Source organism: Aedes albopictus, chromosome 1 (genome assembly GCF_035046485.1).
Source record: "Aedes albopictus strain Foshan chromosome 1, AalbF5, whole genome shotgun sequence".
NCBI lineage: Eukaryota > Metazoa > Arthropoda > Insecta > Diptera > Culicidae > Aedes > Aedes albopictus.
In genome coordinates, this window is record NC_085136.1 from 113,621,471 (window position 1) to 113,693,559 (window position 72,089).

The window sequence follows — 72,089 nt, forward strand, 5'->3', positions numbered from 1 at the left end:
AAGGGAGCCATCAGTGTAACATACAATGCCGTCTGAAATACTTCTCTCCAGATATCCAGATGTCCACTCTTCCCGAGAAGAGGATTTCATGGAAAATGTCCTATATGGAAAATTACAAGCAATTGTAAGATCACTTGGAGCAAGGATAACTTTGTCCCAATTCACCAAAAGTGGAAACAACGAGGTGTGTGTTGAACCGCGGTTCACAGGAGTTTCCTCTAGTAAACCGAGTAACCACAAGCGGTAAGTGCAAGAAAGTGCTTCTTGTTTGAGATGAATGTGTACTGGGACAACGTCAAAGAGAACCTCGAGCGCTGCCGTGGAAGTTGAAGAGAACGTTCCAGACATCGCCATTAAGCACATCCTTTGGAAATGGCCTAATTTAGATTGGACCGTTCTCACTTCGCCCTTTTGCCACCACACAAGACATCCATAAGCCAATATTGGCCGAACAACAGTGGTGTAGATCATTTTGATGTACTTGGGTTTAAGACCCCAAGTTGTACCAAAGGTTCGCCGGTATTGCCCGAAGGCCATACAAGCTTTCTTGATTCTGAACTCAATGTTCGGTGTCCAGCAAAGCTTGAAATCAAGAATGACTCCAACGTACTTTACCTGTTCAGTCACATCGATTTCAGCATCAAAGAGACGCAAAGGTCGAACGCCATTACAGTATCGCCTTTCCGTAAAAAGAACAATAGATGTTTTACTCGGATTAACCGAAAGGCCATATTGGCGACACCAACCCTCAACTACCCCGAAAGTCGGTAATAATGCCGGAAGGTCGGACCCCAGCCAGGGTTCCCGGAAAGCTGGGAAGGGTGGGCCTGAAAAGGCTGGCCCGTGCCGGAACGATGGGAACAAGGGGTTGCGACCAATGGTGGGCCCTCAACAGCCATAGAGCAGGGCGATCCAAGGGGAGGACCCCCCCTTGGACGAAGGTAGAGCGGAAGAGGAAGAAGAAGGCGAATCCGCAGGTAATAGCGCAGGACGCCAAGCCAAGGCGTAGGAGGGCAGGTGCCAAGCGCGAGAAAGGCGATGCGATCGTCATCAAGACGGAACAGTCCAAGTACTCGGACGTCTTGAAGACGATGCGTAGCGACGCCAAGCTTGAGGGTCTTGGAGCCGACGTACGCAGTATTAGACGTACTCGTACGGGCGGGATGATGATGGAGCTGAAGCGCCAAAAGGAACACAAGGGTGCCGCCTACAAGAGGCTGGCAGAATAGGTCCTTGGTAAGGGTGTGTAGGTGAGGGCTCTGACACATGAGGCGACTCTGAAGGTCAAGGGCATTGATGAGATCACCGAAGTGGAAGAGCTCGTCACGGGACTGCGGCAACAGTGCGATGTGCAGGTGGCCGCCGTAGCCGTTAAGCTACGGAAAGGGCCAGCAGGGACACAGATAGCTTTGGTTCAGCTACCTGTGGCGGACGTCAAAAAGTCCGTTAAAGTAGGGAGCATAAAGGTGGGCTGGTGTGTATGTCACCTGACGTTCCACGAGCCACCAGAGGTTTGCTTCAGGTGTCTGGAACCAAGACACAAGTCGTGGGACTGCAAAGGCCCCGACAGGCGCAAACTGTGCAGGCGATGCGGCGCTGATGGTCATAGGGCCCAAAGCTGCACGAGTCCGGCCATCTGCATGATCTGTACCGGGAAATCCTCGAAAAACAGACATCCGATGGGTGGTCCAGGGTGCCCGGCCTTCAAGAAGGCCGCAGTGAACAACAAATCACAGTGCAGGTAACGCAGCTGCGGCTCAGCAACTGCTTTGTCAGGCGGTTTCTGAGTGGGAGACGGATATCGCCATTATATCGGATCCATACCGAGTACCCGCCGGCAACGGCAACTGGGTCGCGGATCGGACCAGAAAAATGGCGGCGACCAGAAAAAGGCCAAAGTAAACGGGGTCTTCTTCTGTAGCTGTTATGCGCCTCCGCGGTGGCCGATCGAGCGGTTCACGCAAAAGCTGGACCGCTTAACGACCGTGCTAACAGGGCGAAGGCCGGTGGTAATAGCGGGTGACTTCAATGCCTGGGCCGTGGAATGGGGAAGCCGTTTCACGAACCAGCGGGGTCAGATCCTGCTAGAAACACTGGCCATCTTAGGTGTCGACTTCGCTAACGTCGATACCAAGAGTACCTATAGTCGAAACGAAGCGGAGTCAATTATTGACGTGACCTTTTCTAGTCCTGGCCTAACAAGTAGTTCGAACTGGAGAGTAAATGATGGCTACACTCACAGCGACCACCTGGCGGTTCGCTACAGTATCGACTACAACAACAGCAGACAGCGGATAGAAGAAGAGGCGGCTAGGCCAAGGCCAAGCCCTCGCAGGTGGAAGACATCATACTTCGACGAAGGGATATTTAGGGAGGCGCTCCGCCGTGAGCAAAACTTAATCGGTTTAGACGGCGACGAGCTGGTAGCGGTGCTCTCACGTGCGTGTGATGCGACCATGCCTAGGCGAGTCCACCCTAGAAATGGGAGGCCACCGGCTTACTGGTAGACCGACGCGATTGCGGACCTGCGCCGCGCCTGCCTATGGGCTAGGCGGCGGATGCAGCGAGCATGATCAGAAGAGGAGCGAAACGAACGGCGGGTGGTGTTCGCCGCTGCAAAAGCCGCGCTTAAGACCGAGATAAGAGCAAGCAAAAAGGCCTGCTTTGAGGGTCTCTGTCAGAGTGCCAATACGAACCCGTGGGGTGACGCCTACAGGATCGTTATGGCCAAGACGAGAGGTGTGATGGCTCCTACAGAGCAATCTCCAGAGATGTTGGAGGAGATCATTGGATGACTTATTCCGCGTCATGATCCTAGTCCTTGGCCTCCTTTCGTAGGACAGCCGGGGACTGGGTCTGGCGATGAGGAGAGGGTCACCGATGTGGAACGTGCGGGGATAGCTAAGTCCCTTAGCGTAGGTTAGGCCCCAGGTCCGGATGGAGTTCCGAACCTGGCCTTAAAAGTAGCTTTTGCAGAGGCTCCCGAGATGTTCAGGTCTGCTATGCAGAAATGCCTGGACGAGGGAGTTTTCCCAGAAGCTTGGAAGAGGCAGAGCATGGTACTATTGCCAAAGGCGGGGAAACCACCCGGAGACCCGTCGGCATATAGACCAATATGCTTGATTGACACGGCGGGGAAGGTGCTCGAAAAGATCATCCTCAATAGAATGTTGAGGTTTACCGAGGGCGAAAATGGTCCTTCGAGCAACCAGTACGGCTTCCGGAAGGGGAGGTCCACCGTAGACGCTATCTTGTCGGTTACAAAAACCGCCGAGAAAGCACTCGAGCCTAAGAGGAGGGGAATTCGCTTTTGCGCGGTAGTGACTCTGGATGTAAGGAATGCATTTGATAGCGCCAGCTGGTCTGCTATTGCCGATGCGCTCTTGCGTCTGGGGATACCGGAGTACCTGTATAAGATTCTTGAAAGCTACTTCAAGAATCGTGTACTAGTCTACGACACGGAGGTGGGTCGGAAGTGCTTTCACATAACCTCAGGAGTCCCGCAAGGTTCCATCCTGGGTCCGGTGTTATGGAATGTCATGTACGACGAGGTGTTGAGGTTAGAGTACCCAGTGGGAGTGGAGATTGTCGGATTTGCCGTCGACATTACGCTCGAAGTCTACGGTGACACGATCGAGGAGGTGAAGTTGACTACCGACCATTCGATCAAGGTTGTGTAGGCGTGGATGCGGTCCAGGAAACTGGAGCTGGCTCACCACAAGACAGAGGTGACGATCAGACGGAGATCAGTGTAGGAGAGTGTACTATCCTGTCAAAGCGCTCCGTCAAACACTTGGGCGTGATGATCGATGATAAGCTTACCTTTACGATTATGCCTGTAAAAGAGCCTCCACAGCTACTGCGGCACTGTCCCGGATGATGTCCAATAGCTCTGCGGTGTACGCTAGTAAGCGCAAGCTTCTGGCTAGTGTTGCTACGTCCATACTTAGGTATAGTGGCCCGGCGTGGGGCACTGCGCTAAGTACTGAATGCTACCGACGCTACCTGGAAAGTACTTACAGGCTTATGTGCCTGAGGGTTGCGAGCGCGTACCGTACCGTGTCACACGATGCTCTCTGCGTCATTACTGGTATGGTGCCTATCAGCATTCTTATCAGTGAGGACATGGAGTGCTTCGAAATGCGCGGCACAAGAGGCATACGCGAGACTGTCAGGATGGCCTCTATGGTCAAATGGCAGCGCGCGTGGGACAGTTCCACCAAAGGAAGGTGGACCCATTGGTTGATACCGAGGGTAGATAGTTGGATTAATAGGCGCCATGGGGAAGTTACATTCCACCTGACACAGGTCCTTACAAGTCATGGTTGCTTTCGCTGTTCTAGAATTCAGTAACAAAACTCTGTTACCATCACCTTATTTACCCAGGTGAATCCATCCGTCTCGAAAGGGTTAAACCAGATTAAGTGTGATTGTTAATAATTCCATTTAAATGACCCGGAAACCGGTTAATTTAAATGCGGAAACGAACAAGTAGACTGGTTTAGTATTGGTCAGTTACTTCTGCTGACCAACCGCACTCCAATAAACCTTCATAATGGGTCAACAGTTCAACAACGGTTTACTCCTTGCACTTGTTTGCGCATCCCTGCTCTTGTATCAAGGCCATTCGCAGAGCGTATCGTTCTTTGGATCAGCGTCAACAATCGTGCGGAATGGATCCATGGCCCTGATGTCGTACGCCCTGATACCCAACGAAGATTCTCAAATACAGCTGGAAAACGGTTCGGTGATCATGAGGGACGGAAATGTTTGGAAAATGTTGTCGAAATCAAGATCAAACTCGGCGAATCAGAAGGATGAACCAAGCGAGAATGTGGAATCGGAATCAGGTGATGGTCCCCTGAATGAGTATTTGCCACAACAAAATGAAACTAGAAACAGTGGGGAATGATTGGAAGAATTTGAAGAAATGTTGCTGACTGTGCATTTGAAGGCACAATATTACGCGTACAGAAATTTAAAAAGTGAAAACAATTTATAAATAAAATAAAGCTTATTTAGAAAAAAAAATATCATATTTATTTGCCTTGCCTTTTAGTAGATGAAAAATTTTCTCTTGTAATTTTCTCATAACGACTTTGCGTTCCAATGGGTAACGATATAGGGAATACAATTAACAATTGTTTTCAAATGCTAAAGCTACAGTAAACCCTGGAGGAGTTTTGAAAGAATTGCTGAATAAGTCTCTGGACAATTCTTGGAAGAATTTTTGGAGGATTATCTAGAGTTATCTCTAGAAGAATTTCTAGAGGAATCCATGAAATATCTGCAGGAGAAACACACAGAGGAATCCCTGGAGTAATCCTTGAATTCTTCCAAGGATAACTCCAGTGATTCTTTCAGGGATTCCTCCTTTGATTCCTCTAAGGGTTATTCCAAGAATTCCTTCAAGAACTCCTCCAGGGATTTCTCCTGGGATTCCTCTAGGAACTCCTTCAATGATTTCTCCAGGAGTTCATCCAGGGATTCCTCCAGGAATTCTTTTAGGAATTTATCAACTAATTCATCCAGGGATTCCTCCAGGAATTCCTCAAGGGATTTCTCCAGGGATTCCTCTAGACATTTCTCCAGGATTTCCTCCTGGGACTCTTGCAGGGATTCCTCCAGGGATTATTCTAGGAATTCTTCCAGGGATTCCTCCAGAGATTTCTCTAAAAATTACTCCAGAAATTAAGAATGCCTTCAGTGATTCCTCCAGGGATTCCTCCAGGGATTTCTCCAGGGATTCCTCCAGAGATTTCTCCAGGGATTCCTCCATGGATTTCTCCAGGGATTCCTCCATGAATTTCTCCGGGGATTCCTTCAGGGATTCCTCCAGAGATTCTTCCAGGGATTCCTCCAGGGATTTTTTCCAGGGATTTTTATCCAGGGAATCTTCCAGGGGTGTATCCAGGGAATCCCAGGGATGCCTCCAGGGATTCCTCCAGGGATTCCTTCAGGGATTTTTTCCTAGAAATCTTCCAGGGGTGCATCCACGGATTTCCAGGGATGCCTCCAGAAATTATTCTAGGGATTCCTCCAGAGATTCCCCTAGGAATTCCTCCATAAATTTCTCCAGGGATTCTGCCGGATAATTTTCCAGTGATTCTTCCAGAAATTGCTCCGAAACCCTGGAGGATTTTTTGGAGGAATCTGAAACGTTTCCGATTTATTTAAAAAAAATAGTATTAACTTTTTATTATCGTTTTTCTACATTGATACATTTTAACAACAATATTTATGGATTCCATAAATCAACAATCAGCAACTGACGATTAACAACTCGTTAGACAACAGTTTTCCTATCACTCCGGGTTCGGTTCCATTTCGGCCATCCTCGTACACCGTTCCGAACAGCATCGGTGGTCACCTCTTGGTCCTGGTCTTGGTCGTGCCAGCCACCCCTCAGAAACATCGGGTCGATATCCGAAGTCGGTAGAAGTTTCACATTTTCATCCACTGCGGTCCAAGTATCATTCTCTTGTGGTCCCGGTAATATTGGAACATTGCCACTCGTTGCATATGTGGAGGCATAAGTTTGATTCGTGGGCAATGGTTGGTACATGGAGTAACTCTGGGTGTTTGCTTGGCACAGAAGCAAAGAGATGCAAGCCAGTAGAAATGGAAAATGTCCGAAATGGTGGTCCATTTTGACGCGAGGTATCAATGCTGGCAAACAAGTGAGAACTGCGCTGAACAAGCTCAATGTATGTCTATTATTGTGTTTCACCATTATTTCAATCATGAAAACTCTGCCTTTTTGGCAAGCAATAAATTTAGGCTTTCAAATGGAATAATAGACAAATCTTTTTTTTCGAGAGCCCTAATTTTCATTGATTGGGCAAAATCGGGGGCATTTAGTAAATTATTGTAAATTCCAACACCTATCAGCAATTATTTGGTGATAAGCCCATTCTATTTTATGTCAAGGTTTGTTCAAAACTTTTCACCTTACTTGGATTTTTTGGGTTATGTTATGATATACTGGAACCCCCATTGAGAAAATGAGTGGGGACTGCCCAAAAGATGGTGTACCTAAGTGGATTTCAAGGTTGCAAAAAGTTTGAAGGGGTTAAGTTGCTATAGCCTGTAGGAGATTTATAGGGGGGCCATGCTGAGTATTAGGCACGGTAAAGGCTGGGTATGCTGCGCAATTCTGATCCCATTGTGATCGACCAGCCTCTGTCCAACAACTCCTATCCCTACCCCCTCGTGGTACCGGCCGGAAACTATGAGCAACCTTAGGGAAGATCGGGTAACCAACCCCGGTGGGAACTTCGGTCGTAGGCTGACAGAGAAGGGGGGATTTGCTCTGCATACCTGAGCGTCTGTTCTCCTGGAGGAGCGGCTCACAACAGCGTCTGATCCCCATGTTAGGGGCGGCTGATCTACGTCCGAGTGCTACGGAAGGACTCTAAGCTCAACTGTGCACTATGATCCTCCGGAAAGTAGGGGGTTGGTGTCAGGCCTTACGAGTCAGTCGTAAAAAAACATTGTAACGGAAAATCAGCAACAGAATAATACGAACCGAGACCAACGACAACAACCCCAGCGAACAAAAAGGACTTGCGATTGGAAACTAGGTACGTGGAACTGTCGATCTCTCAACTTCATTGAGAGCACCCGCATACTCGCCGATCTACTGAGGAACCGCGGGTTCGGCATCGTAGCGCTGCAGGAGGTGTGTTGAACAGGAACCATGGTGCGAACGTTTAGAGGTAATCATACCATCTACCAGAGTTGGGGTAACACACGTGAGCTGGGAACAGCTTTTATAGTGATGGACGACATGCAGAGGCGCGTGATCGGTTGATGGCCGATCGACGAATGAATGTGCAGGTTGAGGATCAAGGGCCGATTCTTCAAGTTCAGCATAATAAACGTGCACAGCCCACACTCCGGAAGCACTGATGATGACAAGGACAAATTTTATTCGTAGCTCGAACGCGATTACGACCGCTGCCCAAGCCAAGACGTCAAGATCATCATAGGATATTTAAACGCTCGGATAGGCCAGGAGGAGGAATTCAGACCGACGATTGGAAAGTTCAGCGCCTACCAGCAGACGAACGAAAACGGCCTACGACTCATTGATTTCGCCGCCTCCAAAAATATGGCCATACGGAGCACCTTTTTCCAACACAGCCTCCCTTATCGTCACACCTGGAGATCACCACAGCAGACAGAATCTCGAATCGACCACGTTCTGATTGAAGGACGGCACATCTCCGACATTATCGACGTCAGGACCTATCGTGGCGCCAACATCAACTCCGATCACTATCTGATGATGGTCAAACTGCGCCCAAAACTCTCCGTCATCAACAATGTACGGTACCGGCGACCGCCACGGTACAAACTTGAGCGACTAAAGCAACGGGATATCGCCTCAGCATACGCGCAGAATCTCGAGGCTGCGTTGCCATATAAGGCTCCTCTAGAGGACTGTTGGAGTACAGTGAAAGCAGCCATCAGCGACGCAGCTGAGAGTACCATCGGGTACGTGGCACGGAATCGACGGAACAAATGGATCGACGAAGAGTGCAGAACGGTTTTGGAGGAGAAGGACGCAGTGAGGGCGGTAATGCTGCAGCAAGGGACCCGATAGAACGTGGAACGTTACAAACAGAAGCGGAAACAGCAGACCCGCCTCTTTCGGGAGAAAAAGCGTCGCCTGGAAGAAGCGGAGTGTGAATAAATGGAACTGCTGTGCCGTTCCCAAGAAACACGGAAGCTCTATCAGAAGCTCAACGCATCCCGCATTGGCTTCGTGCCGAAAGCCGAAATATGCAGAAATAAAGACGGTGGCCTCTTGACGGACGGACATGAGGTGATCGAAAGGTGGAAACAGCGCTTCGATCAGCATCTGAATGGCGTGGAGAACGAAGGCATGGGGGACCACGGCAACGGAGGAAACGACGATGCCTCTGCAGCGGAGTACGGAAATGAACCAACTCCCACGTTGAGGGAAGTTATGGATGCCATTCACCAGCTTAAAACCAACAAAGCAGCTGGTGAGGATGGTATCGCAGCTGAACTCATCAAGATGGGCCCAGAAAAGTTGGCCGCCTGTCTGCATCGGCAGGATCTGGGAAACCGAACAGTCACCGGAGGAGTGGAAGGAAGGGGTAATCTTCCCCATTCACAAGAGAGGCGACCATTTGGAATGTGAGAACTTCAGGGCGATCATTATTTTGAATGCTGCCTACAAAGTGCTATCCCAGATTATCTTCCGTCGTCTGTCACCTAAAACGAATGAGTGCATAGGAAGTTATCAAGCCGGCTTCATCGACGGCCGGTCGACAACGGACCAGATCTTCATTGTACGGCAAATCCTCCAGAAATGCCGTGAATACCAGGTCCCAACGCATCACCTGTTCATCGACTTCAAAGCGGCATACGACAGTATCGACCGCGCGAAGCTGTGGCGAATCGTGGACGAAAACAGCTTTCCTGGGAAGCTGACTAGACTGATTAAAGCAACGATGAACGGTGTGCAAAACTGCGTAAGGGTTTCGGGTGAACTATCCAGTCCATTCGAATCTCGCCGGGGGCTGCGACAAGGCGATGGACTCTCATGCCTACTCTTCAAAATCGCTCTGGAAGGTGTGATGCGACGAGCCGGGCTCAACAGCCGGGGAACGATTTTCACAAAATCCGGACAATTTGTGTGCTTTGCGGACGACATGGACATTATTGCCAGAACATTTGGAACGGTGGCAGAGCTGTACACCCGCCTGAAACGCGAAGCAGCAAAGGTCGGACTGGTGGTGAATGCCTCAAAAACAAAGTACATGCTGGTAGGCGGAACCGAACACGACCGGATCCGTCTGGGTAGTAATGTTACGATAGACGAGGATACTTTCGAGGTGGTGGAGGAATTCGTCTACCTCGGATCCTTACTGACGGCTGACAACAACGTGAGCCGTGAAATTTGAAGGCGCATCATCAGCGGAAGTCGGGCCTACTACGGGATTCAGAAAAAGCTGCGGTCTAAAAAGATTCACCTCGCACGAAATGTACCATGTATAAAACGCTAATAAGACCGGTTGTACTCTACACCCAAAACAGAGAAATAAGCGCGTTAGCGCTCACGGCAGTTTGTGCACGGAACATGCATGTAATATGCGCGAAACGTGCTTATCCGACTGCGCACAAACGCTCACGGACGGTAAACCGCATACATGCGAACCAAATACAGTATCACGACACAAGACCCACCTCTGAACTACTCGATTACCGAGCTCGATTCCCTGCGATTGATGATGCACTCACACAGATACTGTATGGAAAGTTGAAACAGTTTCCATACTGTATAAGCAACGCTTGAGTGTGTGTGAGCAAAATCATCGTCTGTCTGTTAGTAGAAAGCTCCTCAGTTTGTTGTTCGTCGCGGGCCGTGCTTTGCGTTTCGTAATTGATTATTCAATTACGTTTAAATTGTATATTTTTCCCGAAACTGTGAAGATTGGCAATTTTTGATTGTCAGTGTCTAACGACGGGTGTTTCTGTGGAAAATTAAAATAACGTTGGCTATTCCGCGGTTGTCAATCACGCGATGCCATTCGGTCTACTCGTCGGAAGTTAATTTCGCGTTTAGTACCTGTGCCATTAGTAGCCTTTTTTGTCCGGAGCCGCCACCAAAAGTTGTGAATAGTACTGCAGTCGCCATCCGGTGAAAAAAATGTGTGCTCCGTTGGCGAGATGGTGTTTCTTCTTATAGAACATTGTGCACGTCAGAGTGAAAACGGGGTTTATTTACAGAGTAATTCAGCAATGAGACTCTCATTGGTAATTTATCTTAATAGGTGCTTTGTGAAAAGCCCTGCTATGCTGCAGCGTTTGGCTTACGGAAGAAAAGTGTGTGAAAAAAAGAAAATCTAATTTCGTGCCTAAATGTGTAGTGTTTACAACGATCAGTTGTGCTTTAGTCAATTTTAAATTGATCCTGGAAATATTGAGAAGCACTGATCCAGTTTCTTCATTGGAGATCCAGCAGATAGGCTAGATTTTTATCAGTTTTGTGACAAGTACCTACATCAAAAACCAATCTTAAGATACCAAAAGCATGTCAATCGGAAAATAGTTAAGGTAAGTAAAAATTTATTGTTTAGGATTTCCGATTCTATCCCATACCAATTGAAGCAATCAGTGATCCTTAATAAATTAATGGAAATTCTAGCCACAACTGAGAATTTTCTGATTTTTTTATTGAACTCAGGTGCGAAGAGAAAATACTCCGAAATGTTTGTGGAAAGTTCTTAATTTGTTATTGTGTTTTTGTATTTTGTATGTTTTGTTAGTACCTTTGAAGAATCAATTGAAATTGTTTTTGCCAGATAACTTGTGAATTGTTTTGAGATTTTTTAGTTATTTGTTTCGCATTTTTTCTTTCGCATATTTTTAGTTATTATTTTCGGTTATTCAGCATAAAAAAACACAATAATATTTTGGCATTGTTGTTTTGAAATCGGCAATTAATTCTGAAAAGCTTTTGGGAATTCCATTGAAATTTACTTTGGTAAACAATTTGTAAATTTCTTTGAGATTTCCTTCTAGTTAGTAAAAGTAGTTAGTGGTTCTAGGTAGTAGTAATCTTTTAGTTAATTAATGTATTGGTAGTTTTTTTCGGTTATTTTTCAGCAATTGAATTGGAAGTTTATTTAAAAATATACTTCAGCAAATAATTCGGAAATTTCTTTGAAATTTTCATCTGGAAACTATTTGAAAGCTCCTTCGGCAAATGAATTTGGAATTGCTTCGGAATCTTGTGAGCAATGTTTTTTGATTTTTTTTTTAGTTATTCCTCTAGAAATTTTATAGCGAATTCAGTTTCAGTTGTCTTTGACAATTTTTGGGAATTCCTTTGAGATCTCCTTTGGAAAATTTATTTAGAAACTTTTTGGAATGCTATTTGGATGCTCTTTTGTAATATCCTTCAGCATATAACTGAGGGGCCCAGAATCAAAGGGGTGTAAGTGACCATTCTGTCGATTTTGAGCTGAGCATATGTAACTTCAGATTTCAAGCTTTCGGGAACTTTTTTAAGACTATTTTTACGATGATTAGAAAAATTATAATAAATCGTAAAGTCAACTGTAAAGTTTCTTCTGGTAAGGTAATTCTATTGATAATTCCTTTGGTAATTTCATCGGGAATTCATTTGAAATTGACCTCTGCAGTTTCTATGTAAATTCTTTCGTAATTTATCTCTGCAAATTTCCGAAAGTTTCTTAGTATTCTTTTGGTCTTCGGTATTTTAGTTTTAGTTGGAATTTAACTGAAGTTCACTTCGCATTTGAAAGTTCTTTTGAGATTCCCTTCGGCAAATTAATTTGTTATTTCCTCGGAAACTTGTGATAAATTAAATTTTCGGTCATTCCTATGATGATTTCTTTGGCAATTTCGTCGAAAACTCAGTTGATATTTACTTCGGCAGTTTATTTGTAAATTCTTTTGAGATCGGCATTTGAATTTTTCAAATTCTATAGAAACTTGCAAGACATTATTTTTCGATATTTTTTTTAAATTTCTTTTGCGATTTCGTCGGCAATTTAATTGAAGTTTCGTAACATATTCGGAAATTCTTTTTTCCTGCTGGTTGTTTGTTTAAATGCTTTGAGTTTTCCTTCGGAAAATTTATTTAAAATTTCTTCGAAAACTAGTGAGCATTTTTTGAAATAAATCTTTGGAAATTTCGTTGGAAATTCAGCTGAAATTCTACAATTAATTTGAAAATTCCTTTGAGGATTCCTTCGGCAAATTGTTTGTGTAGAAATGTTATAGTTAGTGGATTTACTAAGCATCGTAAACCACTTAAAAATATTCTTGCGTAAACGTCGCGATCGACATATCAATTTTTGATTATTCCATTTGCAATTGCGTGAAGCTTTTCAAGAAGTAGAAAATCATGGCTTCGGCAATTTTGTTGAGAATTCAATTGAAGGTGACATCGGCAATGGTTTCGGATATTTATTTAAGATTTGCTCCAGAAAACTATTTGGAAGTTCTTTCGGCAAATTAATTTAACTTTTCTTCGGAGTTTTTTTATTCAGTTATTTTTTTGATAATTTCTTTGGCATTGGGAATTATGCTTGAATCGAATTCGAGAATTATTACCTTTGAGATTTTCTTTAACAAACTGTTCAAGAATTGCTTCGGAAATGTCTAAGAAAGTCATTGTCCGAATTTTGTTTAATTATTTGTTCAGCAATTCTATTATAAATTCAATTATAATTTATTCCAGCAAATCGATTTGGAAGTTCATTTCAGATTTTCTTAGATAAGATAAATAATATTTTTTGGCAATCGTGTGAGCATTTTTTACCATTATTTTTGTTATAATTCCTTTGGCAATGTCTTTGGTAATTCGGCTGAAATTGACTGAAATAATTATTTCGAGATTTTTTCCAGCAAATTATTTGTTTTTTTTTATATTCTTCAGCAATTTAACTTGGCATTTCTTTGGCAACTTATGATAATTAGGTATTCTTTTGGAAATTCCTTTGGAAATTTCGTCAGAAATTAAGTTAAACTCGATTTCGGCAATTTATTTGAAAATTTCCTTGAGATTTTCTTTTGCAAATTATTTGGGGATTCCTTTGGAAATTTGTTAGCATTTTTTTCTTTCGGTAATGTTTTGAATTCTTCAGCATTTTTTTGAGAATTCTAAAAATTGACTTCGACAATGAATTCTAAATTTCTTCTGAAACTTGTGGGATTTATTTGGCCATTCATTTGATAATCCCGTTGGCAATTTCGTTTGAATTTCAGGTGAAGTTGACTTTGGTAATCTATTTCATTTACATAGCAACTTATCTTGAATTTTCTTTCAAATGTCCTTCAAAAATTTAGTTTGGATGTTTTTTTTTAACTTTTAGTTTTATTTTGAAAATTATGTTGATAAATTGTCAGATGAAAATTAAGTTGAAATTCACTTCAGTAATATACAAAAAAATCCTTCAAATATTATCAGGAAAGTTTTTTTTTCGTACTTTGTTCCTTCGGCAAATTTGTAAGAAGTTTAATGCAATTTGGGATTTCCTTCGGCAAACTAGTTTGAAGTCTTCTCGGAATCTCGTTAGATTTTTTTTTAATTTTAGGAAATTGACTTTGGCAATTTTTTTCGAAATTCTTTTGAAATGTCATTCAGTAACTTAGTTTGAAATTTCATCGTAAAATATTGACATTTTTTTCGGTTATTCTTTTTTGATAATTACTTTGGAAGTTTTGTTACTAATCCAATTGAAATTTATGTCGCCAAGTTATTTGAAAGTTATTTTGGGAATTCCTACTTCGGCAATATACTTTAGATTTTTTCAGAAATGTTTGCTAATTTTGTTATTAATTATTTTCAAATTCCGTTGGAAACTCAGATAATATTTTCTTCAATTCACAATCAATTCACAAAAATTCACAAACAATAATCCGAAGAAATTGCCATTTTAATTGGCAAAAGAATTTTTTTTTTGAATCTCCGAAGAAATTTACAAGGAAATTGCTAATGTACGTCTCAAAGAAATGTTTAACGTAATTTCAAAAGCAACTTGAGAATAAGTTTTCTCTAAAAATTGCAGACTTTTTGACGAAATCGTCGGAGAAACTTCCAAGTGAATTATCGAAGAAAATAAAAACACCCCCAAATATTGAAACAATTTCGATAGGAATAAATAGCTAAAGAAGGTGTGAAGAAATTCCCAAATTAAATGCTGCACTTCTGTGTTTCGAAGTTTTCTAAGAAACTTGAAAAATTAATAAAAGAAGCCAATGAAATTACTATTCAAAATCGCATGAATGTTTCCGGAAAATTTTCGAAGGAAATTTCAAAGAAATTGCGAAGAAATTAGCAAAGTGCTCCGCAAATTAATTGCCGAGAGGATTTTTGAAGGAATTGCCGAAGGAATTTCCATATAATTATTGAGAAATTTCCTCAATATATTGCTTACGAATTAAAAAAAAATAATCGAAACACAAGTTCTCAAAGGCACTTCCGAAGCAATTATCAAACATATTCCTGAAGGAAATCTCAAAATAATTACCTATAGTTTTTTGGAAGGTATTCCAGAGTGAACTTCCAGAAGAATAAACAAAGAAATTCTTATAAAAAATTCTGAAGGAAAGGAATTACTGAAGAAAATTTCTAAAACGTAAGCAGGGATTCCCAAAAAATTGGCCAAATAAAATTACGAATCATTACACAAGTTTACAAAATAAAACGAAAGTCGTGAACTTCTGTCAACGACCAAAATTTTTGAAGCAAAATTTAGCGCTGATTTCGAAACCGGTCTTCAAAAAATTTTAAGTAGAACAGTTTTTGAGTTTTAGCTCAATATCGAGCTTTACAACTTTTCAAAATATGCAATTTACTTAAATTCAAATATACTGCGATTTGTTCAACCAATTTTAAATCTTTGTCCATAAATTAAAAGCTGAATACTATACCATTCGATCATCTGAATACAGGTTTTGCGTCAGATTGATGAAATTCAAGATATTGGCGAGTTTTAGGGACGATCTTCTTAAATTTTAGCATAATTCCAAAAAATATTTGATGGAATGTATTTTTTTCAATAAGAAAAAAACAATTTAAAAATTCTTTCTCGACGTTTATTTGACATATCATATGTAGGCGAGTTACAGTAAAATTTTCAGCTCAATCAGAGCAATGATTACGGAGAATGAGATGTGTGAAGTGAGCGACTTTTCTTAAAAATAGAACAAAAATCGATTTCAAATCATCAACCTTGTATGGAAAGTCGAAAAAAATTCCGCTCTACTGTAATTTTTTTCCTTCTCGTTTTCGAACTCAGGGCATGATTCTACACCAAAAACGATCATCAGCTTACCGAGTTCAAAAATGCTGTAAACTAGTGTTATTATTACTATTTATTAACTACCCTTTACCATTATTGTGACATTCGTCTCAAATATCAAAGGAATTTCAAAATAAGTTTCAGAAGTCAAGTCAATTTCAAAAATTAAAAATATTTCCAGTAGAAAGGTTTTTTTTTTGTGGATGTTTCCGAAGGAATGTTCAAATATTTCGCAGCTAAATAACCGGACAAATTAAAATAAATTTCAGAAGGAATTCAGAAAGAAAGCTTCCAATAAATTGCCGAAGTAAATGTTAACTAAATTGACAACAACATTGTTGAAAAAATTTCAACAACAATCACATAGAAATCTGATAATTTTGCGAAAGAATTTACAAATATATTTACGGAATTTAATTTAAACGATTTTCCAACAAAATGACTGAAAAAATTAACAGAAGAAAAAAATATCATTGATATTTAAGAAGGGATTGCCAAACAATTTGTAAAAGGAAATCTCAAAAGAAATTTCCAATAAATTTTCGAAGACAATTACAACTAAATTCTCAACAAAATTACTGAAAGATTACCTAACAAAATTATCTAAAAGTTTTCTCAAACGTTTTCAAAAGAATTTCCAAAAAAATTGCCGCATGAAATTGCAAAACAATCCTAAAGAATTTCCACAGGCAAATTGAACTGAATTCCCAGAACAGTTACCGAAGGGATAACCCAAAGAACAAAATTTGTCAAAAAAAGTTCTGAAGGATTTTCAGGAGGACGTCTCAAAGAAAATTGCGAAAGAATTCCAGAAGTCAATTTCAACAAAATTGCTGAAGAAATAATCAAAAAAATTATTGAAAAGTTTTCCTGAAAATTATTTAAAAAATTTCCTTTAAAATTTAGAAATAAAAAACTTCGACATACATAAATTGATAAAGTCAATTTCAGCTGATAAAAGAAGTCCCAAAAATATGAACTTTCCGAAGGATTCCAAAGAGTTTGCCTAAGAAATTTCTCAATAAATTGCTGAAAAATTAAAAAAAAAAGTCGAAGGTATGTATAATCGTAAGAATTAGCGACAATTTGTTCTTAAGAGCTATAGGAAGAAGTTCGAAATAATTAGCCGAATGAAATGTCAAAAGATATTTTTTTTTCTTATTAATTTGTATTTTAACTTAAAGCTTATTCTACACGTTCTTATGAAACACCCTGGAGTAATTCTGATTAATTTATTGAAATAATTTTAAAATATGACTATTGAGAGTTGTCGTCGTGAGATTATAGTTCTTAAGTAACTCCTTGGAAAAATTCCGATAATTTTTTTACACAATATTTTCAAAATTTTGACTTATTTTGAGGATTGTTGATGTGAAACCACTCTTTGGAGCAATTCTCATTAATTTATTTAAATAGTTTTTAAAATTTGTCTTTAATTGAGAATTGTTGTCGCAAGATCACCGTTCTTATGGAACTCCTTGGAGTATTTTTTTTTATTGAAATATTTGTTTAAATTTAACTTGCATTGAGAACCGTTGTTGCCAGTTCACAGTTCTCATAAAACTTCTTGGAGTAATTCGGATTCTTTTTTATATCTTTTTTAATATTGTCCGTTATTTTGCATTTGTAATGTTCAATCTGTGCAGACTCTGGCTGAAGACGGTGTTAATTTTCTTTATTTAAAGAATTGCTGTTTTAAGAACAGTTCTTATGGAACTTCTTGGAGAATTTCTGGTAATTTTTAAATCTATTTTGAAAATTTTACTTGTTGTCGAAAGATCACAGTTCTTATGGAACTCCTTGAAGTAATTCTGATTATTTCATTATTTATTATTTTAAAAAGTTTGGCTTATGTTAAGAATTAATGTTGTAAAACCAAAATTAATGTGAAACTCAATGTAGCTATTCCGATTAATTTATTGAAATTATTTAAAATCCTTGCCTTGAGTTGCGAATTATTGTCGTGAAATTACAATTCTTATGGAACACCTTGGAGTAATTCTGATAAATGTATTGACATTATTTTTTTAAAGTTAAGTTGTATTGAGAATCATTAAAGGAATCTCTTAAGATATTCCTGGAAAAATCCATGTGGAAAACCTGGAGGAATTCCTAAAGGAATGCTGGGAGGAACTCTAGGAGGATTGCCTGGAGGAATTATAGAAGAAATATCTGCAGGAATTGTAGGAGAACAATTTTCTCTGAAATTTCTTGAGGAATCCCTAAAGAAATTGCTTGATGAATCCCTGGAGGAATGCGTGGGGGAATTACTGGTAGAATGCCTGGAGGAATTTCTGGAGGATTCTTTATATGAATCTCCAGAGGTAGACCTGGAGGAATTCCTGGAGGAATCCTTGGAGAAATTCCTGGAGGAACCCTGGAGAAATTCGTTAGGGAATCCCTGGGGAAATTTTTTGGCGAAATTCCTGGATGAATGCCTGGAGGTAATCCTGGAGAAATCCCTGGAGGTATTCTTGGAGTAATTTCTAGTGCAATTCCTGGAGAAATCCCTGCGGAAATTCCTGGAAATAGCCCTGGAGGAATTCCTAGAGAAATTCCTGGAAGAATCCCTTGAGATATTCCTGGAGAAATTCCTGAAGAATCCCGGGAGAAGTTCTTGGTGGAATCCCTGAAAAAAATTCTAAAGAAATTCATAGAGAAATTTCTGAAGGAATCCTTGGAAAAATCCCTAGAGAAATCCCTTAAGAAATCCCTGGAGAAAATCCTGGAGGAACCATTCAGAGATTGCTGAAGAAATCCCTGACTAAATTTCTGAGGGAATTATTGGAGGAATTTCTTGAGGAAATTGCTGGAAGTCTTTGGAGGAATTCCTGGAGAAAATCCCTATGGAATGCCCGTGGAACTTCCTGGAAGAATTCCAGGAGGAATGCCCGGAGGAATCCCCGGAGGAGTTCCTTTAGGAATTCCTGGAGAAAGTCAAGGAGAAATTTCTGGAGAAATTCCTTCAGGAATCCCTGGAGGTATTTTGGAGGTTTTTTTAGAAAAATTTGGGAGAAATTCAACTTGGAACCCCAGGAGAAATTCAACGAAGAATCCCTGGAGAAATTTCTGAAGGAATCCCAGAAGGAATTCTTGCGGAGAGCTCTGGAGGAATCGCTGGAGAAATTCCTGAAGAAATTCCTGGAAAAAATCCTGGAGGAATCCCTAGAAGATACCCTGGGGAAATTTACGGAGAAGTCCCTGTAAGTAGCCCTGGAAGAATCCCAGGAGAAAATCCTGCAGGAATCCCTGGAGAAATTCCTTGAGAAATCCCTGGTGGAATTCTTAGGGGAATTCTTGGAGGAAGCCGTGGAGGAATTCCTGGGGGAATCCCAGGAGAAATTCCTGGAGGAACCATGGAGAAATGCCTGAGGGAATCCCTTAAAGAATCCCAGGAGGATCCCTGGAGGTATTCCTGTTGGAATCTTTGGAGGAATTCCTGGAGGAATCCCTAGGGGTATTTTTGAAAAAGTTCCTGAAAAAATCCTTGGAGGAATGCTTATAGGAATTTCTGGAGAAATTCTTGAAGGAATCTGTGGAGAAATTCCTGGAGCAATCCTTGGGAAATTTTTGGAGGAATCACTGGGGAAATTGCTAGATGAATCCCTGGAGGAAATCCTGGAGGAATGCATGGAAAAAGTCCTGGAGGAAACCCTGGAGAAATTCCTGAAGGAATCCCTGAAGGAGTTCCTACAGGAATCCCTGGAGGAACTCTTGAGAAACTCTTGGAAGAATTCCTAGAGGAATTCTTGGAAAAATTTCTGGAGGTACCCCTGGAAAAATTGCTAGATGAATCCCTGGAGAAATTCCTGGAAGAATCCCAGGAGAAATTTCTGGAGGAATTCCTAATTCCTAATTCCTAATGAAATTCCTGGGAATCTCTTTGGGTATTTTTGGAGGAGTTCCTGTAGGAACCCTTGATGGAACCCCAGGTGAAAATTCTGGAGAAAGCCCTGGAGGAATCCCTGAAGCAATCCCTGGAGGAATTGCTGGAAGAATTTCTGGAGGAATTCTTTGAGGAATCGCTAGAGGAATTCCAGGTGGAATGCATGGACGTTTTCCTCCAAGAATCCCTGGAGGTATTCTTGGAGAAATAACCGGAGGAATCCTTGGAGGTAGCCCTGGAGGAATCCCTGTAAAAATTTCTGAAGAAATTTCTGGAGGAATCCTTGAAGCAATTCCTGGAGAAATTCCTGGAAGAATCTGTGGAGAAATTCTTGGAAGAATCCCTAAAAAAAAATCTGGAGTAATCCCTGGCAAAATTCCTGGTGGATCTCCTAAAGAAATTTCCGGTTTATCTCTGGAAGAATTCCTAGGGGAAGCCCTGTATAAATCCCTCCTTGAGAGAAGCTCTGAAAGATTCTCTGGAGAAATTCCCTAAGGAATCCCTGGAGAATATCTTGGGATAATAAATGGAGAAAGCCCTGGAGGAATCCCTGGAGAAATTCTTGGAGACACCCTTGAGAAACTCTTGGAAGAAATTCTGGAGGAACCCGTGGAGAAATTTCTGGAGGAATCCCTGGAGAAATTGATAAATGAATCTCTGGAGAAAATCCTGGAGGAATGCATGGAGAAATTCCTAGAGGAACCCTTGAGAAACTCTTGGAAGAATTCCAAGAGGAATCCGTGGAGAAATATCTGGAGGAATCCCTGGAAAAATTCCTGGAGATATTCCTGGAGAAATTCCTGGAGGAATCCCTGGAGAAATTTTTGGAGGAAACCTTGAAAAAAAAATTACTGGAGGTATCCCTGAAGAAATTCTTGGAGGAATCCCTGGAGACATTCCTGGAGGAATCCCTGGAGAAATTCTTGGAGGAATCCATGAAGAAATTTCTGGAAGAGTCTGGAAGAAATTCCTAGATGAAACCCTGGAAGGATCCTTGGAGAAATTCCAGGAGAAATTCCTGAAGGTTTCTCTGGATAAATTCCTGGAAAAATCCCTGGAGGAGTCTTTGTAAACATTCCTGAAGGATATCTTGGAGAAATTCTTAGGGGAATGCCTGGAGAAATTCCTGGAGGAATCTCTAGAAAAATTCCTGGAGGAATCCATGGACATATTCTTGAAGGAATCCTGGCGGTATTCCTGTAGGAATCTTTGGAGGAATTCTTGTAGATATCCCTGGAGAAATTCCTGGAGGAATCCCTGGAGAAATTTTTGGAGGAATCCTTGAAAAAAAAAATTACTGGAGGTATCCCTGGAGAAATTCTTGGAGGAATCCCAGGAGAAATTCCTTAAGGAGGAATCCTTAAAATTCCTGGAGGAATTTTCTGGAAGAGTCACTGGAGAAATTCCTGGAGGAATCCATGGAGAAATTCCTGGAGGAATTTATGGAGAAATTCCTGGAGGAATCCCTGGAAAAAATCCTGGTGAAATTTGTGGAGGAATTCCTGGAGAAATTCCTGGAGGAATCCCTAGAAAAATTGCTGGAAGAATCCCTGCAGAAATTTGTGGAGAAATGCCTGGAGGAATCCATGGAAGAATTCCTGGAGAAACCCCTGGAGAAATTCCTGGAGAAATCCCTGGAGATATTCCTGGAGGAATCCCTGGAGAAATTCCTGGAGGAATCCCTGGAGAAATTCCTGGAGGGATCCATGGAGAAATTCCTGGAGGAATCTTAAGAGACGAACCAGCCAAGGACTGAAAGTCTCTTTTATAAAGACAAATCAATCAATCTATCTGGAGGAATCCATGGAGAAATTCCTGGTGGAATCCTTGGATAAATTGCTGGAGGAATCACTGGAGGAATCCCTGGAAAAATTCCTGCAGAAATCACTTGAGAAATTGCTGGACGAATCCCTGGGGAAAATCCTGGAGGTATCCCTGGAGAAATTCCAGGAGGAAACCCTGGAGAAATCCCTGGCGAAATTCCTGGAGAAATTTCTAAAGAAATTCCTGGAGGAATCCCTTGAGATATTCCTGGAGAAATTCCTGAAGGAATCCCTGGAGAAGTTGTTGGTGGAAGCCCTGGAAAAACTTCTGGAGGAATCCTTGAAAAAAAAATCCTGAAGGAGGAATCCTGGAAAATTCTGGAGGAATCATTGGAGAAATTCCTGGAGGAATCCCTGGAGAAATCCTTCGAGAGATCCCTTAAGAAATCCTTTTTGAAATTCCTCGAAGAACCGTTGTGAAATTACTGAAGAAATCCCTGACTAAATTTCTGGGAGAATCATTGAAGGAACTTGTTTAGAAAATTGCTGGAGGAATCTTTGGAGGAATTCCTGGAGAAATCTCTGAAGAAAATTCCTAAGGAACGCCCGTGGAAATTCATGGAAGAATTCCAGGAAGAATCCCTGGAGGTTTTAGTGGAGGAATGCATGGAGGAATCCCCGGGGGAATCCCGGAGGAATTCCTGCAGTAATTCCTGGAGGTATTTTGGAGGCATTTTCGGAAGATTTCGTGGAGGAATCCGTGGAGAAGTTCTACGAGTAATCACTGGAGAAATTTCTGAAGGAATTCCTGGAGGAATCCCTAGAATAATCAATGGGGTAATTCACGGAGAAGTAGCCCTGGAAGAATCCCAGGAGAAAAATCCTGGGGAAATCCCTCTAGAAATTCCTAGAGGAATCCCTGGCAGAATTATTGGGGAAATTCTTGGGGAAGCCCTGGAGGAATCCCTGGGGAAATTCCTTGAGGAATCCATTAAGAAATTCTTGCAGAAAGCCCTGGAGGAATCCCTGGAGGAAACCCTGGAGAAATTCCTGGAGAAATCCTTGAAAAAAAATACTGGAGGTATCCCTGGAGAAATTCCTGGAGGTATCCCTGGGAAAAATCCTGGAGGAATCCCTGGAGAAATTCCTGGAGGAATTCATGGAGAAATTTCAGGAAGAGTTACTGGAGAAATTCCTAGAGGAAACCCTGGAGGGATCCCTGGAGAAATTCCTGGAGGAGTCCCTGGAGAAATTCCTGAAGACATCATTGAAAAAAATTACTGGAGGTATTCCTGGAGAAATTCCTGGAGGAATCTCTGGAGAAATTCCTGGAGGAATCCCTGGAGAAATTTTTGGAGGAATCCTTGAAAAAAAAATACTTGAGGTATCCCTGGAGAAATTCTTGGAGGAATCCCTGGAAAAATTCCTGGAGAAATCCTTGAAAAAACATACTGGAGGTATCCCTGGGAATATTCCTGCAGGAATCCCTGAAGAAAAACCTGGAGGAATCCCTGGAGAAATTCCTGGAGGAACCCTTGGAGAAATTCCTGGAGGAATTCATGAAGACATTTCTGGAAAAGTCACTGGAGAAATTCCTAGAGGAAATCCTGGAGGGATCCCTGGAGAAATTCCTGCAGGAATTCCTGGAGAAATTCCTGAAGATTTTTCTGGAGGAATCCCTGGAGAAATTCCTGGAAAAATCCCTGGAGGAATCCCTGGAGAAATTCCTGGAGGAGTCCCTGGAGAAATTCCTGGAAGAATACCTGGAGAAATTCCTGGAGGAATCCTGGAGGAATCCATGGAGAAATTCCTGGAGGAATCCATGGAGAAATTCCTGGAGAAATTCCTGAAGGAATTCCTGAAGAAATACTGGAGGAACCCCTGGAGATATTACTGGAGGAACCACGAGAAATTCCTAGCGGAATCCCTGGAGGAATTCCTGGCGGAATTCCTGGAGAAATTCCAGGAGGAATCCCTGGAGAAATTTCTGGAGGAATCCCTGGAGAAATTACTGGAGAAACCCCTGGAGAAATTCCTTGCGGAATCCCTGAGGAAATTCCTGGAGAAATTCCTGGAGAAAGACTGGAGGAATCCCTGGAGAAATTTCAGGGGGAATCCCTGGAGAAATCACTGGATGAACCCCTGGAGAAATTCCTGGCGGCATCCCTGAGGAAATTCCTGGAGAAATTCCTGGAGAAAGACTGGAAGAATCCCTGGAGAAATTCCTGGAGGAATCCATGGAGGTATCCCTGGAGAAAATCCTGGAGGAATCTCTGGAGAAATTCCTGGAAGAATACCTGGAGAAATTCCTGGAGGAATCCTGGAGGAATCCATGGAGAAATTTCTGGAGGAATCCATGGAGAAATTCCTGGAGGTGTCCCTGGAGAAATTCCTGGAGGAATTCCTGGAGAAATACTGGAGGAACCCCTGGAGATATTACTGGAGGAACCACTGGAGAAATTCCTGGCGGAATCCCTGGAGGAATTCCTGGCGGAATTCCTGGAGAAATTCCAGGAGGAATCCCTGGAGAAATTTCTGGAGAAATCCCTAGAGAAATCACTGGAGGAACCCCTGGAGAAATTCCTGGCGGAATCCCTGCGAAAATTCCTGGAGAAATTCCTGGAGAAAGACTGGAGGAATCCCTGGAGAAATTCCTGGAGGAATCCCTGAAGAAATACTGGAGAAATTCCTGGCGGAATCCCTGAAAAAAATCGTGGAGGAATTCCCAGAGACATACTGGAGGAATCTCTGGAGAAATAACTGGAGGAACCACTGGAGAAATTCCTGGAGAAATACTGGAAGAATCCCTGGAGGAATTCCTGGAGGAATCCCTGGAGAAATTTCTGGAGGAATCCCTGGAGAAATTACTGGAGGAACCCCTGCAGAAATTCCTGGCGGAATCCCTGAGGAAATTCCTGCAGGAATTCCTGGAGAAAGACTGGCGGAATACCTAGAAAAATTGCTGGAGGAAATCGTGGAGAAATACTGGAGGAATCCGTGGAGAAATTCCTGGAGAAATACTGGAGGAATCAATGGAGAAATTGCTGGAGGAATTCCCGGAGAAATACTGGAGGAATCCCTGGAGAAATTACTGGAAGAATCACTGGAGAAATTCCTGGCGGAATCCCTGAAGAAATTCCATGAGGAATTCCTGGAGTAATACTGGAGGAATTCCTGGAGAAATACTGGTGGCATCCCTGGAGAAATTTCTGGAGGAATCCCTGTAGAAATTTTTGGCGGAATCCCTGGAGAAATTTCTGGAGGAGCCCCTGGAGAAATTCCTGGAGGAATTCCCGGAGAAATACTGGAGGAATCCCTGCAGAAATTTCTGGAGGAATCCCTGGAGAAATTGCTGGAGGAACCCCTGGAGAAATTCATGGCGGAATCCTTGAGGAAATTCCTGGAGGAATTTCTGGAAAAATACTGGAGGAATCCCTGGAGAAATTTCTGGAGGAATCCCTGGAGGAACCCCTGGAAAAATTTCTGGAGAAACCCCTGGAGAAATTCCTGGCGGAATCCTTGAAGAAATTCCTGGAGGAATTCACGGAGAAATACTGGAGGAATCCCTGGAGAGTTTACTGGAGGAATCACTGGAAAAATTCCTGGCGGAATCCCTGAAGAAATTCCAGGAGGAATTCCTGGAGTAATACTGGAGGAATTCCTGGAGAAATACTGGTGGCATCCCTGGAGAAATTTCTGGAGGAATCCCTGTAGAAATTTTTGGAGGAATTCCTGGAAAAATTTCTGGCGGAATCCCTGAGGAAATTCCTGGAGAAATACTGGAGAAATCCCTGGAGAAATTCTTGGAGGAATCCCTGTTGAAATTTCTGGAGAAATTACTGGCGGAACCCCTGGAGAAAATCCTGGCGGAATCCCTGAAGAAATTCCTTGAGGAATTCCTGGAGAAATACTGGAGGAATCCCTGGAGAAATAACTGGAGGAATCCCTGTAGAAATTTCTGGAGGAGTCCCTGTAGAAATTCCTGGAGGAATCCCTGGAGAAATACTGGAGGAACCCCTGGAGAAATTACTGGAGGAACCACTGGAGAAATTACTGGAGGAACTTCTGGAGAAATTCCTGGTGGAATCCCTGAGGGAAATTCCTGGAGGAATTCGTGGAGAAATACTGGAGGAGCCCCTGGAGAAATTACTGGAGGAGACCCTGGAGAAATTCCTGGAGGAATTCCCGGAAAAATACTGGAGGAATCCCTGCAGAAATTTCTGTAGGAATCCCTGGAGAAATTGCTGGAGGAACCCCTGGAGAAATTCATGGCGGAATCCCTGAAGAAATTCCAGGAGGAATTCCTGGAGTAATACTGGAGGAATTCCTGGAGAAATACTGGTGGCATCCCTGGAGAAATTTCTGGAGGAATCCCTGTAGAAATTTCTGGAGGAATCCCTGGAGAAATTTCTGGCGGAATCCCTGAGGAAATTCCTGGAGAAATACTGGAGAAATTCTTGGAGGAATCCCTGTAGAAATTTCTGGAGAAATTACTGAAGGAACCCCTGGAGAAAATCCTGGCGGAATCCCTGAAGAAATTCCTTGAGGAATTCCAGGAGAAATACTGGAGGAATCCCTGGAGAAATAACTGGAGGAATCCCTGTAGAAATTTCTGGAGGAGTCCCTGTAGAAATTCCTGGAGGAATCCCTGGAGAAATTCCTGGAGAAATCTCTGAAGAAATTCCTGGAGTAATCCCTGGAGAAATACTGGAGGAACCCCTGGAGAAATTACTGGAGGAACCACTGGAGAAATTACTGGAGGAACTTCTGGAGAAATTCCTGGCGGAATCCCTGAAGGAAATTCCTGGAGGAATTTCTGGAGAAATACTGGAGGAATCCCTGGAGAAATTCCTGGAGAAATCCCTGGAGAAATTCCTGGCGGAATCCCTGAAGAAATTTCTGGAGGAACTCCTGGAGAAATACTGGAGGAATCCCTGGAGAAATTCCTGAAGGAATCCCTGGAGAAATTACTGGAGGAACCACTGGAGAAACTCCTGGCGGAATCCCTGGAGAAATTCCTGGAGGAATTCCTGGAGAAACACTGGAGGAATCCCTGATGAAATTTCTGGTGGAATCCCTGGAGAAATTTCTGGAGGAACCCTTGGAGATATTCCTGGCGGAATCCCTGAAAAAATTCGTGGAGGAATTCCCGGAGAAATACTGGAGGAATCTCTGGAGAAATTGCTGGAGGAACCACTGGAGAAATTCCTGGAGAAATACTGGAGGAATCCCTGGAGCAATCCCTGGAGCAATCCCTGGAGAAATTTCTGGAGGAATCCCTGGAGAAATTACTGGAGGAACCACTGGAGAAATTCCTAACGGAATCCCTGAGGAAATTCCTGGAGGAATTCCTGGAGAAAGACTGGCGGAATCCCTGAAGAAATTGCTGGAGGAATTCGTGGAGAAATACTGGAGGAATCCCTGGAGAAATTCCTGGAGAAATTCCTGGAGGAATCCCTGTAGAAATTCCTGGAGGAATCCCTGGAGAAACACTGGAGGAATTCTGGGAGAAATTACTGAAGGAACCACTGGAGAAATTACTGGAGGAGCCCCTGGAGAAATTACTGTAGGAGCCCCTGGAGAAATTCCTGGAGGAATTCCCGGAGAAATACTGGAGGAATCGCTGCAGAAATTTCTGGAGGAATCCCTGGAGAAATTGCTGGAGGAACCCCTGGAGAAATTTATGGCGGAATCCCTGAGGAAATTCCTGGAGGAATTTCTGGAGAAATACTGGAGGAATCCCTGGAGAAATTTCTGGAGGAATCCCTGGAGGAACCCCTGGAGAAACTTCTGGAGGAACCCCTGGAGAAATTCCTGGCTGAATCCCTGAAGAAATTCCTGGAGGAATTCGCGGAGAAATACTGGAGGAATCCCTGGAGAAATTACTGGAGGAATCACTGGAGAAATTCCTGGCGGAATCCCTGAAGAAATTCCTGGAGGAGTTCCTGGAGTAATACTGGAGGAATTCCTGGATAAATACTGGTGGCATCCCTGGAGAAATTTCTGGAGGAATCCCTTTAGAAATTTCTGGAGGAATCCCTGGAGAAATTTCTGGCGGAATCCCTGAGGAAATTCCTGGAGAAATACTGGAGGAATCCCTGGAGAAATTCTTGGAGGAATCCCTGTAGAAATTTCTGGAGGAATTTCTGGAGAAATTACTGGAGGAACTCCTGGAGAAAATCCTGGCGGAATCCCTGATGGAATTCCTTGAGGAATTCCTGGAGACATTACTGGAGGAATCCCTGTAGAAATTTCTGGAGGAGTCCCTGTAGAAATTCCTGGAGGAATCCCTGGAGAAATTCCTGGAGAAGCCCCTGTAGAAATTCCTGGAGTAATCCATGGGAAAATACTGGAGGAACCCCTGGAGAAATTACTGGAGGAACCACTGGAGAAATTACTGGAGGAACTTTTGGAGAAATTCCTGGCGGAATCTCTGAGGGAAATTCCTGGAGGAATTCCTGGAGAAATACTGGAGGAATCCCTGGAGAAATTCCTGGAGATATCCCTGGAGAAATTCCTGGAGAAATTACTGGAGGAACCACTGGAGAAATTCCTGGCGGAATCCCTGAAGAAATTTCTGGAGGAACTCCTGGAGAAATACTGAAGGAATCCCTGGAGAAATTCCTGGAGGAATCCCTGGAGAAATTACTGGATAAATCCCTGGAGAAATTACTGGAGGAACCTCTGGAGAAATTCCTGTCGGAATCCCTGAAGAAATTCCTTGAGGAATTCCTGGAGAAATACTGGAGGAATCCCTGGAGAAATTACTGGAGGCAGGGATGGCATGCTCCTCAGTGTGAGTGCAAGTGTGCGCGGTTTTAATATGAAAATGAGCTGCACGGTGCACATTTCCAGTGTGGAATGCCATCCCTGACTGGAGGAATCCCTGTAGAAATTTCTGGAGGAATCGCTGGAGAAATTTCTGTAGGAATCCCTGGAGAAATTCCTGGCGGAATCCCTGAGGGACATTCCTGGAGGAATTTCTGGAGATATACTGAAGGAATCCCTGGACAAATTCCTGGAGAAATCCCTGGAGAAATTACTGGAGGAACCACTGGAGAAATTTCTCGCGGAATTCCTGAAGAAATTTCTGGAGGAACTTTTGGAGAAATACTGGAGGAATCCCTGGAGGAATTCCTGGAGAAATTCCTGGAGTAATCCCTGGAGAAATACTGGAGGAATCCCTGGAGAAATTACTGGAAGAACCACTGGAGATATTCCTGGCGGAATCCCTGAAGAAATTCCTGGAGGAATTCCTGAAGAAATACTGGAGGCATCCCTGGAGAAATTTCTGGAGGAATCCCTGTAGAAATTTCTAGAGGAATCCCTGGAGAAATTTCTGGCGGAGTCCCTGAGGAAATTCCTGGAGAAATACTGGACGAATCCCTGGGGAAATTCTTGGAGGAATCCCTGTAGAAATTTCTGGAGGAATTCCTGGAGAAATACTGGAGGCATCCCTGCAGAAATTTCTGGAGGAATCCCTGTAGAAATTTCTGGAGGAATCCCTGGAGAAATTTCTGGCGGAATCCCTGAGGAAATTCCTGGAGAAATACTGGAGGAATCCCTGGAGAAATTCTTGGATAAATCCCTGTAGAAATTTCTGGAGGAATTTCTGGAGAAATTACTGGAAGAACCCCTGGATAAATTCCTGGCGGAATCCCTGAAGAAGTTTCTTGAGGATTTCCTGGAGAAATACTGGAGGAATCCCTGCAGAAATTACTGGAGGAATCCCTGTAGAAATTTCTGGAGGAATCCCTGTAGAAATTCCTGGAGGAATCCCTGGAGAAATTCCTAGAGAAATCCCTGTAGAAATTACTAGATGAATCCCTGGAGAAATTACTGGAGGAACTTCTGGAGAAATTCCTGGCGGAATCCCTGAGGGAAATTCCTTGAGGAATTCCTGGAGAAATACTGGAGGAATCCCTGGAGAAATTCCTGGAGGAATCCCTGGAGAAATTCCTGGAGGAATCCCTGGAGAAATTCCTGGAGGAATCCCTGGAGAAATTCCTGGAGGAATCCCTGGAGAAATTCCTGGAGAAATTACTAGATGAATCCCTGGAGAATTACTGGAGGAACTTCTGGAGAAATTCCTGGCAGAATCGCTGAGGAAAATTCCTGAAGGAATTCCTGGAGAAGTACTGGAGGAATCCCTGGAGAAATTCCTGGAGGAATCCCTGGAGGAACTTCTGGAGAAATTACTGGAGGAACCACTGGAGAAATTCCTGGCGGAATCCCTGAAGAAATTTCTGGAGGAACTCCTAGAGAAATACTGGAGGAATCCCTGGAGAAATTTCTGGAGGAATCCCTGTAGAAATTTCTGGAGGAATCCCTGTAGAAATTTCTAGCGGAATCCCTGAGAAAATTCCTGGAGAAATACTGGACGAATCCCTGGAGAAATTCTTGGAGGAATCTCTGTAGAAATTTCTGGAGGAATCCCTGTAGAAATTTCTGGCGGAATCTCTGAGGAAATTCCTGGAGAAATTACTGGAGGAACCACTGGAGAAATTCCTGGCGGAATCCCTGAAGAAATTTCTGGAGGAACTCCTAGAGAAATACTGGACGAATCCCTTTAGAAATTCTTGGAGGAATCCCTGGAGAAATTCCTGGCGGAATCCCTGAAGGACATTCCTGGAGAAATACCAGAGGAATCCCTGGACAAATTCCTGAAGGAATCCCTGGAGAAATTACTGGAGGAACCACTGGATAAATTCCTGGCGGAATCCCTGAAGAAATTTCTGGAGGAACTCCTGGAGAAATACTGGAGGAATCCCTGGAGAAATTCCTGGAGGAATTCCTGGAGAAATTCCTGGAGTAATTCCGGGAGAAATAATGGAGGAACCCCTGGAGAAATTACTGGAGGGACCACTGGAGAAATTCCTGGCGGAATCCCTGAAGAAATTCCTGAAGGAATTCCTGGAGAAATAGTGGAGGCATCCCTGGAGAAATTTCTGGAGGAATCCCATTAGAAATTTCTGGAGGACTCCCTGTAGAAATTTCTGGCGGAATGCCTGAGGGAATTCCTGGAGAAATACTGGACGAATCCCTTTAGAAATTCTTGGAGGAATCCCTGTAGAAATTTCTGGAGGAATCCCTGGAGAAATTTCTGTAGGAATCCCTGGAGAAATTCCTGGCGGAATCCCTGGAGAAATCCTTGGAGAAATTCCTGAAGGAACCCTTGACTAAACTGCCAGTATATTGCTGTAGCAATAATTTAATTATTTGCCAAAGAAACTTATATAAGGAACTACGAATAATTCCTCAAAACACTACCGCAGACATTTCCTTAAAAATTGACAAAGAAATGCTCAAAGTAATGCCAAAGAAATTTCCCAAAAATAGATTTGAGCGTAGAATGAGCATTTAGTTAAAATACCTAACATAAAGTAAAAACCAAAAAAAAAGATTTCGAGAATTTTTTAATAAACTTCTTAAAGAATCCAGAAATAAGTTTGCCGATAAATTTTAAATAAAATATTGTCCGAGTTGCCGAAGGAGTTTTGCTTGTGAACGTCTACCATATTCATATTTATTATAGTACTAATAAGTAGTTGCAGACGACGAAAAGTACAAAACCCGGGTAAGCCAACACCGCTGTTTCCTGCTGCTGTCATCGCGGTGCGTCTGAGCCCGTTACGCCGGTACCTTTCTGCATCGCATCCGACTGCTACAGGCGCCCACCCGCCACCCCTTCTGTCGTATCATTGTTTGGTTCGCTCATCTTGCTGTCACAGGTTTGAACTGAATGGGATAATGGGAGCGAAATGGGGAGACGAACTTTCCCAAATGCCTCATAAACGGCAAAGAATCCGCAATGCCGTTCGCCTACGAGGACCGATAATCGCACCCGTGTCCATCGTTCGATCGGAACGAAAACAAACCACCGATCACGGTAGGACACCCACACTTTCTCAACATTTTCCCAACCAATACAGATGCACGTTTTGCATGTATTGGTGACGCGAAAGTATGTGAACACCAATACATTCACAGCAACGTAGCAACCGATGACACCCACACATTGCAGCTTGTCAATGTGTGGTCAAAAATACTACTCGAATTTTTGTGCGCGCAGGCGCACCATCAAATAAGCGCGGAAAAGTGCTTCTACCGCCGACAAGCTACTTTTGCGCTTACAGCGTGAGCGTTTATGCACGGAATATGCGCGCTTTGTTTTGGGTGTACGGATACGAGACGTATACTACATTCAAGGAGGATCTGCAAGCACTACAAGTTTTCGAGCGAAGCGTGCTAAGGACGATCTATGACGATGTGCAGGAGAACGGTGTGTGACGGAGAAGGATGAACCACGAGCTCGCTGCACTTTACGGTGAACCCAGCATCCAGAAAGTGTTCCAATCTCAAAGGATCCGATGGTCAGGGCATGTTGCAAGAATGCCGGACAACCACTCAGCAAAGTTGGTGGTCACTGCTGATCCGGTTGGCAAAAAGAAGGCGTGGATCGCTGCATTACGAACACTGGCGTGACCAAGGATGGATATTTGGATAGAAGTAACCAAGAATAGTACAAACTGACGTTGGCTAATCGGAATAAGAAGTCATTTATCAAAGAATGATTTTTATATACCGTTTCGTAATCTGTAAGCACATTTCAGTAATATAAAGCCCGAAACTATCATAGTAAAACATTTTCACAACAAAAGTCCTTTCAATTGGCATAAGAGCTCGTAGTTGTTCTACGCTTCCGGAAGGGTTCGACCGTTGTAGTGGTTATCTTCCGTCTCAACTTGGACCGTTGGGTGCTCGGCACTGTTGTAGTCGTCGTAGTCGTTGTCGTCGAAATGGGACGTTTCCGTCTAAGTCGATTCTTTTCGGCTGCCGCCGTTGTCGTGGCCACCGTTGTTGTTATAATCCTTTTCTTTTTCACAATTGCCGCTTTCCCAGCTGTTGCTGCCGGCATCATCGCGTTCCAAGATGTACTACCGCCGTACATTGGACGGAGTGGTTCAACTACCGGTTGGGAACCGGTTGGCATCGACACGGACATCTTAGGAGTTCTTTTCACGGAGTTGTCGCTCGCATGAATAGCATCTGAGTCCACGTTGGTGGTGAACAGTGGACGATCGTTAACGGCATAGTTGTAGTCAGGCTCCTCCGCTTCTCCGGACATTCTTAGAGATCCACTAGGATGCAAATTGAAACCAGTGCCAACGTTACCCCAGGGAAAGAACTCGTCACCATACATCCATCCGCTCTGGTCGTCATAGTAGCTATCGGTATAGTTGTACTGCGGGAAGAAAATGTCACCGAGTATGTATCGCATGTCGGGGTACGAATCATTTCCAGTATCGCTGATGTTCACTGGAGGAAGCAGTATTATTTCGGGAAGCTCATAATCGTTTTCTTCTTTTGTTGGATTCGCGATTTGGCAACTGCTGGAAGCCATCTGAAAATGAATGTTTAAGTGATTATTTTCAATGAACTATAATTGTTTAAGTGAAACGAACCAGGTGAAACACAACTAGAACAAGTGTAGCCAAGGCCATCGTTACCGGATTGGATACTGAAGCGTACTAGTAGGGTCGAATACAAGTAGCATTAGTTTTGTTGTGAATTTGGTGGCGAATATTGTCCTCTAATCATTACAATTTTAGTCATTATAAATTAGGTCTGATCATTTTCTAATGGTTTCCGTTACTGGCCTCGTTACGCCACACCCCCAATTGAACTGTACCCATACCTCTATTCAGGTGATTGCACAAATGAAGATTATTCCCGAACAGATTTTAAGGTTTCTGGGCAGCTCAAGGATGTTTCGCGACGTGTTCGGGGGTTTTTAAAGCGTATCAATAAGCTTCTGTGTTTCACGCGATTTTTTTTTGTTTTTATTAATGTGTAGTTTAACTAAAAGCTTATTCTACAATTAACATTAATTTCATGCGATTTTCAGAGGGCTCCAGGAGCATTCATGAGAGCTTCAGGGCACTACAAAGGAGTTGCAAGGCATTTTGGTGGATTAAGTGGGTTCCACTGAAGCTTTAGGGAAGCCTGTAAGAATACAAGGGGGTTCTCTGGGGGCTGTTAAATGCGTTTCAAGGCATTTCAAGAGGTTTCATGGGACATCAGGGGGCCTTAGTCTAGGTTTAGGGGAGTCTACGAGAGGTTTGAATCATGGAGTATCAAGCTATTTCGAAAAGTTTCATAGTTCTTCTACGAAGATTTCAAGCCATTCAAGGTGTATTAAAGAATTTCAAATGATTCCAGGATATTAGCCTTCCAATTGCCTCACCTTCAGAAAACGTAGTTTTTGGTTTGGGACATCAATTACCCTAATACTAATGCAAAAGGAGGGTTGAGTGAGGCTTCAGTGGTGTTCAAAAGGGTTTCAGAGTGGTCTTCTTGGGGGTTTTGAGGCATATCAAAGTGTTTACAGAGATTTCATGAAGTTCAGTACACTTTAACCCTGCTAAGATGTTTTGCTTAGTGCATCACAATGACGTAGTGAACGTTCAGTGAGCCCTACTTACTTACTTTCAGTCCTGAGCACCCACGGTGGTGCAGAGGACCGAATGGAAAGATTTTCATCGTGTGCGATTCCCAAGTAACACACTTGTCACCGAAAAGTCATGGCGGCGCAGGTTTTTGTTGCACATAAGTTACTGTGATTTACTTCTAGCAAATAAGTATTTGTTAGAAGTAAGTCACAGTGACTTCTGCGCAACATAAACCTGCGCCGCCGTGACTCTTCGGTGAAAAGTGTGTTACTTGGGTTGCCAGCCATCGCCTTGACCTGTGACTAGGTCAAATTTCTATCGACTCGCGTGATTTCGTTGTTGAGGTTGCGCCACCGTGAGCCTCTGGGTCTGCTTCTGCTGCGATGTCCTGCTGGGTTCCTGTCTAACCCTTGTTTGCAGATTTCGTTTCCGCCCCTGCGTAGAGTGTGGCTGACCCACCTCCACTTTCGCTTCCGAACTTCTGTCGTTATCGGCTTTTAATGACATCGACTATGGAGCTCCACGTTGGAGATTTGTGAGGCCACCATGCACGAATTATATACCGCAGGCATCTATTGATGAAGACCAGCCGTTGCGTATTCATCACTGATACACACCAGGTTTCACTGGCGTATAGCAGCACAGATTTCACGTTCGAGTTAAAAATTTGGATATTGATGCGTCGAGAGATCTGGTTGTTTTTCCATACACTTCTTAAACCCGCAAAAGCAGCCCTCGCCTTTTTGATCCGTGCACCTATGTCAATCTTGGTGCCGCCATCGGACGCCATTTGGCTACCAAGAAATTGCAAGCTTTAAACATTCTCCACTAATTGCCCAGCTACAGTAAAGCTGGAAGGGTTGACCATGTTTACATCCAACGATTTGGTCTTGTTGACGTTGATGGTAAGACTTGCCGCTGAGGAGCGATTGGCAAGATCATCGAGCTTGCTCTGCATATCAGAGCGCCGCCGAGCTACTTAGAAGAGCAACGTCATCAGCCAGTTCGAAGTCATTTAGGTGCTCTACGGTAATGGGCTGCCACAGCAATCCACGATTTGGTTCAGTTAGCCTGTCTGAGTCATATTCACCCCAACACTCTACTAAGGTTAAAGGAAGCTTACGGTGGTCCCTGAGGGAGCTTCAAGAGGTTTTAGCGCTGGATTTCAGGGAGTTCCTGGTGATTTCATGTGCTTTTAGAGGACATTAAGGGCAATTTAAAGAGAATTATACAAATGTTAAAGGTGTTTTACCCAAGTAACAATCAGCATGCCTTGAAGGTTTATTCATGTTTTATTCTGGTTTTATACGAGCATGTCAAAAAGCTAGTTGTTCTAAATTAGTTTTATGTGGTAGTTTTTTACTTTGAACCTTTGGCGTTCCATAAAACTATCATATAACTTCTGCTATAAACATCTTCAGTTAAAGATTTGCAAGCAGACATGAATTGGTTTTATCACTTATTATATACCATTTCAATAAAACTTGCATTTGCGATTGTTGTCGGAGAGATTTTTTGTAAACAAATACACAAAACTGTGAGGCAATGCATAAAACCAGCAAAAGATTTCGTAGTCGTAACATAAACCAAAAAAATGCTGTGATAAAACCGCTAGTTCTATCATGAGCTCAGTTATGACTACCTCAGGAAGGTTAGCCCTATTGAAGGAATCATCAGGAACACAGAGTTTTATCAGATAAATATGTCGCCTAGCCGGGATAATTCATGTAAATACAGAAAAATTATTACTCAATTTTATGATTTCACGTACAGCTTAAGCTCAAATTAAACCATTAAACACGTTTCCGTCATTTTATTTTGTCAGAAAAATTACATAATGTCTTTTAAACTCCGCTGTGTTGAAAAAACCTTTTTTGCACCCAATTCCACCGAGTAAATTCAATGCATTTAACTTCCAAATTATGCATAGTTTGTGTGGCGCACTTAGTTTTTGTCATTATCACAGTCACATTCACCACAAATTTTCCGTGGCATGTCTCCTGGCACGTATTTAATAGGAAAACAAATCTGAATTCCATATCTGCATCTTTCCAATTGATGGCTGGATAAACAACCAAGCATAATTTATTCTGACGATCGAACATTGGGAGTGAAAAATAATCAAAACAATTATTTGACAAGTCAGAAGACGGTTTTATTTAGAAGATTGATAAAACTATGATACAACCCGAAATCCTAAGCCGGTTTGCATACGAAGTCCTGTAGACCTTAATAAGACTGGGCCAACTAGCCAGAACGTGGGCTTATTGAGGCATACAAGAACTCGAGAGCATTTTCAAGTCGGCATCAATGGTTTTATGTTTAGGATTTTTGAATCGCTAAAAAACTTTGATAAAATTAAAATGGTTACTTGGGTAGGGCCCATTCAGGATTCACTGGGATTCATGGGGTATCGGGGTACCGTACATAGTTGTGAATGATCGTTGTTCAAAGTTTCACAAAATTATCACTAGTTATGCTTGTTGGAGTTCTTAGATACCCTCAAACTCCCTGCCACTTCACCTTCAACTCGCCTTAATCGCCCTTCAGTGTCATCCTCCATTCCTTTCACGTGAACCCCTTCTTTTAAACTTCACCTAAAGTCCACCAACTAAAGGACTATTCAATTTGCTAAACCAACAACTTGTTTGTGTGACTTACTTTTTATTTGTCAATAAAATATTTATCAGTTTCCTTTTGCAACAAATTGTTCTTTATTGTGTTAAGTAAGTGATTTTCAAGACACTACAATAAAAACCCATTTTGCACATACCTACTTAACATTTAAATGTTCATGAACTAAATGTACAAAAACCTAGAGCAAATGGAGGTGTTAGGGGTGTTTCAGGGTGTTCGTGAAGGTTTCAGCGTGGTACCTAGAGATCCCAGGGGCACTTCGTGGAATCTCAGACGGGTCCAGAGGGTCTAAGGGGCATTTCAAAAGGCATGAAGGGTGCTTAAGGAGGTTTAAGGGCGTTTCAGGACATCCATAGAGGTTCTTAGGGGTACCTGAGGGCCCCAGAGACCCCCTGGAGCTCACCTAAAATGCTTCTGAAACCCTCAGAGACCTTAAACGCCCCACAGACCCACTAAAACCCTCCAAAAATGCTCTTGAGACCCTTATGTGATTCTTAGGGGTATTCCAGGCGGTTTCAATGAAGCTGTAGAGGGATCCTAGGGCGTTTCAGAGGTTATAAAGTGGTTTTATGAAAGATACCTGGAGTTTTCAGGAGAGTTCAGAGGATTTCGGAGGTATTTCAAGAAGGTTTAAAGCATTTTCGGCGGGTTTTAGAGGCGTTACAGAGGCGTTTTCGGGGATTTTGGAGGGTCTCAGGTGCGTTACATGGAGTTCAAGTGGATCTGAGGGGGATTTCAGAGGCATCTAAAGAAATTTAAAGGATATTTTGCAAATTATGAGGAGTTTCTGCTACTGGTGCATTTCTAGTTGCTTAGAAGAGTTACAGGTGCGTTACATGAGGTACAAAAGAGTTTCCGGGGGATTTTTGTTTTGTTTTGTTTGGCATGTTTTGGAAGTTTCATACCCAACAAACATTTCAGCTGTAAACTGCCCTCATTCGCTCAACAGTCCCATGTGAATAGGAAACCCAGCATACAAGGGACTGTTATTCAAATAGGGGCAGTAAAAGAATTGAACAAACAACTCTCAACCCTTTGAAGCCGAAGGGGTCATATATGACCCCAACATAGAAACGGCTGTATAATTTTACCCATTCGATAAATCAGAATATTGTCTACGGCAAAGTTTTTCCAAATTAGGGAAAAATGGGAATGTTTGTATTTGGGACTTCATTGATAACCTAGAACATCCTGAACACCATGAAATTTGGAAAAACGAAATAATTGACATACAAGTTGTTCTAAAAGCTCAACTAAGATGTGTGTCACGTTTATATGTACTTATTCAGTCTTCGTCAATAATATCAAAAGCTGTTTCATATTCTGGGATGATCTGCGTGCTCCAAACTGTCCTATAGTGAAGTCCTTCAAATCTACAAGAATAAATTTATTTTTGTTTCGCCTCAAATAATAGCATTGCATCACCTACTGAGATTCGTGAAGCTCTTGGCATCTACAATGGCATTTATAGACACTATATGGATATTCAAGGTCAGCCAAACTACCTTGGATTTCAGGACTTCAGGTCTACACTCGTAAAACAGCCAATTCTGCTGTGCAGAGTAACGTTGTATATTTATCCGTGGTTACTGGACTTATTGTGGTGATATGGGGGTGCTCAATAAATACAACCGTTTACTTTGAGGTCGTTTTACAGAATAATCTTTATTCTTCTAATGTCATCTTAATGTCAATGCCTACCTTGATTAATATTATTCACTACAACTTTCGGGGTGCTCAATAAATACAACCGTTTACTTTGAGGTCGTTTTACAGAATAATCTTTATTCTTCTAATGTCATCTTAATGTCAATGCCTACCTTGATTAATATTATTCACTACACTTATCTACTTTTTAACTATAAACCTTTGGGTCATTCAGGGTCGTCCAAACTGTTCTATAATCAAGTCTTTCAAATCTACAAGAAAAACTTTATGTGTTTTCACCATGAATAATAGCATAGCATTATCTGTTGAGGTTCATGAAGCTCTTGAAATCTCAAATGTCATTTAGAGACACTATGGGAATATTCCAGGTCAGCCAAACTATCTTTGAGTTCAGAACTTCAGGTCTACTCTCGTAAATAGCATCAGCTATATCTGACATACTGAGTAACGTTTCATAATCAATCGGGGTGACTGGACCAACCTGAACTCTACTGTATATTATAATGAACCTTTGGGACATTGAGGGTTGTTCAAACTATCCAGAAGTTTAGCTCTTGATAGTAACAGTAGTTATTCTCACAATGAACTCCGAACTGTAATCTGTAAACCCCCTGGCATATCATGAGTCATTCCCCACGGTTGTTTTGAGATATTCCAGATCAACAACACTACTCCGGAGACCATAGTTTCAGGTCTACACTTGTGATAAAGGGTGATACGGTCAAAATTTGGTCACACAATTTTTTTCATAACTTTAGACTGCGTACACCAAAACAGCTGATTTTTGTACCAGTAATGCTACATTATATGTAGCTTATACCATAAAATTTTCATCAAAATCGATTGAGTATTGGTTGACATATAGATAAAACCATCGACCTACCTTTTTAAAATTTTGTACAAAGGCGCTCCATAGTAAATTTTCGGAAATTTAAGGTCAGTAAAGCACAATTTTGATTATAGAACTACCAATACTGCTCCGATTTTTATCAAAATTTTACAGTATAGTACTATTATGAAAATATGTTCTTAGTAAAATTTTGAGCCATTTTGTATGAATACTTTCAAAGTTGTAGCAGTTTGAATATGAAAAAAACTGACCGGGTGCCACTTAAGCAAATATAACTTTGTAACGGCTGGATCAAATTGAATGAAATTTTTACACAACATTTTGATATGCATACTTCACATACAGAAAAATTTTCATTGAAATCGGTTTAGTATCTCTGGCTCTATAAATAAAACAGTAAAAATGTGTGAATCCTTTTTGCACAAAATTTTAAAATTGCAGATCTCAGGGTTCAAAAATATCTCCGCAAATACTAGACCGATTTTGATGAAAATTTTATGGCACAAGCTATGTATAATGTACCATTACTGATCCAAAAATCAACTGTTTTGGTGTACGAAATCTGAAGTTATGAAAAAAATTGTGTGACCAAATTTTGACTTGACTTGAAAAAAATTGACAAAATTTGACCACATAAACAAATATAACTTTGTAACGGCTGGATCAAATTGAATGAAATTTTTACACAACATTTTGATATGTATACTTTACATACAGAAAAATTTTCATTGAAATTGGTTCAGTATTTCTGGCTCTATAAATAAAAGAGTAAAAATGTGTTCTTATTTTTTGATCCTCTTTGTACAAAATTTTCAAATTGCAGTTTTCAGGATTCACAATATCTCCGCAAATACTTAACCGATTTTGATGAAAATTTTATGGTATAAGCTACATATAATGTACCATTACTGGTCCAAAATTCAGCTGTTTTGGTGCACGCAGTCTCAAGTTATGAAACAAATTGTGTGACCAAATTTTGACCGTATCACCCTTTAATAGCTTTTGCCACTACGTTAAGTAGTGTTACATAATCCACTGTACTTACCAAAGTGATTAGAGGAACAATATGCGTTGTTATATATTTTTGGGATATTATGGGCTTCCTTACTGTTATGAAGCTTAGTTGATAAAAACAACTACTGTAACTTTCAGAAGACTTACTGCACATGATAGATTACAAATTGCTGCTTTTAATGAAAGAAGTTACCGTTACACCCGTAGGCTTTAGGATCTAAACTCAAGAACAGTTTGGATGACCTAGGATATCCCGACTGATCTGATACTGTCTATTGAACTTTCTGAAAACTTAATAGACATGACAGATAACACATCGTAGCTTTGTATAATGGAAGAAGTTGCCGTTATACCCGTAGAATTAAGGATCTAAACTCAAGAATAATTTGGATCACCGAGGATATCAAGAAAAAATATTTTGCATAATATTCTACCGTTTTTATGCTATTCACCACCAAAACTACAAAAAACGTAGGAAAAACTCCATAATATCGCTTGGAAAAAATCCGGCTTCAAAGGGTTAAGCAAATTTCAGTTTAAAAGATACTCAGCTATCTCTATTTCTTAGGTAGGATATTCGGCGAGGGTCAGAGGCGTTACGGAGACGTTTTCAATTGTTTAGAGGGTCTCGGGTGCGTTCCCAAGTAACATTTTTAGTCAAATAGACCAAGGGATAAATGACGTAGCATTTAAGGGGGAGGGGGAGTCCCTGGAATTGCTACGAACCAAGTATTAGGTATGGGAAAATAGGCTACAAGGGGGTGTTGAAAATTGGCCTAAAAATGCTAATTCATTCATGGACGGTTCCCAAAAGATTCCTATAAATTAAACTAAAATAAAAGTTATCAGGTTTTATGGCGGTTTCAGAACCTCGACGTGGCTTATTGGTCATTAAACTGTTTGTTGGGTTATATGGGGTCCGAGGGAGTTGTAGAGGGATTTCGAAGGCATTCCGAGAAGTGGCAGGGGATTTTCAGCGGGTTTCAGAAGCGTTTACATGGGTCTCCAAGGGCGTTTCGGAAGGTCTGCATTACTCTCTTGAACACCCTTGTAATGCCCCCGAAATCCCCAAGCAATAATCACTCAGGTCCGAAAATATTCATATGGCATTAGACGTGGGTCATTACCACACAGTTGGGTGCTACTGGAATTTGTTCCATTGTTTCGTTGGTGGTTATGTCCCTTGGAACGCACAATCCAAAATTCAATTCTTCAAACTACCGGTTCTATAGTTATCCATATGACCCATACGCAGCTTTCGAAACCACTGAGATTTCATTAGTTCACTAAATTCGCTAATCCACCGCATTTTTGGCCGTGTTCAGGAAAATATCACTTTCATTGGTATCATGGACGTTGCCGGGAGTCCCAGAGGGTCTCAGGGGCGTTTTAGGGGGTCTCATAAGTATTTTAGGGGATTCCATGGGGTTTCTGGAGGTGACAGGAATGTTTTAGTGTACCTGGAGGTCTCAGGGGATATCCGGGGGCCTTATGGTGTTTAGAGACGGGGGTTTGGTGTTCCAGGAGGTTACTGGGGCGGTTTACACTATTGAAACGCCCAGAAATCCCCGCAATCACTTTGGAATACCTCTAAACGCCCTACCACTCCTGAGACACCTACAAAGAAATGGCTTGAAACGCCCCTGAAACCTTAACCATGCCATGGTAATGCAAATGAGATCCCCGTTATCATTTTGAAATGCTCCTAATAGCTTCAGAAACCTAAAACCTCCCGGAACGCCCTTAAACGTTCCTGAAACCCCCTAAAATTCTCTGAAATCGCTTTAAACGCCTCTAATATATATACAGGCCCTTGATGCTTCCTCTGAATCGCACTTAAAGTCCCTTGAACCGTTCATGAAGCCCCCTTGATATTATTGAAACACCCACTGAAACATCAAAGAAACCTGGCGGAGTGCCTTTAAGAGGCTTCCGAAACAACACTCTGAAACTCCCTTGAAACCCCTTTGAAACCCCTTATTTTCCGAGAGTTAAAGACATACTAATGTGATTTTCATGTCAATGACCAAATAATTAGTGGAATTTAAGTGCTAAATGGGGTCTCCAATCGCCAATCTGGAGACGGCGATACCCGTTCTGGTCGGAAAAATTTTCTTTACTCCCTGGGCGGGCATAGTGTATCACTGTGCTTGCCTCACAACTAATTCATGCAATGGCAGGCAAAGAAAGCCCTCCAATTAATAACTGTGGAAGTGCTCAAAGAACACTGCGTTGGCGAGAGGCAGGCCAAGTTCCAGTGGGAACGTAGAGCCATACAGAAGAAGAAGAAGTCATAAATTAGTTCTAAGGTTCTGAATGTGATTTCAAATTAAGCTAATGACAACTGTCAGTTGGATAATAATCTCTCTGAAGCCGATGAGTGGATTAATGGGCTGATGATGCCGTTTACAATTGCATGGAAACCATCCACAGTTATAGAAATCTTTGTTGAGACTATTACAATCAAAAACAGTTTTGTAGTTCCCCACTTCCGGAGTATGATTGATTGTTTTGTTACGTTTTATCGTAGCTAGACATTTATTTCTCAGTTTTTATGGTGAACGGTGCTATGCATTTTTCCGCCTTATTATTTCTTTTACCTGTAGTCGCAGGACACACTGTAAGTTATTCTTACAACCAACTTTTTGCAAACAAATACATTTGTATATCATTATTACAGTCAAACAACTTTAATGATCAGAGCAGCAGAAATAGTGCTCAAAACGATGATGATAGATTACACATAGTAAACGGACTTCGTAAAAGTTCTACTGTACCTGTCCTCCAACCAGAACGTTCCTCAAGCTATATGTCTTCAGATACAATTCCCTATGTCAATGCACGAACAACGCCACAACGAGGACTAGTCCGCAAAAGCCAATCAGGAACAACGATATCAACAACAACTACACGCGTTTTGAAGAAACGGAAGAAGCTTAGTTCGACGGTCACTCCCAAAAGCAGTACTACACGAGTCTTGACCACTCGGACGATGGCTGAGACTACAAAGCCAAGTACAAGAACCTTAACAACAAAGACCAAAACCACAGCTCGCACTACTCTTACTACTCGTCTAACTACAAAACCAATCACGTCTACAATTCGACCAAGAACATCAACGAGAGCAACTCTACGAACGAGTACTACGAAGCCTTCGACCTCTACTGCAAAGCAGCCAACTACAATAACGCAAACAACCACGACGAGATCTTCAACTGCAACAACAAAACGTTCATCACCAACTTCCATTCCGGTGACTATCGCTTCAACGACACATGCCCTAACAACAACCACAGCATCTACGAGTACGAAAACTCCATTCTTCCCGACTGAACCAGTCAGCAGTACCACTACAATTTCTACAACAACGACACCCAACACTGGCACAACCACGCTGAATCCATCAGCGTCAAAACTGGCATTTTTTGAAACAGCAAAAACATCAGACAGCATATTCCCTCCAACCGAGTCTTCCACCTGGACGTTCAGTTCCAAACGTCCTGGAGCCAGAATGATAGCCGATTACATCGTTTACGATGACGACGAATTTCCCAACAATAACCTAACCGAATCGTCATTATCGTCGTTGCAGTGGTGGTCACCTAAAAAGATGGCTCCACCTGAATCACAATGGTGGGAAAATTCTGACAACTACGGTGACTACAGCTTCGATTGGACGTCGCTGTTTGGGGACGGAAACGATAGCAGCAGAAACATTGCTTGGTGATGGCAAGTCACGAAGAGTTTTTTTCAGGGTTTAAAAAAAAAGATCAAATAAACAGAACACTAATTTCAAAAGTCATTATACAGTGAGCATACTATTGGTAGATGATTTCCTTATTATTTATTTTATTATATGTTATCATCAACAAACTAGAACTGTGAGGATATTGGAGGAATCCGACAGCGATCGAAATGAGTTATCCAAAAATCATCGAGCTAACTCCGCATATCAGCGCGCCGTTATGCTAAGAGAGCAATGTTATCAGTCAGTTTGAAGCCTTTCCCGGTGAAGTACTAACGATCAAAACATGATATTGGTTTGATTGATGTAAGAGATAAAAGTACTGAAAATAATATCTTGAAAATGTTTCTGAAACATCTGAACAATACCAATACATATTTGATATTTCAAGATCAAACGAATAGCTCGCTGCTATTGGTTTGATATTACAAGAGCAAAATATGATATTATGATGATATTCCAGGAGTGAAATCTAGATTTTATTTTTACATCTTTTATCTCTTATATCAATAAAACGAATATCACTTTTTGATCTCCATATCAAAATATGATAATATTGAGATCTTTTCCTCTACCGGGATTTAGCTGCTGCATGGTTATGGAGGCTGCTGTAGCAACCCACGAGTTGGTTCACGATCAAGCGCACCCACTAGGATTTTGTCGATTACGATGAGGAACAGAAGCAGTGATAGGATACATACTTGCCTCACTCCAACAATATCCCGGATGGGGTCGGACAAGACAACGTTGTGCAGTACTCTCCTGCACTGATTGAGCTGCGGTGTTGACACGGGGAATGCGTCGAACCCTTGGAAATGGTTTCCAAAGTGCTGGAAACAGCGTTTCAACTGGTCAGCCTTGTCGGTCAATAACTGTTCAGACTTTCACGGAAATCATAGCATTTATCTTAGTCCCACTGAGGCAACGTGAAACATCGTAGAAAAGACAGGATGTCGCCGGTGTTTGCGGCATTCTTGTCTTCGTTGGTTAGGGAGTCCGCCCACGCTCTTTTGTCCCGTCTAAATGAGCGTTTTACTTCCTTCTCGAGAGCCGAATAGCGCTGACGGACTAAGGCTTTGGCTCCTCGTGTTTTCGCTCGCTCTATCGCGAATTTGACGTTCCTTCGCTTCTCTATCTTCTTTCAGGTATCATCTGTACAGACCTCAAACTAGCTCCGCTGAAGCTCCGCAAGTCGGTGTCCTTAGCCAAGAAGGAGTACAACCTTCTGGTCGAGGAACAAACACTTAATGGAACGTCTTCTTGTTTGCTGTCAACGCGACCGGAGCTGTAGAGGAATGAACAAACCACCCCATGACTCCAGCATGGTCGAAATCTGCCCTAGAGACGCGGTCCTCAAGACGGAGGTGGGGCGAAAATCATCTCTATCGCAGGGTGCAGATCTTGGCGTAGATGCAAAATATCTCCAGCACATCATGAGTGAATGACGCTTGTGCTAAAGAAGTGGGCGGCCAAAATGGACGTCTTCTTCGAGGCACTAGCCAAAGAAGAACTGCGCAAGTGAGAACCCTAACGGCGAAGACGACTCCCCAGTGTAAAAACCTGGAAGCGATCAACGCCGCAGAGGAGTTCTCAGCCGCCACTTGCAGCTGCCTGCAAGCAGCAGTGAAAGGTAGATGCATCAAGCGCATCGATCCGCCTGCGAAAATGACTGGCAAGCACGCAGATCGCCACGATCAAGCTCTCAGTAGGTAGGTTAGGAAGGTGGGCTCATAGGTTGATACCGAGGGTAGATAGTTGGATTAATAGGCGCCATGGGGAAGTAATATTCCACCTGACACAGGTCCTTTCAGGCCATGGTTACTTCCGACAGTATCTACACCGTTTCGGGCAATGGTTTAGAGGAAACGGCGGAACACGTTTCGTTCGTGTGCCCGCGTTTTCGCACAATGCGTGACCGTATGCTTGTCACATGCGGAGAGGACATAACTCCGCACAATCTTGTCCAGAGGATGTGTAGGGATGAGTTTGGCTGGAACGCCGTTTCAACGGCTATCACCCATATCGTCTGGGAGCTACAGAGGAGGTGGCGCGTGGACTCGGAGAATGGCTAGTCCAGAAGCAGTACAAGAGGTGGTCCAGGGGTTCGGAGTCGGCTTCGTAGGTCATACCGGTGCCCTGCGGTCGAGATCGACCCTTACAGCGATTAAGTGGCCGCGGAGAGGAAGTCCCGGTAGCGGTGCTGTCGTGGCGTCGGTCTACTGGGTTGGATCCAAGCCCGCGGTTGGAAAGGGGTCCCCGGCAAGGGTCGGGGCAGGTGGAGACCCTGCCGTCAGCAACCTACGGGTGCATCTGATAGGGCCTGAAGGGTAGTGATACCGTTCCTTTGCGGGCAGGTCAGATCGGGTTGCATGTGGGCATCAGTTCTTGATGTCCGCTCAGCAGTAGGGCGCGGGGGGGGGGGGTTGACCCTGCCCGCATTTCGAGGACAAAGGGAGTGGCGAGGACCACTCGGGAAACTGGCTAAGCGCCAGCATGCTACCGTGATGGACTCTCCAAAGCGAGTCATCGATGTTCGTTGCTGCAGGCTACGCAGCTAACCTTGTGGGTGCGATGTGCACTAGCCCCTCTCTGAAGCAATACCTTCTTGGTGGTTCCGGAGAGACGTTGGGTTTGGCGACCATAGGAATGGTTTAGTGGGTACGAGGAGAGAGTAGTCCTGGATTTTACTTTTGTTGTAGAAGACGGCCTGTCAGACCTACACTACCCTAACCTTCTGTTAGGGTGTCTGTTGAGCAGATTATCCCCCTATGGTTTAGAAGGAAAAAAAAAAGAGGCGTGCTTCAAGTGCTTCGAGCAAGGAAACAAATCATGGGCGTGCAAAGGCCCTGACTAGAGCTAACTCTGTAGGAAGTGCGGAGTGAAGGGCCACACTGCCAGGGAGTGCAACTTGGCACCAAAATGACTGATTTGCACAGCGAGCAAGGACCTAAATGTTCAAGCATGGAGGCGTGGAGGACGAAACAACTGACGATAATACAGGTTACACAGCTGAACCTTAACCACTTTGAGACCGAACAGCAGTTGCTGTGGCAATCAATCTCGGAGTGAAGTACAGGTATCGCTCTACTAGCGGAACCATACCGCATCTCTCCCGATAGCGGAAACTGTGTAGTGGATAAGGTGGCCCCTTTAGATAGCCGATAGACTAGTTCTCATCTATGCTAGCTTCGCTATCAAGCGCACTAAAGGGATTGAGTCCCGTGGTCATTGTTGGAGACTCCAACGCCTGGAAAATAGAGTGGGTTAGCCGCTCGACTTCGAGCTTCGATAAGCCGGCATTTGTGGAGCGATTACTCATGGATGGTAACACCGACGATCTATCTAACGACGATTTAGTCGGAACCCTAAACCCTAAGTCTATGCGATTCGGCAATGTTAAGGCGAACCCTACCCAAGAATTGACGCAAACTGGTATACTGGTGGTGTTCATAAATCGCAGGACTCCACACATCCTGCCTAAGAGATAGTAGGAGGATGCAAAGAGCTCGCACCAATAAGGGTAGAATAAAGCGAAGTGAGACTAAACTGGCACTGAACAAAGATATTGGGGCGCGTAAGCGACATGCTTCGAAAATATCTGCAGGGCAGTCATGGCCAAAACGAATATCCCGTCAGCACCCCTAGAACGCTCCCCCGAGATGGTGCAGAAGATTTGGGAAACGTTGTATCACGATATAAGACCATAGGCTCCCGTCCCACATGAATAACCCGACCAAAGCGAGGTAGCCCCAGTAACGAACGACGAACTCATCATCGCAATAGTAAGGTCGCTTAAGTTGAACAAGGCTCCTGGTTCGGATTGTATCCCGACAATAGGCATCAAAACGGCCATCGTGGCTGTCTCTTACATGTTTAGAATGACTATGCAGACAGAGGCGAATTTCCGGAGAGATGGAAAATGCATAGATTGGTTCTACTGCCCAAACTCGGGAAGCCAGCTTTATACAGACTTATCAGGTGGAGCGCTGACGGTCTATACCTAGAAATCAGACGACTATGAGCTCGCGGATAACCAGTTCGGTTGACGCTATTACGGCTGGATCCAAATCGGCTGAGATAGCGCTCCGAAACAAAGGGGAAACAGCTGTTGCGCGGTCGTCACGTTTGAAGTTCCGAGTGGCCAATACCGGATACTGGAAAGATATTTCCAGAACAGGGTGCTAACCAACGATACCGAAGAAGAAGAGAGGAGCTACAACATCACCGTGGGGTTACATCAGGGGTCCATGCTGGGCCCGGTACTATGGAACGCGGCGCATGATGGCATATTAACACTTACACCGGGCATAGAGCTGGTTGATTTTGCCGATGATATTACCTTCGTGGTATACGGTGAGTCGACAGAGAAAGTGGAACTCACAACAGTGTACGCAATTAGCACAGTGGAGGACTGGAGGTCGAAACGAAACAGGAAGGGCTAGTGCACTACAAAACGGTGATGGAACGGTAGTGAACAACTACAAATCAGCAAGTCGTGCAACACAGGCGGGTGCACGATCAACACCGAGCGCTCACTAAATCAATTGCAGGGTCATGATCTACGATAAGTTTAAATTCGGTAGCGACGTTAGTTGATGTATTGGTCGACGCTCCGCTGGAAGAGGCACCAGTCGACTTGAGGCTAGATCCACCTGGAGATCGTGTGCCGATTGATCGAGGAGCCAAACTCGGCCACCATTATATTGGTTTGAGCTGAGCTCCAGGTGAACGATCAGCTGGGGGATGTTCCTGCCCATGTTGGCGAGGAGCACGTCGATGGTCGAGCGAGTCTCGGATCTGCTCAACAGGGTGGGAGCATCCAGACTTAGGATGGTGTAGTGTCCTTTTTCCAGGTCTTGCTGCAGGATGGTATCGTTGCGGTTACGTCGAGGGTTTCCCCCAGGATTCGTGTTTGGCGTTGAGGTCTCCAGCGACGATGAATTGGCTCTGTCACCGAGTCAGCTTGACGATGTCGTTTCGTAGGACCATTGCCGTCGTGTCGGTGAAGTTGGTCTGTTTGGGGCTATATGATGGCGATTGGGCCATTGGGCCATGGCTGCGATGATGGCGATTGGGCCAACAGGCGTTTCCACCTCGACACCTAGGGCTTCGATGATGTTTAGCTGAAAACTCGGCAGCATGCCGCATTGGAGTCGGCTCCAATGATCACTACGGTTGCGGCGCCGTTTTGTAGCTTCTTGGAGCGGAAAGTACTCAGTCTCTCGTACAGGTCTCGCGTGAACTCGGCGACGATCTCCGACGAGTACAGGAAATCCTCTTCGGAGGATTGGGGTGTCGGATCTCGGCGTTCGTAGTTGCCCCTGCCAGGCGAAGGAGAATGACGGGTTGGTTGAGCAGTGGCGGTCATTGCATAGCTTTGTTGGCCGGGAGTCGGCCGGATGATACCGCTTAGGCAGAGACCGGTTGCGGCCGCTTTGCTTCCAGGTTGACGCCTTCCTGCGGATTTCCAGGAATTCCACTCGCTTCTGACAGTTGCGATTGCTGCCCTCGTGCTTGGCTCCGCAGTTGGCGCTCTTTGTTTCAATGTCCAACATACTTGCCACAGCGGGATTTCATGTGGCAGTTTCGCGTTCCGTTGCCAAACGCGAGGAATATCCCGTACTGGGTAACGTCTCGCTTGTTTAGCCGGTACCGTAGCCTAGCCACTCCACGATGGTGCTGAACAGCGCCTTGATTTTGTGGAGGGCCACCATGGTGGCAGAGTTCTTCTTGAGGTATATTAGGTACAGCTGGTCCCGGTGCTGCCCTTCCTGGATTCACCGAATGGGGAAAATTTAGAGTGGCTTGAGTTCAGCGGCCTTCAGTTTCTCCATGATGGCAGCTGGAGTGTTGTCCGGAAGCCCGTGAATAAGCACCTTCATCGGTTTGTCTCCTGGAAAATCATGGGTGTAGTACTCATGCTTTTTGGCTTCCAGATAGACGGAAACCACGTTGTAGTCCACCTGAATGGAGCAGACGATGTTCGTGCCCTAGCTACAGAGCTTAAACAGCGGGTGAATTTACTGCTTGACCAGTTGAGCCTGAAGCATTGCAACTTTCTTCGTGGTCATGCACAGCGACGGCAGTTTCATCTTTTCAGGGACTTGTTGGATCGGGAGCGTGGAAAACTTGCTGTTGTCTAGCAGTCTAGCGTGGAGGTTGTCCGAGGGGTCCTCGACACGAGCTCGTATGGAATTGAACGGTTGCTTAGTGACGGGTTTCACACCACTGTCCAGTGTCCATGGCAGTAGATGGGCCTGTTTCGTGATGGGTTTGCTCACAACTTCTGCAGTGACGATTGAAAGCTTGCCATCTCAAGTAGATGGGCGAAGTCGCGAATGGGACGCGAAATCCTGAACTGGTACGGAGTACCGCTCGAACGACTGGGAAAAACTCGGTAGAATCGCTTTTTTGTCACAAGAGCGTAGTCGAGCTCGCTGCACACGCTCTGAACACTTGGACTGGAATCTAGGACTAAGGTACCGGCCAGAGTGGACGCGTCACGCGGCGCGACGCGGAAATTTGCACTCAAAGGAATAACAATCAATAATAAGGAGCTGTCAAATCGTATGATGAATCCGCGTCGCGTCGCGTGACGCGTCCACTCTAGCCGTACCCTTTTTTTTTTTTTTTTTTTATAGAATGAGGAAACCTGTTGGTTAGCAACACCGTAGGAAAACCACTACCTGACCTTGCTCCGCGTCACGCCCGTTAGGGATTACTTCGTAGAGGAGGGGGGGACTGTGCTTTCGCACTCTCGCTCATCTGTCAGCCATCACACTCGGCATATCTCTAGGGGGCCAACTCGACTAACTGTTGGTCGGCCCGCCATTTCCTTTGGAGGTGGAGCACGATTGTGGATACCGTGTTCGACACGACATTCCACTCGTCCACCCCCGTACACATCCTCTCAATAATGTTATCGGGAGTAGTATCCCTGCCGCATACCTCTAACATGCTCGACCTCTGCTCCGCAAAACGCGGGCACTCGAAGAGTACATGTTCCGCCGTCTCCGCCCTGTTTGCACACTCCGGGCATGAGGGTGAGTTTGCATGCCCGAACCTGTGCAGGTACCACCTAAAGCACCCATGGCCCGACAGAAATTGTGTCAGGAGAAAGTTCACTTCGCCATGGGGTCTACACGTCCACCGGGACACGCTCGGTATGAGCCTGTGTGTCCACCTACCCTTTGTTGAAGAGTCCCAGACTCTTTGCCATTTCACCATAGACGAAGTTCTGGCGTTTCGTCGCGCACCTCTCGTACCTCTTTCATCGTAGCACTCAACATCCTCGGCCAACACCAGTGCTATCGGCATCATGCCCGCTAACACGCATACCGCGTCTTTCGAGACAGTCCGGTATGCACTGGCCACCCTGAGGCACATCAGCCTATGTACACTCTCTAGTCGGTCAACATTCCTCTGCAGCTTGAGCGCGTTCGACCATGCGGCGGCGCCATACCGTAGTATGGACACCGCGACTGACGCGAGCAGCTTCCGCTTACTCGAGACAACTGCCGAACTGTTTGACATCATCCTAGACAATGCCATAACCGCTACACTCGCCCTCTTACAAGCATACTCGACATGACTACTGAAGCTCAACTTGTCGTCGACCATGACTCCAAGGAGCTTCAGTGAGCGACAGGACTCGATCGAGCACCCGCCCGTGGTGACCACTGCCTGCTGTGCAGACTGGCGGTTGTTCACCACCACCACCTCTGTCTTGTGGTGTGCGAGTGTCAGTTGCCTCGACCTCATCCAGCCCTCCACTATGTCAATCGCATGCGCTGCCGTCAATTCCACCTCTTCGAGCGACTCACCGTATACCACCAGGGTAATGTCGTCGGCGAAGCCAACCAACTTTACTCCCGGTGGTAGTGCTAGCCTCAGTACTCCATCATATGCCGCGTTCCACAGTACCGGACCCAAGATGGATCCTTGCGGTACACCTGCAGTGACATTGTACTGTTTTTGGCCTTCCTCGGTGTCGTAAATCAGCACCCTGTTCTGGAAGTAACTACCCAGAATACGCCTTAGGCCAGCCGGGACACCTAAGCGAGATATGGCGCTCTCTATGGCGGCCCAGCTTACACTATTGAAGGCGTTTCTAACGTCTAGCGTTACGATCGCGCAGTACCGTATGCCTCTCCTCTTTTTCTGCAGCGCAATTTCGGCCAAACCAGTCACCGACCTAATGGCATCCACTGTCGATCTACCTTTGCGAAACCCGTACTGGCTGTCTGATAGCCCCGCGTTGTCCGACCTCTCGGTATAGACCAATAACCTTGACAGAATGATCCGCTCAAGGAGTTTCCCGGCCGTGTCCAGGAGGCAAATTGGTCTATAAGCCGCCGGGTCGCCTGGTGGCTTCCCGTGCTTGGGCAGTAGAACCAACTTTTGCCTTTTCCACCTCTCCGGAAACTCGCCTCTATCCAAGCATCTCTGCATAGCCGATCTGATCATGTCAGGGCTAGCCTCGATGGCCGCTTTGATAGCCACCGTCGGAATGCCATCCGGGCCCGGGGCCTTGTTCAGCTTAAGTGATTTCGCAATTGCGGCTAACTCCTCATTCGTCACTGGGGGAACCTCACTCGGACCAGGATGGTCTTGTGGTGTGGGTGCCCATGGTCTCACCTCGTGGTGCGGGAACAACGTTTCCACGATCCTCTGCAGCATCGCGGGAGAGCGTTCCGGTGGTGCAGATGTGCCTTTCGTTTTGCACATGACTACGCGGTACGCATCACCCCAGGGGGTTGTGTTGGCCGTCTGACAGAGATCGTTGAAGCACGCCCGCTTACGCGCCTTGATCTCTTTGTTCAGTGCCAACTTTGCCGCCCTGTATGCCACCTCTCGCTCCGCTCTCGACTCATCGGTCCGGGCTCTCTGCATCCTTCTCCTTGCCCTGTGGCAAGATGCACGGAGCTCCGCGATTTCTTGACACCACCAGTACACCGGTCTTCGTCCATTCCTGGGTATGGATCGCCTCGGCATTGCCGCATCACACGCTCGTCTCAAGGTACCAACTAGACCGTCGCTAGACAAGTAGTCTGTATTCTGCTCCATGAGCATCCGCTCCACAAATGCCGGCTTATCGAAACTCGAGGTTAGCCATCCTCGGTGAGTGTCGGTTATCCTCGACTGCTGCCGTCTACCGCCCTGTTCGATACTGTATCGAATCGCCAGGTGATCACTATGCGTGTACCCGTTATCAACTCTCCAATCTGAGCTAGGGTTAAGCCCTGGGCTCCAGAAGGTCACATCAATGATGGACTCCGCACCGTTTCTGCTAAAAGTGCTTACACTGCCGACATTCGCGATCTCAACGTTCAATCCCGCCATAGCTTCGAGTAGAGCCCAACCTCTCTCGTTCGTAGAGCGACTGCCCCACTCGACCGCCCACGCGTTAAAGTCCCCACCGATGACCAAGGGGCTCAGTCCAGCTAGAGCGCTTGACAGCGAATCTAGCATGGACGAGAACTGACCTATCGGCCACCTAGGTGGGGCATAGCAGCTGCAGTAGTAGACTCCGCCGATCTTCGCAATCGCGAAGCCCTCGCACGTCGTGGAGATTATCTCCTGGACCGGGTACCGACCGGTCGTACAGATCGCCGCTTTCTTGGCCTTATCCGCAACCCAGTTCCCGTTGTTGGGGGGGATGCGGTATGGGTCCGAAAGAAGCGCGATGTCTATACTCGACTCCGAGGCGGATTGCCACAACAGCCGTACCCTTAGAGGCCTTCGAGCGACGCGGCATAAGGGTTGCGAGACGGATCGCCAGAGTATCGTTTGTGCTGAAGTGGCAGAGAGAATGAGATTCCTCTAGCAAGGGTAGTGTGTGTTCATCGTGTCTAAATGGATGAGCAGGTCCTATGGCAATCCGGGAGCTTGAGTCAAATGGATAGTCTACAATACTAGCCAAGACCTGAGCTCCAGGGGAGAGAAATCAACTTAAGGCGGTAGCTGATGGAACGCTTACCATTATAGTGTAGTCATGTATGCCCGCCTCCTTCTCCAAATCATCCCTAACAAGCATACCGTGAAGGAAAGGAAGAGAAAGAATTACCCGAGGACCTACATAATGAGTAGCTGTTCAGCAGATTTACTCGTTATATGGAAAAAAAAGAGACGAACCTGGTGGGATCGGACAAGACACCGCTTGCAGCCCAGCTGTGTCATCTCTTCTGTTCCTTATCGTTATCGACGAGATCCTGGTAGACGAGAGTGATCGAAAATGCCTCGTACTGTACTTTAATGAGGCTGATAATTTTCTCAGGGATGCCTGGATCCAGGCTGGTCGGTTAGCAATTGTCTTTGATGACATTCCATTGATCTTCCGCACTAAAGCCTGTATCCGCAATAATTGGGACACAGAAGTACCGCTGTAGCTCTGTAATGAATCGGTAAAATTGGCCAAATAATTGACTGAGAACTCTTTAGTGCATGTTTATTATGTGTGCCAAATTTTATAAAAATCGATGCATTACTTTTAATAGTGGATTAAAAACTAACAGACATGGTTTTAAGTATTTTGTACAATTATGACCAATTTTCATTCGCATAATAGATGGTTCTTTTGCTTTACAGTTCTTAGTCCTGTGATGATAATTATGAAATCTCGTTAGCAGTTATGATACTTATAAAGACACTTTCTTGCAAAATTTCATCAACTTTGATCAATTGGTTTGCAAAATACTGGTGTTGATAGGGGTGAATCTTAGTGAAAATTTCTCGTGCTTTTCATGTGAAATATTTGCCTATTCATAACTTTTGAATTTCTCTGACAATTTCCATGAAATTTCCATAGAAGGTAGTTGATTGTATGTATATTATGCCTGCAAAATTTGATGATTATTGGTATAGAACTTTCAAAAGTACAATCGAAACAATAAAGGTTGCTGACTAATTGCTGTCTGAGGGGCTAAAATCACGTTCAGTCCCAATACATGTTTCGACTATAAAATTGTTAATAGCGCATCGATTTTTTTGAAATTTTGCCTATGCAACAAATGTAGATTGAGAGATTTGTGTTCAAAATTTCAGCTATTTCTTTTGCCAAATTCAAAAGTTACAGCGCTGACTAGCAAAACTAGGGGCTGTACAAAATTCAATGGCGCACATTCTACTCTTTCATTGCTACAACAAAAAGTGCTGCACCGACTCAACTGAAATTTTGTAGGTGAAATGAACACATCTGAAGATGTTATTTGGCCAAAATTTAGCAATTTTAATGTATCTATGGCAGAGTTACAGCTGTATTTCTGTGTCCCGATTATTGCGGATAAATACAGGCTTAAACATCTTCCAGGATATCCGTAGCACAGTTCTTCTTTTTATCGCAACGTCTTCAAGTCGGTTGCGTTAAGTCGATGGATCCTAAGTCCTAGCAATTCGCAGCCGAATCTCGGCAATTAGGATATGTTGGTCACACGGAATGTCGACCCTACTTTCTATACGTATATCAAAAGATCAGAGAACGACAGCTAGCGTCTATGTTAAGTAATGTTTTGTTTCTGTAAGCTTCTTACAAAGCTAAACTGATCATTTGATCCATACGGATAAGTAGAAAGTGGAGATGACGCAAATCAAAAGCATCCGGTAATTTGCCGGCTACCGAATCAGCGTTTGTCAAAAGATGCTTCATGTGCCGTGTTATTGAAGAGAAAGTGTATTTCCGGATCTGGAATGTAAAACACGCATTACGTAAATCATAATAAGTTTTTGATGAATTCGTTTTTAATATCTGAATTCTACTAATGGCCACAGCACAGGTCCGACGTGAGATTGTCGAACTCATCAAGCGGAACAAGTGGGCGGCCGTTTCTATAAAACCGCGATATAATGGTCGGTAACCTTCACTGTTTACCGCTGCATCCGGTGCAGATTGAAAGGATGAGAAAGTCAACCATTGCGCTACTGCTTGTGGGTGCTCTTTGCTTCCTGGCAACGCTGGTAAGTAATACGGTTATATACTTATAAAATACAATGTTATTTAAAAACAATGTTTCCAACAGGACGTGGTAGATGCTGAGAAGCAAAGATCCAATGCGAAGGAGTATGAGCAGAACCGTGGTGGCAGTGGTGGTGGAAGAGATGACGATTGGGACAGATATGACGATCGCAAAAAGGACAAGAAGAAAGTAGCAAGCTCGAAAAATAACCATGGCTGGTCGGATGACGAAGAGGATGACTACGAATATGATCCACGCGGAGATCGGGACAAAAACTCGAGAAACGGCCATTCGAATGGTAGAGGAAGCAATAACAGATACAGCAACAACGATTCCAAAGGCAGGAAGGTAACAACAAAGAAACCAAAAGTGACAACGAAAAAACCGAAGCCGACGCCTCCTCCGCCAAAGCCAACGAAGAAACCAGCTCCAACAACGACTAAGCGTCCTGTAGTTACCAGGCCACCAGTATTTCCCACTGTAGGCTCCACGGAACATGCCACATCAACATCTACGGTACCGTCCACGTCTACAACTTCTACGACGACCACAACTACAACAACGACGACGGAAGCTCCCACGACTACAACAACGACAACAACTACCGAGGCACCCACTACAACGACAACTACCACAATGCCGACTACTACCTCAACCTTCCGACCGGTAACAACGACCTCGGCTACAAGAACAACAACCAGCGATCCGCTGTCCGGATTCGATTTCGGCATGCTGGTCGATGGGTTCGATTGGGATAGCATTTTCGGGAGCAAACCCATCGGCAGATCTACGACGACGACCGTGAAGCCAAGGCTTCCTTCATTGGGATTAACGCCCGGTTTGCCTGTAATCACACCCGGAGGTGGTCGTGGACCTGAACCTAGCAGAGGAGGACCAAGTCGTGGCAATGCAGGCAACGGAAATGGCGGAAGCAGTAACAACAATGGTGGACGCGGTGGTGGCAGTGGCGGTAGAGTATTTTAGAAAACCGGAATGTTCAATTGATTTTGAAAAACGAACTGTCGAATAAAATTGGAAACGATCTGCCTTGAATATTGTTTGGGTGTTTATTTGAAAGACTATCGTTGGCGAGAAAGAAATTCAGTAAGATTAAGATTTATAAAAACTTCTTCTTGTGAAAATTCCCTTAAAAATGATATCCTTTCAAAACTCCTATCAGGGATTCATCTATCGCAAATCGATGGCAATCCTCTTCAACGATCATTGACACTGCTAAAAGTTCTAAAAACAATCAAAAACACCTTATCCCCAAACAGATTAAAACTCATCCCAATCCGGCCAAGAGAAGCACATGCCATTGTCCAAAAAGCACTTCATTGTCAGTTTGCCCGACCCCGCTCACATCGCCCAATAAAGTTCCATCGGAGCACATCGGTCATTGTCCGTACGTCCAACGTCCATAGTTTCCTAATTCTGTGCCACCGAGGGCCGGAGCCCGAATGGCAATCAAATAGCTATTAGTGAGGCACAAATAGTCGGAGCCACGGGGCCACACACGTGAGATGCCTCGCAAAAACAACACATCGATCCGGGACAGAAAAAAAGTTACCTTCTAACTATATGGCCGGCTGAATGACTTTTTATCCGTCCCAGAAGAGCGCTTGGCCCTAGCTAGATAGCTATAGAAAAGCGAATGGGCGGGAAACGGCTGCTGGACTGGACTAACGGAAGCGCACCGCCAGGCGAAACAATCGATACCTGCCGAAAGATAGATTGGCGAACTGACCGCTTGATTTTCGAGTTGTTTAGGAGGTGGCAAGCGAGGGAGCAAGTGTCCCATTTGAATGGCCCCCCGATGGTGGCCGAACTCGAAGAGGATTTGAAAAATGGTCCACCATATTGGCAGATTATTGCCCTTCCGGAACGAGTCGAACGAGTCCCGCTGTTCGACGACGTCTAACTTGTGGGACGTGCTCGGTTTTGGCGATTTTTTTCCTCTGTCCATGTTCCTCCTAGCTGCTAAATGGGATTTTTTGGATTGATAAATTTTTACCTTTGCAAGTGGGTATTTCGGAATAATGGATGTCCTTCACTTTGGTACTATCTCGAGCTGTATATGAACGTTTATTGGTTGAGGTGGAGCTGGGATAATCGAGATGATTAAGTTGATTTATTGGAATGTTTATTGACAGTTTTGACATTGGATTGTTAGAGCTTGAAGAATGTCTATTCATTTATTTTACGCATTATGAAACACATATGCAACAGTCGCGGCAAACGCGAGATTATTTAGCAAGACCATGCTGATAGCGCCTGGTTTCGACTCTTATCCATTTTCTGGAATTTTTCGTAAAAAAAACTTCCTGGGATTGCTTGAGCACAGGGTTGCACGATGGATTTCATGCGGATTCCAAAAAGGAGTTCTAAGAAAAATAAATGAATTCTGTTGATTGAGGGATTTCCAAGGCAATTTCAGAGTTCATTCAGGGTAAGTTTTGTGAAGGTTTTATGAATGCTCCACCTTAAAGCTCTCCGATACACCCTGAAACTCTTATGAGACTGAAACCCCTCTACTCGACGCCGCAGTCCCCAGTGGAGCGATACTTCTAAAAATCAATGTGAGCCTCTACCTAGGTCAGAAGGGGGTCCCTAAAATCTGCTTGACTGACAGAGTTTAACCCGTAGGCTACGGGGCTTACAACAAAATTTCAAACCGCTGCCAAAGACGCAAACATCAATATTTTTCTATGAAATTTTGAGGTTCACTTCACTATTAGTTGTAGTTTTAGTTATGCTGGGAGCCACAAAAATTGAGGCCACGAGGACAGTTTTATTCCGGTGGACGTCTGGGTCAGGAGGGCCTTTTAGCAAGGCCCCATTAGTTGGAATTCAAATGAATTCATCTGAAAAGTTGTTAGTTTTATGTATTATTGTATATTACGTCAGGCCTGGGGGTTAAGAAGTATATAGGTGGTGTAGAACTTTTTCCAGGCCTCCAAAATATTTTCAATTTTGAGTCTAATTTCTATGCGCTTGTAAAAGATTTTGAGGCACGCAAGAAGCAGATTTTTCTGTCCTAAGGCAGGTCTTAAGCATATTGAATTTAACTATAAGTAAAACTTGATGGTAACACACTGTTTTTGTTAGAAAAATCATGTTTTCCACAAAAGTAAGACGATTTTGCAAGAAATTGCCTAGTTTTAGGCGATAAATGCGGTACCTTTTATGAAACATTAAACGCCTAAAAGTAGGCAATTTCTTGTAAAATCGTCTCACTTTCGTGGAAAACATGGTTTTTCTAACAAAAACAGTGTGTTACCATCAAGTTTTACTTATAGTTAAATTCAATATGCTTAAGACCTGCCTTAGGACAGAAAAATCTGCTTCTTGCGTGCCTCAAAATCTTTTACAAGCGCATAGAAATTAGACTCAAAATTGAAAATATTTTGGAGGCCTGGAAAAAGTTCTACACCACCTATATACTTCTTAACCCCCAGGCCTGACGTAATATACAATAATACATAAAACTAACAACTTTTCAGATGAATTCATTTGAATTCCAACTAATGGGGCCTTGCTAAAAGGAAGGTTATGCAATTTTTACCCCTCCTGACCCAGACGTCCATCGGAATAAAACTGTCCTCGTGGCTTCAATTTTTATGGCTCCTAGCATAACTGAAACTACAACTAATAGTGAAGTCAACCTCAAAATTTTATTGGCAAACATTGATGTTTGCGCCTTTGGCAGCGGTTTGAAATTTTGTTGTAAGCCCCGTAGCCTACGGGTTAAAAGAGGCTATAATAGAAAATGATAGGCACCAATGAGACAGCAGAAAAGAATGTATAATACAACTTGATACTTGATGGGCTACAACTCAAAGCGATAAGGCTACGCCGAATGAAGCATTCGCCTTCACTGGTCTGAGTCCTGGGCCAATCGCTTCCAGTCACCCTGAACGTTTAGAGCCCTTAGATCCTCCTCAACTGCAGAAAGCCAACGTGTGCGCGACCTACCACGAAGCCAACGTCCCCTTCCTGGTTCTCTGCTGAATATGGTTGTCGTCCTCCGGAATACGAGTTACGTGCCCAGCCCACCGTAGCCTGCCGTATTTTGTTCGCTTCACTATATCCATCTCGTTATATACTTGGTACAATTCGGGGTTCATGCGACGCCACCAGATGCCGTCCTCCAGTTTACCGCTGAGTATTGTTCGCAGCACTTTACGTTCGAAGACTACAAAGGCTCTCTGTTCAGCTTCTCTCAACGTCCACGGTTTATGGCCGTATAAAGCGACAGGAAGAAGCAGAGATTTGTAACGCGAGTTTTGTCTTCGTTTGCAGCCTACGTAACTTCAGCTGGTTTCGCAGATCGAGAAAGGCTCGAAAAGCTACAAACCGTCTTTTCACCTTGTAGTGTTAAATTAACATAAGTTAAAATACACAATATTAAAAATTAAATAATCTTTTCACCTCGTGGGTAACATCATTACCGCACGTTAGTAGAGTACCAAGGTAAACAAATTCGTTTCACCACCTAGCACCACTTCGTCAACACGACCGACCACGGCCGGACCGACGTTGACCACCAGCGATCATGTACTTCGTCTTTGTGGTGTTAATCGTTAGTCCAATCCTCGCAGTCTCCCTTTTAAAAGGTATGAACGCCTCTTCCACTGCCCGACGGTCGATCCCGATGATGTCGATATCATCCGCGAAGCCCAGGAGCATATGCGACCTCGTGACAATGGTTCCGCTCCTTTGCGCACCAGCTCTAATTATCGCTCCTTCCAGAGCGATATTGAACAATAACTTCGAAAAAGCATTACCCTGCTTCAGCCCGTCTAAGGTTACGAACGATTACGAAATTTCATCCACAACTCGTACACTTGATTTCGAATCGTCAAGCTTCGCACGAATCAGTCTGATTAGCTTTGCCGGAAAACCATGTTCGATCATAATCTGTCATAACTCGTTTCTCTTCACTGAATCATCATCTTCTTCTTCTTCTTTGTGGCTCTACGTCCCCACTGGGACTTGGCCTGCCTCGCTTCAACTTAGTGTTCTTTGAGCACTTCCACAGTTATTAATTGAAGGGCTTTCCTTGCCTGCCATTGCATGAATTTGTACATTGTGAGGCAAGTACAATGATACTCTATGCCCAGGGAGTCGAGAAATTTTCCCGACCGGAACGGGAATCGAACAAGCCGTCTCCGGATTGGCGACCCATAGCCTTAACCACTAGGCTAACTGGAGACCCCACTGAATCATACGCCGCCTTAAAATCAATTAACAGATGATGTGTCTGGCACTTGAGCCTAGCTATTTAGCACTGTAGTTGGAGGAAATGCCAATGCAGAACCCGTAGCTTCCGGGAAGGTAAGCCCAGCTCCCTGGGTTAGTGGGTTGGTGTCAGGCCCTGCGAGCCAGCTGTAAAGAAGACTAGCACCGGAAAATTAACAAGAGAAGAATGCGAACCGATACCAATGGCGACGACCACAGCGACGAAAAGGGACTTGCGTTTGGAAGCTCGGTACGTGCAACTGCAGATCTCTCAATTTCATCTGGAGCACCCGCATACTCGCCCATATACTGAAGGACTGCGGGTTCGGAATCGTTGCGCTGCAGGAGGTGTGTTGGACGGGATCTATGGTGCGAACGTTTAGAGGTAATCATACCATCTACCAGAGTTGCGGCAACACACGTGAGCTGGGAACAGCTTTTATAGTGATGGGCGACATGCAGAGGCGCGTGATCGGTTGGTGGCCGATTGACGAAAGAATGTGCAGGTTGAGGATCAAGGGCCGATTCTTCAATTTCAGCATAATAAACGTGCACAGCCCACACTCCGGAAGTACAGATGATGACAAGGACGCATTTTACGCGCAGCTCGAACGCGAGTACGATCGCTGCCCAAGCCACGACGTCAAGATCATCATAGGAGATTTGAACGCTCAGGTAGGCCAGGAGGAGGAATTCAGACCGACGATTGGAAAGTTCAGCGCCCACCAGCTGACGAACGAAAATGGCTCACGTCTCATCGATTACGCCGTTTATATAACTTGTTTTATGATAAATATCGCCTCCAAGAACATGGCCATTCGTAGCACCTTCTTCCAGCACAGCCTCCCGTATCGTTACACCTGGAGATCACCACAACAAACGGAATCGCAAATCGACCACGTTCTGATTGATGGACGGCACTTCTCCGACATTATCGACGTCAGGACCTATCGTGGCGCTAATATCGACTACATGGTGATGGTTAAACTGCGCCCAAGAATCTCCGTTATTAACAATGTACAGTACCGGCGGCCGCCCCGGTACGATCTAGAGCGACTGAAGCAACCGGAAGTCGCCACCGCACACGCGCAGAATTTTGTGGCAGCTTTGCCGGACGAGAGTGTGCTCGATGTGGCCCCTCTAGAAGACTGCTGGAGTACAGTCAAAGCAGCCATCAACAACGCAGCCGAGAGCACTATCGGCTATGTAGAACGGAGTCGACAAGACGATTGGTTCGACGAGGAGAGCAGAGCGGTTCTGGAGGAGAAGGATGCAGCGCGGGCGGTAATGCTGCAGTATGGAACCCGACAGAATGTGGAGCGATACAGACAGAAGCGGAAGCAGCAGACCCGTCTCTTCCGGGAGAAAATGCGCCACCTGGAAGAAGCGGAGTGCGAGGAAATGGAACTGCTGTGCCGTCCACAAGAAACACGTAAGTTCTACCAGAAGCTCAACGCATCCCGCAGAGGCTACGTGCCGCGAACCGAAATCTGCTGGGATAAGGACGGGAGCCTCCTGACGGACAAACGTGAGGTGATCGAAAGGTGGAAGCTCTTCGACGAGCACCTGAATGGCGAAGAGAATGTAGGCACGGAGGACCAAGGAAGCGGAGGAAATTACTTTTCAGCCGAGAACAGGAACGATCAACTCCCACGCTGAGAGAAGCTAAGGATGATGACATCCACCAGCTTAAACACAACAAAGCGGTTGGTGAGGACGGTATCGCAGCAGAACTCATCAAGATGGGCCCGGAAAAGTTGGCCACCTGTCTGCACCAGTCAAGATCTGGGAAACCAAACAGCTACCGGAGGAGTGGAAGGATAATATGTCACATCCACAAGAGATGTGACAAGTTAATGTGTGAGAACTTTCGAGCGATCACCATTTTGAATGCCGCCTACAACGTGCTATTCCAGATCATCTTCTGTCTGTCACCTAAAGTAAATAAGTTCGTGGGAAGTTATCAAACCGACAACATCGACGGCCGATCGACAACGGACCAGATTTTCACCGTATGGCAAATCCTTTAAACAGGTGGTGCTGTTCATCGACCTCAATGCGGCATACGACAGTATCGACCGCACGGATCTATGGAAAATCATGGACGAGATTTTCCGGGAAGCTGTGATAAGAGCAACGATGGACGGTGAGCAGAATAGCATAAGGGTTTCGGGTGAACTATCCAGTTCATTCTGAACTCGACGGGTACTACGACAATATGATGGTCTTTCCTGCCTACTATTCAACATCGCCCTGGAAGGTGTTATGCGACGAGCCAGGTTCAACAGCCGGGGTACGATCTTCGCGAAATCCGGCCTATTTGTCTGTTGGATATTATTGCTAGAACATTTGGACCGGTGGCAGAGCTGTACATCCGCCGGAAACGTAAAGCAGCAAAGGTCGGACTGGTGGTGAATGCGACTAAGACGAAGTACATGCTGGGTAACTGGCACTGAGCGAGGCAGGACAAGCCTTGGCAACAATGTTACGATAGACGGCGATACTTTCAAGGTGGTGAAGAAAATGAATGGAGAATGAATAACAGAAGGAAAGTGAATCGAAGCGCAGATAAAACGCCCTCAACCAGCATGAATGGTGAAAAATCTAACACTAATGTCTTGTGCAGAAGCGATGTAGAGAATGGGAACGGTGCTGAGAGAAAACGTTGTGGTGGTTCAAATGAACCAAAGAAGAAACCGAAACCTAGGGTTGTTATTAAGCCTCGTAATTCTGAGGACATAGGTAAAACAAAGAAAGCTTTAAGTGAGAAAGTTAAGGCTGGTGGTGTAAAAGTTACTGACATCATAACTCGTCGTGACGGTGCAGTAATTGTTGAACTAAATGATGAAACGTCTTGTGAAAATTTTAAGCATACGGTAGAAAAAGCGATGGGTGAGAAATATCCCAAGTAACACAACTTGTTATATAATAGTTCTAAATTCACGATTTAAACATAATCACTTGTTTATTTCTTGTTTTACTGACTCAAAACTGAACACTTATATAATCAAAACAGCGCAAAAAATGGCGGCTTATAAAACATCTTACAAGTTATATAAGATGTATCTCCATACACTAATAATACTCCCACCAACTCTCTAACATTGGATAGTTGCAATCAGGTTACTTATCAATTTGAAAATCATATAGAATACTGTTATAATACAATCACATTCGTAGGCTGGAATTGAGATTTTTTTTAAGTCATATAACTTGCATAAAATGTTTATACATCATAACCATTTAAGTTTTTATAATAAAGCTATTTGAAAGCAACATGACTTGGAGAATCCACTTATACAACAAACTATTAAGAAACACGATTGCAGAATAAGGTAACTGGCAGAAAAATAACCACATCAAAACAAATTTTTATTTTATTTACGAAAAATCACGATGAAGCAAACATGAAAAATGCTTCCCAAAGTTGAAGTTAATTATATCTGATTATTCGAAAAACTAATAAATGGTCTTTACTCAGTAGCGTTCGCGTTGTTTCATGTGTGCTTCAGAATTTATCGTGTAGTTTTCAATTTAACTCATCAATAATTCATGCGCTACTCATCTGGGTTAAAAAATGTATCTTGAACATTCTATTTTATGCTGATGCGTGAGATTTTTTTCAATCCACACGAAAAAAAGCAATATGGCATACAATCCATGGAACTTACAGTGCCGCTTAAAAATACTAAAACAATTCGAATTTCAATCACCACTATTATAATTATGGAGTTCATGATCTGTTGCTTCCTGATTGAGGCTCAAGTAAAAATTAAAGATTACTTCTCAATACAACATCCGCTTTTTATGATGATCAACAAATAAAGGCAAAAATAGTGGCTATTCTCTTTTTCTGCATTTGTGGATCCATATTTTCATCCGGTACTGTATGGTTCTTTTTCTAATGACTGACAGTAAACATTTGTACAAGTATTTTTATTTGAAGCATATGGAAGTTATAATTACGTTTAAATTACACCTTTCGAACAACTGCACAATAGATTGCACATTAACTTGCAATAGCGTTATTATAACATCTAGGTAGCATTTATACAACATATGCAATTATTGGTTCTAATTTTTGTTTGCGATAGATATCACAACGCCTAAATAACTGAATTACACCTTATTACTAAGCATGGCAAAGTCTGTCAAAATGTCAAAAAATTGTCAAATGTAAACACAAATAACTCTGATAATAGCCCATTAGGCTCGTCATTCTGCAGTTCTCGTGGGTTTTAATGAGAGTTCGGAATAATCCCGGTTGTGAAATTTAGACAGCACTTCTCAGTGATACGATCGAGATGACCAGTTGATGTGACCAGATTGGAGATTGGATGGCGACTGCTGTTTTGATCTTGTAATCGTAACAGTATGTGAAACGCAAACGCACCAACCGGATGCTCGGCAGGTTTGTAGATATTGACTCTTCGACGGGGACAGAGGCGTTGAAATCGAGAAAAGCGCCCTGGACAAAGACGCGTCCACTGTACCGCTGCTTGCCGAAGAATTCAGCTTGACAGGCAGTTGGTTCTCAGTTGTGTATCGAGCATTGGAACACAAGTGGTGCTCGATTCTGCTAGTGGTTAGCTTTGTTAGATATTTAGTAACTTTCTTCTTTTGAATAAATCACTGATTTAGACTTTGCTGATAAACAAAACCTTAGCCGCATCGTGGTCTTGATAATTGATCTTGATGGAGTGAAAAAGTTAAACATTGTTTATTGTCAAGATTGTATAGCAGTTGATGTTCAATGTTCTATAAGTGTAAAATGATCCCATCGAAATCACATTTCGAACACTACAAAGCTAATTATATTTTTCCCTTATTTGTTATTTGCCAACATAAATATGGCTAAATAATAACATAAGATGTTTTCGGATACGCTTATAACTCTTTTATGATACATATTTTGAAGCAAAGATTTTTGAAGATGTTTTCTGTGTTACTTGGGTATGTGGTTGACAAATCTGAGCCATTTAAACCTTTGGTTAAAATATTGGGTATGAGTGAGGAGCTGAATAAAGATGAGCTTAAAAAATCCCTAATGGACAACAATGATATTTTCGATACTGGAAAGCATCTAGAAGTGGTTAAAATTTATCCCATCAATGGAACATTTAATGCAATTATTGAAGTTGATGTTCGTACGTATGGTAAGCTCATGGAGATAGGCAAATTAATATGTGAATGGGATCGTTGCCGTGTGGTTGACGGCGTTGATGTGATCAGGTGTTATAAGTGTTGTGCGTTTAATCACAAAGCAGCCAACTGTACTGCCAGGGGGATTACCTGTCCCCGGTGCTCAGGCGCTCACCCAGTACAAGAATGTGATTCCTCAGAGCATAAATGTGCTAACTGCATCAGAATGTGCAAAAATGGTAGACAGGGGGTTCGTGTGGACCATGTCGCCTGGAGTGACCGGTGTCCAGTGTACCGAAGATTGAAAGATAAAAAAAAGGAAAAAATTGATTTTGGTATCTAGCAATCAAAGAGTGACATTGTGTATACCAATTGTGCCATCTGTACCCATTTCGAAGAAATTAAGTTGGTAATCCAACAGCAAAAACCCAATATTTTTGTTATTACCAAGACTCACTTAACAGACAAACATAATAAGGGGATTCACTAAACAGTGTAAACTGATTAAACTGATTAAACGTCGCGATCACCAAGGCAATCTTCGATTATTTCATTCGCAAAATCATGAAACATTTCAAATAAGCACAAAATCATGGCTTACGCAGCAAATTAATCTGTTTAGTGAGTCCCCCTAATGTGAATTTATATGATGTTTTGGGTTATGATATGGTTAATTGCTTATCGAATTCAAGTCATACTGGAGGTGTATCATTTTACATAAAAAAGAGCATCAAATGGTCCATTAACTGCAGTGAATACGGAAATGGTAACTGGTTTTTAAGTGTGTATGTTTCTGGTGGCGCTTTGAAAGGTATGTATGGTGGTCTTTATCACTCACCCAATGCAAGTGATTCAGCATTTCTGAGGTGCCTTGAAGAGGAATGGTTACCTAGAGTTTTAGAAAACAATGGGATAGTCACAATCATTGGCGATTTTAATATGAATTGGTTACACAACGTAGATAGACGTGAATTGAAAAATATTATGGACTCTGTAGCATTGCGTCAGGTAGATTTTCCAACAAGAGTAAGCAATAGAAGTAGCACAATGATTGACTTAGTCTTTAGTAATAACGATAAGCTGAAAGCAGTTGAATTGCCACTAGATAAAATGTCTGACCATGCAACAATAGGAATGATAGTGAATAATGCGACAAAAGAGGTAGCACCTCATAGGATAAAGATAAAAAGTTGGAAAAAATATTCAAGAACGCGTCTTCAGTCTGAGCTTCGCTGGAAATTGAGGGATTTTCATCAATACTGTGATACTGACAATTCAGCAAATAAGTTAGCAGAAGCGATTGAGTCTACCGTGAACAGTATGGTGGAAGAAAAAGAAGTTGTTATTACAGATACTGCTCCGTGGTACACGAGTTCTTTAAAATCTTTGAAGATACTAAGGGATGAAGCTTATTTAAAATTTAGATCATCACGAAGTCAATCAGATTGGGACGAATACCAGAGGAAACGGAATTGTTATGTTTATGCCATTCGTGATGCTAAGAAGTCGTCTATTCAACAAGAACTGAGAGCATGTAGTAACAACTCAAAAAAATTATGGAAATCCTTGAAGAAATTAATAAATCCATCTAAAAATAATGACAAAGGAGTCCGATTTTCCAACCTTGACGATAACCTGAATGATAAAGCAAAAGCTGATAAATTGAACGAGTATTTTGTTGATAGCGTTAAGCAGATTCACGACAGTATTACGGAGGCTAATTTGAATTATGCTGGGAATGCAGCAGGCCGAAATTCAAGTGATATATGGTCAGTATTTGAGCCCGTTGATATGATCAGGTTGAAAAACACTGTAATGGACTTGAAAAAGTGTGGAGGAATCGATAACGTTAACACAACAGTGATGATCGATGCATTTGAGGCAATCAAACACGAGTTTCTTGCAGTGATTAATATGTCCCTGAGTAGAGGAGAATTCCCAACAAGCTGGAAGAAGTCTTTAGTGGTGCCACTACCGAAAGTGCCAAACTCTCAAAAACCCGAAGATAGGAGGCCAATAAACATGCTTCCGTTATACGAAAAAGTAATCGAGCTCATTGTCAAAGAAGAATTAATGAAATTTGTCAACAAGCATGATATTTTATTGCCAGAACAATCAGGTTTTAGGAAGCAACATTCTTGCGAAACAGCATTAAACCTATTGCTTGTTAAATGGAAAAAGGCTTTAGAAGATAAAAAAGTAGTTTTAACAATCTTTTTAGATTTAAAGAAAGCATTTGAAACCATTGACAGGGAAAAGTTATTGTGTACTCTTGAAAATATAGGAATTAGTGGTAAGGTTGTTGACTGGTTCAGAAGTTATTTGTCAATGAGAACACAGGCTACTTTGTACGGAGGACAAAAGTCTGAGGATAAATACGTTGAATTAGGAGTTCCACAAGGTAGCGTGCTAGGGCCAATACTTTTTATTTTATATATTAACGATATTAAGGATGATGTGACGTTTGGTAATGTGAATTTGTTCGCTGACGATACAGTTTTGTTCATTATCGCTGACAGTATTGCAGAAGCCTATGCAGTAATGAAGCTTGAATTAATTAAACTGACGGAATGACTAAAGATGAAAAAACTGAAATTGAATGTAAAGAAAACAAAGTATATGATAATTACGAACAAAACAAGGACTGGCTATGCTGACACCCTATCAATTGACAGCGAAGTTGTAGAACAAGTAAATGTGGTAAAATACCTTGGAGTGATGGTTGACGAGAAACTCAATTTCAACGAGCATATTGACTACGTAATTCGGAAAGCAGCTTCAAAATATGGAATGCTATGTAAAATTAACAAGTTTTTATCGTTTGACAACAAGGTGATGCTGTATAAGACTCTAGTGGCTCCACACTTTGAATATTGTGCTTCCATTCTGTTTTTAGCTTCAAAACGGCAAATGACGAGAATGCAGACTGTGCAAAACCGGACAATGCGATTGATATTAGGATGTGATAGGATGACGTCAAGTAAACTGATGAGAGATATGCTGCAATGGATGTCAGTGAAGGACAGAATAACACTTCGAACCCTGACTCTTATTTTTAAAATTAAGCACGGATTGACACCAAAATATTTGACAGAAAACATACAATATGGATCAGAGGTGCATCAGACGAGAAGAGCCAATGACTTTCGCTTACCAAACTTGACGATGACAGGAACACAGAATTCATTATTTTTCAAAGGATTTAAACTATTTAACACGCTACCAGACGAAATAAAAGAGGAGACCAATGAGCTGAGATTTAAGCGCAAAGGTGTAGTATTTATAAAGAACATGACCTAAGGATGGACATACGCGGGAGCATTGAATATATACGGATGAATTAACTGGACTTGAGGACGATAGGAATTTAAATATCAAATTGATAACTGTCTTGTAAGCCTCCCATTTACAAATGAAGCGTATGGGGTGGAGGTGGAGTTTACAAACTCCTACGGGACCATCAGGAAAAAAAAAAAAAAAAAAAGAATTCGTCTACTTCGGTTCCTTGCTTACGGCTGACAATAACGTGAGCCGTGAAATACGAAGGCGCATCATCAGTGGAAGTCGTGCCTATTACGGGCTCCAGAAAAAAAAGCAGCGGTTTAAAAAAAAAATCAGCCTCGCATTAATCCTCGAGCAGTCGCGTCTTCGGCCACCCTCAGCGACACCACACTAACGCTTTGTACCACAAGCGTGCTTTTTTAATGGTGCGTGTACTCAGTACACGCTTTTGAGCGACGCATGCTAAAGACGATCTTCGGCGGCGTGCAGGAGAACGGTGTGTGGAGGAGAAGGATGAAGCACGAGCTCGCTGCGCTCTACGGTGAACCCAACATCCTGAAAGTGGTTAAAGCTGGACGGATACGGTGGGCAGGGCATGTTGCAAGAATAGCGGACAACATCCTTACAAAGTTGGTGTTTGCTGACCATCCGGTTGGCACAAGAAGGCGTGGAGTGCAGAGAGCCTGGTTGAACTATGTTGAACCAAATAAATGAATGAATGCCAGCAGTAAATCTCAGGCGCCATTTTAGAGAATGTCAGGAAGCGACATTACTGGCGGAAATTATCAAAATGCCTGGTTTGATAAAATGAACTCACATGACTTGACTGAATCAATTCCATCTAAAAATGCTGCTTACCAAAACAAAATCCTCCAATCAATATCAGTAATGGTGAAGGAGCTACTATTGCTAACTAGTTAGCATTGCCCACAAGCAGCACAAGGTTTACAGATAAGTTTCATGATGCACGCACATACATGATCACTCTAGACCACTGAAAGCTCTTGATCGGCTTAGGCTGACCACCTGATGCTGAAGCACATGTTAAAGAAATCTTCCAGGGCATAATTAAATAAATTTTACTATTTTGGTTTGCTTTCCTTGGCCAGTGCATCGAAATAGCTCATTTTAAAACACATTATCGAACTTCCGGAAGGTGAAATACAAAAAATGCGGTTGACCTTAACAAAAATGAATTGTTCAATACAGGGCACGTGCACATCAATTTGAAACTCATGTGGGCCATCCAAAACGGATTAGCATTAACTATTCCGTCTCGGTATATAAAGATCACAGTCCGATCGAAAATTCACCATTCAACGATCGCTCTGCCATCGACCGACGTCCTGCTGCAGCTCAACCAACATGAACCGCAAGATCGCTCTCATCCTGTTGGGCGCAGTGTGCCTGTTTGCCCTCGTTAATCAGTCCTCGGCGGCCAAAGGAGACAAGCAATCTGATGTTCAGCAGAGTGACCCCAAGGAAGGTGAAGGTAGAGGTGGCCACGGAAGGGGCTTCGACTTCCGCAAGGAGGTGGAGACCATCTTCGATAAGTACGGCGTCGACACCAAGGTCAGGGATAACATTCTGAACGACATCAAGCAACGCATGGAGGCACTCCACAAGGAGAAGGGCGGTTTCCGCAAGAAGCGTCGTCACCCGAAGGAGGAGACTCCGGAGCAAGGCGATGCAGTCAAGGCTTAAGGAAGTCGTCGTACAGTAAGAATTTGCCTAACCGGGAAAGAATTTGTTGCAGCTTCTGATTTGATGTTTGTTGTTTTATCGATTTGCTTTTGCCTAACCGTACCAGAAGAAAATGTCGTCCAGTACTCGCTTTGTAACATCCTATGTCTAATAAAGTGAACGCTCGGAATTGTCATCAAAAAGTGTCTAATCAGCGAATAATACAAGTCAACCTTATTAGATCCTTCCACAATGGCACACCGTCCCCCACAAATAGCCTAGCGCTAAGTCAAGCGTCATAAATCCCTATCAAGTGTTTTATAGTTTATGTCCCCTACATCCTCACACTACAACCTAGAACACCATTCCGCACGTAACATTGTTTCCCGAAACCGTAGAGGCTATAAAATCTACCTTGGACAATCCTCGGCCTCTAATGCGATTTCATTCCGTCCTAAGCTTCCCCCTCCACCACATTCGGGAAAATCTCGGCTATCTCGTTAATGCCGTCGCCCTCTCCCTACCAGAGAAGTTAAGAACGCTCAGACAAATCCTACCCCATGGCATGCCTGGCCTGCCGTATCGCACCGAACCACAATGAGTAAGGTGTTTCATTCACATATTTTATCATCATCCTCACCATCGTTAGTCGTCATCATTTTCACTCCATCTCGTCGTCGTCGTCGCCGCCAGAGCGGTGGTGAGGTTGACTTTGTCGGAAGCACCGTAGGTGGGCCGACCAGGTTGAAGGTAAAAGCATTCAGCTACACTGGTTTTCTATGTGATATGACCACTCCGCCGTTTCCTCTAAACCAGCACAAACTGGACATTCGGGAGAACCCGTATGATCGAAACGATGTAGATACTGTCGGAAGCAACCATTGCCTGAAATGACCTGAGTCAGGGGCAATGTTACTTCCCCATGGCGCCTATTTACCTAACTATCTACCCTCGATATCAACC

General features: G+C 43.5%; 2 protein-coding genes across 2 annotated transcripts; one reads left to right on the forward strand and one right to left on the reverse strand.

The window, feature by feature from the left end:
- Positions 1-32,053: 32,053 nt before the first annotated feature.
- Positions 32,054-32,986, reverse strand: LOC134285515 (uncharacterized). The gene is made up of 2 exons (XM_062846399.1): positions 32,927-32,986; positions 32,054-32,865 (listed from the first exon to the last, which is right to left on the reverse strand). The coding sequence occupies exons 1-2, from the start codon at positions 32,963-32,965 to the stop codon at positions 32,128-32,130; spliced, it is 777 nt and encodes a 258-aa protein (XP_062702383.1). The 5' UTR covers positions 32,966-32,986; the 3' UTR covers positions 32,054-32,127.
- Positions 32,987-55,674: 22,688 nt separating this feature from the next.
- Positions 55,675-56,813, forward strand: LOC115256074 (salivary glue protein Sgs-3-like). Its single transcript, XM_062846405.1, has 2 exons — positions 55,675-55,779; positions 55,842-56,813. Exons 1-2 carry the CDS (start codon positions 55,720-55,722, stop codon positions 56,760-56,762), a joined length of 981 nt encoding a protein of 326 aa, XP_062702389.1. The 5' UTR covers positions 55,675-55,719; the 3' UTR covers positions 56,763-56,813.
- The last annotated feature ends 15,276 nt before the right edge of the window (positions 56,814-72,089 follow it).

Coding starts and splice junctions, on each gene's coding strand:
- LOC134285515 (XM_062846399.1), bottom strand. CDS start 32,965: ATGGCCTTGGCTACACTTGTTCTAGTTGTGTTTCACCTG. Junction 32,866..32,926: donor TTCTAGTTGTGTTTCACCTG/GTTCGTTTCACT, acceptor ATTCATTTTCAG/ATGGCTTCCAGCAGTTGCCA.
- LOC115256074 (XM_062846405.1), top strand. CDS start 55,720: ATGAGAAAGTCAACCATTGCGCTACTGCTTGTGGGTGCTCTTTGCTTC. Junction 55,780..55,841: donor TTTGCTTCCTGGCAACGCTG/GTAAGTAATACG, acceptor TGTTTCCAACAG/GACGTGGTAGATGCTGAGAA.